This window comes from Lycium barbarum, chromosome 4, assembly GCF_019175385.1.
Source record: "Lycium barbarum isolate Lr01 chromosome 4, ASM1917538v2, whole genome shotgun sequence".
Classification (NCBI taxonomy): domain Eukaryota; kingdom Viridiplantae; phylum Streptophyta; class Magnoliopsida; order Solanales; family Solanaceae; genus Lycium; species Lycium barbarum.
This window is the reverse complement of record NC_083340.1, coordinates 3,237,037-3,309,125: the sequence shown is the minus strand read 5'-3', so window position 1 is coordinate 3,309,125 and position 72,089 is coordinate 3,237,037. Positions and strand designations below refer to the sequence as shown.

Genomic DNA, 72,089 nt, shown 5'->3' with positions numbered 1-72,089 from the left:
GAATTTTGATCATAAATTCGAACACAGAATCTCTAACTTTCTTTAAAAAAAATATTACATATTATTTAGAAACTACATAAAAAGTATTATACATCACAATAATTACCAATTCAAAAGATTTAATAGGCATATTGAAAAAATTGGAGTAAAAAAAAACTTGTTTAACTCTCGAAATTGGAAATGTAACATATAAATTGGGATTGATGGAGTAATAAACTTAATTTAAAAAAAAAAAAAGCTTTGAACCATCTTCAACACCAATAATTGTCGTAACCCTCGAGTAATCCACCATCAAATGTGAACCTTCAGATTCCACTAAAATCCTTTTCTAAACTCAAATTTCAAAAACGAAAGAGAAGAAATTGATACAATTTCTATTTGTTTATTTATTCAATTTCCAAAATTCATTCAACAGACCCTCCATTAACAGACCCATCATTTTTTTCGTCCACTGTCAAGGTGGCGGTGGGTGGGTTTTCTAAATCTTGTTTATGATTGTTTTCCATGTACTGATATGTGGTTATATGTTATTGGTAATTTTTCTGGCAATGAATTTCAATTATATTTTCTTAGGCCAGTGGAGGAGTGATGAGTGGGAAGAAGCAATTTTAACAATGGAGATTATTTCTTGCTTCATTTGTTTTGGAGGTTGAATGGTAGTTTATTGTTTCCACTGCTCCGCTAACAGAGGAGAGAAATGAGATGAAGAGGCAGGTCCAGAAATCCCTATCCATGGTTTCTACAGGAAGATAAAATTGGAGAAGAAGGAAAAGTTTAATAGTGGAATTCAGACTTAAGTTGAGGGTCTGACCGAATAAGATGTGTCCAGATGATTAAGTGGCCAGATTTCAATTAAAACAAATGAACTTAATGAGTTAGGTCTGAACCATTTAGATTCAGATCTTCATTAAGTGCAAACAAATGAGGCCTAAACTACTCATAAGGAATTTCACTAATTTTAGACCGTAGTATTGATGGTTAAGTGAAATTTAATTCGATCATCAGCTCCACTATCATGACAAACTTCTTTGACCTTCCAACACTGGACATGCATCAACCTCCATACATAGTCTTACTGACTTTCGCGAGACTTGTGTTTTGTATTGCATCACAACTACGTGCAAGTATACGTAGTTCATCGTACATGACTACATGAGTGCCTTCAGTGAAAGTGGTAAACGAAATTATTTGACTCTCGTTAGTATGTATTGCAATAGTGAAAATGTAATTTGACTTCTCTTTTATTTTTATTTTTATTTTTAAAACGTAACTTTGGAATTCCGTTTCTTTCTCCAATTGGTGTCCAATGTTCGTATCAAAGCCCCAACAAATTCAAATTCATGGCGTGTGGGTCCAATTGAGGGGAAGTGCCCCCTCCCGGGATTTTTCACCATACAAAATTCGAATTCAAGACCTTAGCTTTAGGGATTCTATCTATCTCGCCAATTAAGGAAACAATTTAAAGTGATTAACTTGGAAAAAGTTATATAATGGTTTCTGTCTAACTGAATGCTTTTAAATTTTGCCAAAATTTAAGCATCTGTGTTATCAGCATATTAAAAATCCAATAGGAGAAAACACGAAGAAGGGGATATGCAAGTGTTCATTTGCAAAAATCAAGATTCTTTTTTTTTTCCGTTTTGTTGCTATCACTGAGATATACTAATTTCTAAATAGTATTACAGTTAACATCCTAATAAGAAATTCATTTCATTTCTCTGATAAATTACAGGGCATAGAAAAGAAAATAAATAAATAAGAAATGAAACCAATACTACCATTGTATTCAAGAATTCTTTAGTTTTTTCTTAAAAAATGATGGTGATGGTGACGTGAAGAGGCTTTTGAAAGCACTGAAATGATGGAATGAAAAGCATTTGCTGCAATTCTTGATTTTATTTGACCCCTTCTTGGTAAAGGCTTTGTGCCCCTAAAACCTTCAATTGCTGCTGTAGATGCTCTAGCAATCTTGTGATTCATGATTTGAATTCAAATGATTTAGTGGAGTGTGATTGAAATTGAAATATGCAAGTTGTGGATATATAGGGACAAAATTGTTGATGGTTTTGGTTTTGGTTTTGAGCGAGGTGGTTCTTTATATTTCTTCTACTAAGAAGAGCCGGTTGGCTCTCCTTTCTCGTCGTCCGTCCCATTTTAAAATAAAAAAAATGGGCCCCATAAATATTAAAACAACAACTAATATTTTTTAAAAAAATTATGGGTCCCATAATTCTAATATATAATATATATCCGTTCCAATTTAATATAAAAAAAATTGTAGGCCCCATATATATTAAACAACAACTAATATTAAAAAAATAGTGCAAATTAATAATGTTAAAAAAAAATGCAGTTCATATTAAAAAATCAAACAATATTTATGTAATTTTCAAAGTATCTCATTAAGTCAATAATGATGGATTCATTGCCACGTGCATATTCGTAGCAAACACTAATATAATAAAGTTTTAAATACGGAGCACAAACTACAATGTTATATTAATCGTGTTTTGAACATAGTATCCCATATTGACAAAATCAAGCAATATAAAAAAAAAAAACTTGAATCCAATATTAAAAAAACAAACAATGTCAAAAAAAAAAAAAAATTGGGCCCCATAATTCTAATATATATATATATATATATAATACGGGGTCTTCGTCCGTTGTCCTTTAAAAAAAAAGGGTGGGCCTCATACTAAATAACACTGAGCAATAAAAAAAAAGGAAGAAAAAAAGTGGAACTCAGCATCTCCAAACTCATGAAAAAAAAAGTGGACCCTATATTATCAAAATCAAGTATAAAAAAAAAAAAAGTGAACCCCATATTGAAAAAAATATAATGTTAAAAAAAAAAAAGTGCTGGCTTTGTATTCGTAGCAAACACTAATATAATAATTTTTTAGATACGGAACACAAACTATAATGTTATATTAATCGTGTTTTGAACATAGTATATGTATATATATCATATGCATAAAAATAGTACAAACTAATAATGTCAAAAAAAAAAATGCATCCCATAAAGGGTGGATCTCATACTAAACAACATCAAACAATATAAAAAAAATATATATTGGAACCCACCATCTCCAAACTCACTATAAAAAAAAAGTGGACCCCATATTAACAAAATCAAACAATATCAAAAAAAAAAAAAGTGAACCCCATATTAAAAAAAAAATAATGTAAAAAAAAAGTGCAGACTTTGTATTCGTAGTAAACACTAACATACTAAAGTTTTACATACGAAGTACAAACTATAATGTTATATTAATCGTGTTTTGAACATAGTATATATATATATATATATATATATATATGCATAAAAATAGTGCAAATTAATAATGTCCAGAAAAAAAAGTGCACTCCATATTAAAAAATCAAACAATATTCATGTAATTTCCAAAATATCTCATTAAGTCAATAATGATAAATTCATTGTCACGTGCGTATCAATCCATTAATGGGAGCAAATGAAATTGATTTTAAAAAATATTAATAAATTTACCGATTTTGTATTCGTAGCAAACATTAATATACTAAAATTTTAGATACGGAGCACAAATTACAATGTTATATTAATCGTGTTTTAAACATAATATATATATAATCATTATTCAAAGACAACTACATTCACATAGATGCCCGTGCGCAGCACGGGCATAGGCCATCTAGTAGTAGTGTAAAAACTCAATCCACATCAGGAAAGACAGTTTTGTCTGGGAGAGGTTTATTGTCAAATGATTTTGGATCGGGGCCGATTCAAAAATTGAATTTGATGAGTTCAATCTTTAATATTCTCGATCGACACTTATATATTATACTTTTGTCGAAATTTGGTGGTCTTTCATAGTAAATACTTACACACACGGAAATTTACAGTAAATCATTTAAACTTACTGGTTAAATAATTATGAGGTGAGAACGTACGTTAATTATCTATGGTTAAGTGCTAATAATTTATGAGCAAATACTTATCATGCATCTATTAGCTTGGTGTAATTTTATCGTTTTTTACATATATATGTCACATCTATATTTCGTGTTGAAAATATTGATTCAGTTGAATCACTAAACATATCTATACCTAGAGAAATAGAGAAGGATCCAAAATTTGAAGTTTATAGATTGTGGATCTCACTCCTAAAGTAATAGAGTGTACATATTACATGAGCTTTTAAGAAAATAAATACAAAATTTGGATAAAATGACCGAATTTATTTGAATCAGCAAAAGATAAATACTACATGTAAAATTTAGATTAAAATTACTGAATTATGTCAAACCTTGCCTGCAGAATCTGTTTTGACTACTATAGGATAGGGGGTTGGGTGGCATGCCAGCAGGATTGTCTGGCTATACAAGATTCCTTTCTCCCCAACTTGTTGCATCTAGAATTTGTCAAATTATTTATTTATTCATTTTGACCGAATAGCTGAGAACAACTCGTGTATACGAGGCTGTTTTTAGTATACATTATTTTTGGTAATGTTTTACGTAGTATACATTCTGAGTTGTCTGGTTTTCATTTTGCCACATTGTGACACAAAACATGCGGCGGACAGATTGAAATAAAAATCTATCGGTAAGATTTGTTGGTTTCCATTTTCAAGATACTTTTTTGACAGCTAGCTTATTCAATATATATATAAAAAATTGGTACCTTTAGGCTGTTCGTTATAATTATATATAGTGTGAAAATTGAAATTGAAACAACCTAGTCATAACTTTATGTTGCTGCACATGGTCAATAATCTTGTCGCCTATTACCAACAAAGAATTGGTAAAAATATTCAGTCACTGAAAAACAAAATCAGTTTCCTATGCGCATGGATGTTATACCTCATTTTAACCGGGTTGAAGTAGGAGTACAACATATTGGTGATTTCTATTTATTTGTTTTAAGGAGTTGCCACCTAATTAATTTAACGGTGAATTAGGACACCTAGAGATTAACTAAGGCAAAGTTAAAACTAAACCTCAATTAATAGTCTGCTTAACCAGTGTGATTCTAGGTAAGAGCTCTATATTATCCTAAAGGGAAGGGGTTAGGCATCCTTTAGAATCCGTTAACTTACGGTTATCCGACCAAACTTAGGTTAATTAATTAATGCTAAATAAGATGCCTGAAATTTTAAGAAAAGGGCTAAGAAATGTTGCTAAGGTTTTTAAGAAAAAATATAAGAAGGTTGCTCAAGATAGGATGTAGAGAAAATATAATAATTTGCATAAAAGAAGATTTTAAATGTTATTTAAAATAAGACTTGTAAAAGTTGCTAAGGCTTTAAATAAAAATGCTATTTAGAATGAGATTTATAGAAAATATAATGATTTGCATAAAAAGAACTTCAAATGCCATTTAAAATAAACTTATAAATGTTGCAAAGACTTTAGATAATAATGCTATTTAAAATAAGATTTGCATAAAATATATAAATAGAAGAAAACGCGGGTTTGTGCAATGTTTTAATAAATACTTGAAACAAACTAAACGATGAGGTACTAATTGACTTTGCTTTTTAGAAGTATAAACAAAATATGTTTTATTAACTACATTCGGCTAAAAGTATGCATAATTTGAATGACCTTAAAAGATGTTTACAAAATATTTTTTAGTTCTTTTCTTTGAACTAACTACCCATTCCTAAACTAAACCTACTAATTCATTAGGATTTATCTAAACTAAAAAAAAACAAAAGTTAGTTGCAAATACAAATTAATGTGCACAAAATAAAATGAAAGGGCCAATGATATCAAATGGGCCAGCCCACTTTTGAGGGACTGCTGCTGCTGCTGTTGGGCTTTTAGCCCATAATTTTTTATTTGCTGCGGACAGAGCTGATGCGAGGGAGATTATGTTGGGTTTTAGCACAACACCGAATGCGGAGGAAGACGAGTCCCTCGGACTCGTATGCGATGGTCATGCATAAAATGAACGGAAGAGGATTAGTATATTATCAATGGATAAGGTTAAACGTAAAAATGCAAACTCAAAACAAATCAGCAGATTGTGTATATACTATGTATATTTAAGTGTACTTCATGTATACACGTTCATAGCTGTTTTAAAATAGAGGTATACCAGTAATTACGTAAATATGCATAACCCACGGAAATATACTTGCAACAACGCACAGAATTTAAACAGCATCAAATGATAATATAGACTACGCACAAGACCTGCTAATACATATTTATCCACATGAAGATGCTCGGAATATAGATTAAGTATATTGGCAACGTACAACATATATCAAGCCTAAACATGGCATATTTGCGACGTATAAAACACCTGTTGAACTCAGGAAGGATGCTTATAATACTCGGGCATATTTTCTAGTTCTCCTTTTTCTATTTCGAAGCTAAACACTGATGACTATAACAAACTATCACCACTGCCAGTAACTTATGATTCCCTTCAACTGAAATCACAAATGGCCTCTTTTAACTTTACACAAATCACAAATTCATATATCATGCTAAGCGCTAATAATACAAGAACAAATTACGCGTTGCCAGCCAGATTTTACTCCATCAGTTCTGCTTCTTTATTCTACTATCAAGCAAAAATGGAAAATAGCATTTCTCACACGGAAGCAAAGAGAGGTGGTTTCAAATAATAGACTGCCAAATATCAAAGTTTTAAATTTATCCAGGACATCTGGAAGGAAAAATATGCATTTAGCATGTTCATGCGACATTCAAAGAATAACCGCTATATGCAATGATGAAGAATAGGTTCAAATCCAACAGAGGGAAACCCAAGAGCATACTACTAAACACATTGACACTTAGGCAGATTTGAAGGCTTTGCACATGACTCATGGTGATTAAATTAACGAGCCTACAGCTCAGATTGACTTATGCCTAGACAACAAGTAAATCCAGTGATAGTCTAACAGGCTTGTATTGGATAGAAATTCTTTACATATTTTAACCAACTTGTAATTTATCAATGAACCATAGACTAAATCACATTGGAGTCCCTCATATGCTAACAACTGGACTAGATTGGGATTACAACAATGGCAACAGGACACAGGTCAATACCTAACTTAAACTAACATATGCTTAGTCAAATGGCGACTGCCTAATTCAAATTAAAACACATTTTTAACATGATTCATGGTGCAGAGCAACTAGTCGCGACTAATCAGATAAACAGCCAGTGAGGAATAAGAACCAACCAAACCAGCATGCATAATTCTCTTTTCGATACAACTAAACTAAGCAGAATGTAACTAACCTACTTAAACAAACTGGACTCATTCATTAGATACCCTGGATCACTAATGACTCTTGTTTTGAATTAAGCCAATACACAGACATGTTAAAGCAGCAGTAGACAGGTATCATTCAAACGATATACTGAAGATCAAATTATCCACCAAAGAGTAAAGCATACTAAACTCAAACTAAACAAAACTAATCTAAGCAGAACTGGAATAATATCTACCAATATTATCACATTACCTAAACCAATAAAATGTAAAGCATATGAAAACAGATAATACAAAACAGAGGTTGAAGCAAGCACAACATCGATCGAACTGATTACTTAACATATTGAATCTCGACTAAACAGGACTCCAGCTAATATATAAGCAGGAATTAAATGTTCTTAAACATGATTAAACTTTGCCCATGATAAAGATACCACTAAAAACTCGACTGATTTTTAACGCATACAATCCTAGTTTAAACTAACAAACAACATAACTGTCCTAATCAAGCTTACTACTGATACAGGACTAACTCATAGCGTGAACGGTATGAACAATGATTTAGACAAACAGAAACAGCTAAAGGAAGGGGGTTTACCTTCTTCGGGTGTAGCGAAGTGAGGCGAAGGTCTCGAATCTACCTCGAATACTATCGAATCCGAATTTACGATGCTCGGGTTTGCCACAACACAAAGCAAATATAAGCAGAAAACAACAAAAAAATAAATGTTCTAGAATTTTGACTCGATATTTTGAGACTACGATTTGCTGAAGAAACTGATTTTTTTATGGAGATTTTGAGGCGGCTAATGAACTGGTATTATTTAGGTGATTTTGCCACTGAAAAAAAAAACTTATTTCTTGATTTAAGGTAATTTCATGAATCCGAAAATATTTTCTTTTCAGGGGGTCTCCTGGGCTCCAAAATCTCCTCCTTTCCACGATTCAACCCCTCCCTCTTTATAGGTTTTTCATTTTGTTTGAAGGGAGAGAGAAGGAAGAGCATGGGGAACAACAGAAAGTGGAGATGACAGTGAGCGTGGAGGGACAAACATGGTGGAGTGGAGGCGGCAGAGGGGAGTAGGGTGTCAGAGAGGTAACGTGGGAGAGAGGAGAGAGCGTGGAAGAGAAGGAAGAGAGAAGGGGGGAGGCGCGGCGGAGGAAAAATGAAGGAAACCCCTTAGGGTTTCCTTTGTTTAATGAAAACGGGCCGGGTCGAATGGGTACTGGGTCGGGTATGGTTTAAACAATGGGCTGGTTATTTTAAAATGTTTGGGCTGACTGTTTTAAAATATTGGGCTGAGGTAAATTAAATGTGGGCTGGTTGAGATATGGCTGGTTGTTTTAAAATATTGGGCTGGATGGAAGAAGTAGTTTGGCTTCTAAATTTAAACAAAAGACCCATTTTAATTTTATACTAAGTGTGCTAAAATATAAAATATGTAATTATTAATACTCAGGTAAAAAAATGGCGTTGTAAATAGCCGTGCAATAATATTTCGAAACTCCACAGTAAATAAACACTATTATTTAATTATGCAAAGATAAATGTGATGCGTGTGCGTAAGCTGGTAAAATGCCGAAATGATAAAAGTTGTGAATTATAATAATAATAATAATAATAATAATAATAATAATAATAATAATAGTAACCGTAATAGAATAATAAAACGTGGGTATTAATAAGAGGCTAATAATTATAATAAAAAAAATACAAATATATATTTTTTTATTTTCCAAAAATATTAGAAGCGTAAACAGGTATTTCGGAGGAGAGGCGGGACAAAATTGGGTGTCAACAACTTGTCCCTCTTTTCCCGGTAATGATGAAAAGAGTTGTCGGGCAAAGACGTTGACTCAATAGCCTATTTTGTCCCGGCTAAAGGAAACTTGAGAGGATTATGACCGAACTCCGGTCTCTGAGTTGCCTACATATCTCGGGTTGCACGATAATCAGGTCGAGTGTAGTTCTGGGACAACTACGACACTTTATGACTAACGAATCCCGATTGACGTGAATCTTTGCAAAATATTGTCCCAGTGTCGAATTATGATGACACTGGGTATTATGATAGAACTTGAGAATTCTGAAAATTGAATTGCTGGAATGCAGGTAGAATACTTGTGATTAGAGACGAGTGTTCGAGGTAGATCCTTGACCCGTGTCGGGAAGTCTGATTATCCTTCCCGACAAATTGCCCCAGTTCGCTGCCGAAGAAATAGTTCCACGATTTGATGTGTGATGCCAACTTTGATATTGTTCAAAGCCACCAGCTAAAAACAATTATTAGTAATAAAGAAATATATGTGTAAATAAGACAGGGTTGGAGAAGTTTACACTTGTAACCCCTGTTTCGAAAGTTGAAATCCACAATATACTTTGGAGATGAATTAAATTTATGGTTTCCACTTGAAGAGGAATTAAGTCGACATTGATATCCACCTTGACGAGAGCTAAATCCACATCCGCTTTATTTTACGGAAATATAAATCTGTATCCACTTTCACTGTACATAATATAAATCAACATCCACTTCCGAATTGAAATTTGAAATACCCGCATTATAAGGTGGGTGCCCGAATTGAAATTTGAAATACCCGCATTATAAGGTGGGTGCCCGAATTGAAATTTGAAATGCCCGCATTATGAGGTGGGTGCCTGGATTGAAATTTGAAATACTCGCATTATAAGGTGGGTGCCTGAATCGAAATTTGAAATACCCGCATTATAAGGTGGGTGCCTGAATTGAGATTTGAAATACCCGCATTATAAGGTGGGTGCCTGAATTGAAATTTGAAATACCCGCATTCTGAGGTGGGTGCCTGAACTGAAATATAAAATACCCGCATTATGAGGTGGGTGCCTGAACTGAAATATAAAATACCCGCATTATGAAGTGGGTGCCTGAACTGAAATATCAAATACCCGCATTCTGAGGTGGGTGCCTGAATTGAAATTTGAAATACCCGCATTATAAGGTGGGTGCCTGAATTGAGATTTGAAATACCCGCATTATAAGGTGGGTGCCTGAACTGAAATATAAAATACCCGCATTATGAGGTGGGTGCCTGAACTGAAAATATAAAATACCCGCATTATGAGGTGGGTGCCTGGATTGAAATTGAAAATACCCGCATTATGAGGTGGGAGCCTGAACTGAAATATAAAATACCCGTCCATTTCCACGGTACCAAAATGTAAATCCATATCCACTTCCACAGTGCAGAAAGATAAATCCACGTCCACTTTCACAGTTCAAAATTATAAATCCACGTCCGCATTTCACGGTACAAAAATGTAAATCCACATCTACTTCCACGTCCGTATTATACGGTACAAAAAATAAATCAACTTCCACGTCCGTATTATACGGTGCAAAAATAAATCCACATCCACATTCGTATTATACGGTACAAAAAATAAATCCACGTTCACTTTCAAAAAATAAATCCACTTTTCACGGTGCAAGAAAAATAAATCCACCTCCACTTTCACAAACTTTAAAATGAATCCACTTCCACGTCCACAATGTTCATATGAATCCACATTCGTTTCCACGATATGAATCTACTTTTACTTCCACGTCCACAATGTTCATATGAATCCACATCCCCTTCCACCATTTTATTTTTCTATAATATAAATCTACTTCCACTTCCACGTCCACATCCACAATGTAAAAAATGTAAATCCACGTCCACTTTAAAAATAGTATTGTAGAAAGGTATCCACGTTTATATCCTAATCCATGTCCTGTTGTGACGGAAGTTAAATCTATATTCATCCCCACAATTTAATATATGATGCAAGATTTTGATCTTGTTATCTTACCAAACACCACATTCTAAAAGAACTTGTTAGCGACTTGAAATAAATAAATATGTATGAAGTGATGATAAAGTTGAGGAATTCAAACCGATAACAGGTGACCATGTCCGTATCCACTTTGAAGAAGGGTAACTCCACGATTATGTGCCCTTGATCCATCGAGAAATGCCACGAGCGTTTAGCGCAAGCTAAATTTACATCCACATTGAAAAATATTTGCCTTTTGAAGAAAGCTAACTCTTTGATCATGTCCATAATTAAAATTTTAAGAAGAGTCAAATATGCACCACATTCATGTTAATTGAACCTGTCTCATCAAAGAAAAATTGTGAGTTTAAAAGAAAATTGGTTGACTTGTGCATGTCGGGGAACTTGGCCCTTGGATTGATTTTTTGCCTCGGTCGCGTCCATCGTTCTTCGATGCCCCATTCCATATTTTGCCTTGCCGGGGAGTTTCAGTTATAAAAGTGTATTTTGCAAAATAAGAGTAACGAGATTTGGATGACTTCGAAGGGAAATACTTAATGGTTTTAAAATGATTGTGAAGACTCGATTTTGAATTTATCCACATTTTCGGAAATATATGGGTGGAAAAATCGTTAAACGTTTAAGACCACTTTTGTGATACTTCAAGAATTTGTCCCAGTTTCCAGTCCTGGAGACACTTGGTTCTAAACGATTGAAAAATGAGAACTTGTAATGAAAGTTTTTGAAAGTGATTTGACCGATTTCGAAAATTTGTCCCAGTTTCAGGATACTAAGACACATGAATTTAATACAGTGGGAAGACCAAAACCATACCCGACCCAGTTTTAGTATCATGTGTCTTAGTATCCTGGCCGGGTCGAATGGGTACTGGGTCGGGTATGGTTTAAACAATGGGCTGGTTATTTTAAAATGTTTGGGCTGACTGTTTTAAAATATTGGGCTGAGGTAAATTAAATATGGGCTGGTTGAGATATGGCTGGTTGTTTTAAAATATTAGGCTGGATGGAAGAAGTAGTTTGGCTTCTAAATTTAAACAAAAGACCCATTTTAATTTTATACTAAGTGTGCTAAAATATAAAATATGTAATTATTAATACTCAGGTAAAAAAATGGCGTTGTAAATAGCCGTGCAATAATATTTCGAAACTCCACAGTAAATAAACACTATTATTTAATTATGCAAAGATAAATGTGATGCGTGTGCGTAAGCTGGTAAAATGCCGAAATGATAAAAATTGTGAATTATAATAATAATAATAATAGTAACCGTAATAGAATAATAAAACGTGGGTATTAATAAGAGGCTAATAATTATAATAAAAAAAATACAAATATATTTTTTTTTATTTTCCAAAAATATTAAAAGCGTAAACAGGTATTTCGGAGGAGAGGCGGGACAAAATTGGGTGTCAACAATGAAAACTTCTCGTGGATTTGAGGGTTCTCATAGCTGACTTTAGTAGAAAGGTAAAACGTATGCGTAAAGTGTTATAAGCTTCGAATGAAAGCTCCGGTGAACGGCTGTAAAAATAGTATCCTAAGATAGCGAAATTCCAATGATATCCATCAATATTGATGTAATAACTCCACGTTGTTTTTGACATAGGCTCAGTAAAATTGAATTTTCAACGCAATTGAATAGGGTATCAGACTTCTATTTGGTTCTTTGAATCCGATGATATAACACGGTTTGATGTGTACTAAAATTGAGAATTCGGGTCAGGTGCCTTGGGTAAGTTTCTTCACCAAGCGTCGTCTACCAAGGCTAGGGGTGTTTAAATGAGACCCAAAAATCGATCCGAACCAGTAAATCGAGTCAAACCGACTTAATAAACAAAAAACCGGCTTGGTTTGATTTGATTTGGTTTGGTGTTAAACCAAAAAAACCCGAACCAAACCGATATATATATATATATATATATATATATATATATATATATATATATATATATATATATATATATATATATATATCTTCTTCAAAATTTTGGCTCATTCCAAGTCCAATACAAATTCAAATAATTAGAAAGAAAAGTGTAGCCCATTTAAGTTTAAGGTAAAATAAAAAGAAATTTGCTAAATTACTACTAATAAGCTAGCATATTATCTGTAATAAATTAAAGGGAAGAAAATGACAATTGGAATTTAAAAAGCTTGGGTAGATGACTTTATCTTTCTGTTTATCATTTTCCGTTTTAACTTTTGTGCTTTCTTCTCAATACTTCATAAACACGATGAATCTAGATAACAAAAATTTCGGAGGGGCTGCGTAGTATCAAAAGGCTATATATAGGGAGATAACTAGAATCATGAAAGGTAGATGTTATGTTTTTGTAATTCGTATACCTATAGTCATAGGCCTATATCTAAATAAAGTTAACTCATTAAGAAGATTCTTAGATTTGTATGGATCACGGTCAAAGCCGTATTTAGTTATCATTTGATTCAAAGGTTCTTTGTATTAATACATTCTTAAAATCCGAAAAAGAATCACAAAAACTGAACCAAACCGATAACACAGACAAAATCAAAACCGATAGAATTTATAATATAATGGTTTGGTTTGGTTTTAATATTAGAAAAAACTAACTTAATTGGTTTGATTTGATTTTAACCAAAAATCGAGTCAAACCGGACCATGAACACCCCTAACCAAGGCAATAGGAGCACTAACTGTTATTGACTCGGTCAATTATAGTAGAACAATTTTTGTTTTTCAAAATAATATAATATTCCCTCAGGATAAAAAAAATGTCCACTGGACCTTTTTTCTTGAGTAAAAAAAAGTATCCACTTATCAAATTAAGAAAAAATTAACTTTATTTTTTCAGATTTGATCCTATTAAGTGTCGTAAGATCAAATGTCAATGCCTATTTAATTAGGATAGTTCAGTCAAATTATCTATTTTTATTTATGAGTTAATATTTTTTTAAAGAGTGTGCAAATAACTAAAGAATTTTTATTTTTTCTGAAGAGAGTATAACTGTGGTCGCAATCAATGCGACAAGATAATTAGTAGTGAATACAGCGATACTTTATATTCACTGACTTGATATCTTGAATTCGACAGTGCATGCAAATCTCCATGGTCCATAGCATGTGCAATTCATCAATATTCACATTTAAAATGACCAAGTCTTTAGAACTGAACCGCCTTAAAATATTAAATTTACCAAACCCCTGAAAGTCATGGCAGATACACGAGTACTCCAGATACACACATTAAGAAGAATAAAATAGAAAGTCTTAATGCACTTGACATTTATCCAATTTTCACCCAACTGCAATAACGCAAGTTGTAGTAATTCTTTCTATTATGTCAGTGGAAAGACACTCTCTCAATGCACTTCACCATTATTCAATTTTCGTTCCCCAAAAGCAGTACCAAGTGGCAAGCAATTCTTTTTAGTATTTGTCGAAAGACTATCTTTTATGGTTATGCTTCCTTTAATGAATGATTATGATTGAAGTATTTCCTTATCCACTTTACCAACGCTGGAAGGCTAGAACCAGAAACCAGCCTCTTGTTTTACAGGTTCTCACTCATTTTAACTGCTTCCTGCTACTTACCAAGGCACATAGATATTTCAATTATCTAGCTGTTCACGCTATCCTACAAGTTCAAAAGATGGAAAAAAAAGCACAATCCACCGATGCTACTTTATTTATAAAGAATGATTCTTTTTAAGTTACACCAACTTCCTAAAAAAACGCTACACCAATTACTAGAAATAAAGTTTTTCTCACAGACATTCAGTGAGAAATTTATATTATAAACTATGATTTTCCCACCTCATTTTTACTGAATCAACTCACTAAGCAAGTTTTCATTAAAACGCTGAGAAACTTCCTAATTATTCCGTGTAAAAACACTACTATTTAGGATTTTTCCTATCGACATTCAGTGGGAATAGCCACTATACATTTTTCAATGAGAAAATAATATTTTTTAGTAGTGGCCGAGCGTATCACAAAGATATATCACTCTCACACTTCTTGCGGTAAGGCCAATGCACCGGCCAGTCACTGTAGGAATTGTTCGCACAATCCCCGTCTATGTGAGCTTCATAGAACACGGCCTTCGAAAAATAAGCATAAATAGGAGGGTTACAGTAGGCTATCATTAAAAAATAGTCAAACCGTATACGAGAATTCGAAACAACTCAAGTTTCATAATGAATTCAAATGGTTTTTCTTTCTTAAAGTATAAGGAATAGCACGCAAAAGACAACTTAGAAAAAATATATTTTAATGGGCATAAAACTTTGGATCATCGTGTCTCTGTGGATCATAGAAAAAGAAAGCACATAAAACCTAACAAGCAAGCCATGACCAATTCATCCTAATCTTAACCTTCATTAGCTAACAACCTACTCTAGTGTATTTAATAAGTGATAAATAGCCAAATTTTGTATACTTAACTAGTTGGTTAACAAATGTGAATTGCACGGCTTTATTTAACTTCATATATAGTCAACTAATGATTTGATAATAAACACTATCCACATAGGGACTATTTTTGGTCAAGAAAAAATTAGCTGTCATTGCCTCCCTACTGACTTACCTAGTGATGAACCTAGTGCTAGAGGTTGCTAATAACTTGTCCTTTTGTCATCAAAACAGCCCTATTATCGTAGCTACATAGGAAGAGGCGCTGTTTCTTGAATTAGCAAGCAATGTTAGTGCTTTATATATAGTCATAGTTCATGCAATTGGCTTGTCAAAACACTAACAATCATCTTGTTTAATTTCTTATCAAAGAAAGCTTCCAGCAAGATGGCCACTAGAATAAATGATGTTGCAGCCACTCCTATGTTATTTGACAAGAATATCAAAGGGCAAAGGCCACTTCCCAAGAGAGGGCAGGTTAAAATGAGGATAGCTGCCATGATGTTGCAGTCGATGGCCACCATGATCACCATGGCCGCCACTCGACGTTCAAATTCCACCCGCAAATCATAGTCTTGATGAAGAGCTGAGGATGGTCATGTATGGAAAGCATAAATAACCCTCATATGCACGATATAATAATGACAGGAAATTGATCAGTCAGAGTCTAGTGACTTCAACGGCTTTAGAGGGTTTTGTATAGTGTCAATTTCATTATTTCTTGTATTTAGACATCCTTCCTTCCTCATCTTGGTAATAGATTGACAAGTCAAGCGTCGAGTCACCTCGAAAGTTTTAGAGAGTTTAGCGTGGTGTTAATTTAGCTAATTTCTTGTATTTAGACATCTTTTCCTCCCCATCTTGCAAGAGATTTACAAGTCAAAGTCTAGTGACCTCAAGGTTTTTTAGAGTTTTGTAGCATCATTTTCGTTGATTTATTGTATTTAGAAATCTGTTTCTCCCCATATTGTGACAAATTTACATGTCTAGAACAATTTTCACGCAGAAAGCGAGGTTCAAATTTTAAGAGTAAAGTATGTAACTAAATATTCACTCCTCTTAAATTCTTTTTCATTTTATTTATTTTTTAACCCATATGACAACAAAATATTTTTTGGTTCTTCTGTCATCCAGCTTTTCAAAAAAATAATTAAAATGCATAATGGAATTATGCATTGTCATAAAATGATAAAAACCAGGAAAGTGAAAAATGTCATGTTATCTTGTGCATTGTCATAAAACCATCTTGAAGATTGCTAAATTTGGCTCTGTACTAAGTGGATACCTGAAGTAAAGCTCAAGGCAGAGAAATTAAAGCAACAGTTTTAGGAAAGGAATAGGTCCTTTCCTCAATGCCAAAGTTTTAAACCAAAGTTTTTATGCTTTTCTCAATCATGGGTCCATAAATAGATAATGAATAGCTTCTATAGTGCTGCTACATACATTAAAATGGCAATTTCAGGCCAACTTCTCCAGCATAGTTTATGGTCCAAACCGAAGTTTAGGCATAGCCGTCATGTCCCTCCATTAAAGACGAACCATGAATCTGTTATGAAAGTATCACAACGAAAACTTCAAATACGAGGCATCAAGAGCAAACCTAACTGTTTGGTCACATATTCGATGTTAAATCCTCAAAATGGCACGGATATGGGTACATTTTCTCCATCCGACACGATCATGAAGTTCTATACTAGTATCAACAACAAGGACATGAACCAACTAGCGTTGCTCATAGATAAAGATTGTTTCTTTGATGATTTCTCCTACACTCGACCTTTCCGAGGGAGAAAGGTTACCTCTCTTATTTCTCACAGAAATATGAATTGTACTTTTCTTTTGTCCAACTTTTTGAGCTCGATAACAACTACTACACGTCAATCCCAAGCTAGTTGGGATCAACTGTATATCAAAAATGCTCTGTTTTGATCCATAATATTTCAACACTCTGTACTTAAGGATTATCTAACACTAAGGGTTCCCTAATATATCCTAGTGGTTATGTTTGCAAATTGATGCAGGAGGCTTTGAAATTTCTGGAGCAACTAACAACATGTATGGGGAAGAACACAGAGTTCTGCATTGAACACATTTATGAGGGAGTTGATCTTACAACTGTGGTAAACTGGCATTTAGGTAAGGACAAATCACCATTTTTTTTAAACCGCGGTGTTCGAGCCAGCTTGCATGCACCTTCACTAATTCCACGGCATACCTGACACCTCCCACCAGGAACATGTAGTCAGGTACCAAGTAGCTCTATCCACCAAGGCTAGAATAGATGGAAAGAAATCACTTAGTGTTTTTTTGTCTCGACTGAGATTTAAACTCTGAACCCACTTCATTGACCATTAGGCCACATCCTTGGGTGCCAAATCACTTATTTCTCAAATATAATGAAAATGTAAATATTGGAACATGAGAAAGCATATTTTGGTAAATGCAGAGTGGAACAAGAAACAGCTTCCTTTCACTAGAGGCTGCAGCTGCTACGAATTATCAAGAGATGGAGAAGAACTAGTCATAAGGTAAATTTCAATTTTTTCTGAAACCATGTTAACTTTAACCCAATTTACTTTGTCAGCCCAAGCATTAAATTCTCCGGAAATGGAAATTCGTGTAGGAAAGCTCAAGTAATCGCTGAATCGCCAATCAAACCAGGAAGCTTAGCTTTGGTATGTATACCAGTACCAATCTACTAATTTAGAAAAGCGTAAAATAGACAAGCTAATTCATCAACAAGAAAAAAAATAAAAAAAATTTCATCAACAAGACGTTCACTCTTTATTCCTGATATTGGCAAGTCGCAACTGCAATTCTTGATTCTTGTTCAGTTTCTATTTCATTAATGCACGCAGTGTTCCTGTCTTGACAAAATACAGGAAGTGTTCCAGAAGGTCATTTCAGTATGTGATGCTTTCCCTGAGACTGCTGAATGTATGCTGATTTCTTATGCTCTTTATATTCTCACCAACAAAAGAACGGATACTTCTCAACACGGCAAAATAAAGGGATTTTTACACACTCTAGCCGCCCACCAAAATAATAGCCAGAAAATGTATATTTTTTGTATATTATATATTATATATAAAAAATATACATATTTTATACATAACTAATGTATATTTTTAGTATATTGGCCAGCGGCCATAATTAATTAAATATGTTAAAGGCCCTAAAATGATTTCCTATGCAGGGTTCCTCGCGATGAGTCCCAAACTGTTACTAAGTATATACAATATACTTATCATTCCTATCTGGTCCAGCATAGGTCCATTTTTTGCCTGGTACCGCAAGTTATGGAGAATCATAGTCACAATTGTTACACTTATCTACACAATATTCCTTTTCATTGTAGATAAGCTCCACAAGTAGAACATGTACACAGAACATTTTGAAGGCTTTACTTTTATCTACATATATAAAAGGTAGCAGACAAGACAGACTTCATACATTCATAACAAGCACAGTAAAACCTTCAAAATTTTCTTACTTCAATCATCGTTGCTATCTGGTTTCGACCATGATTGAAGCAATGAAAGAGCAACTAGAGGTCCAAGGAAAGGAGGGATTGGAGGTGGCCTGCTAAAAGCAACGAGGGGTGCAATGTTCTCCGTATTCATCAGGGCTTCTCCAGTATCATCATTTGCTAGTTTCTTAGGTGTCATTGTTCCAACTGTATCATCGTTTTCCATTATTCAGTTATTCATAGTCAAAACGAATATAACAGTAAATTAAGCAGTCAAATAACTTATTCTTCAACTAAAATTTTCTTGTACACTTGTAATAACAATTCAATTGTCATGCAAATTTATATGAAAATCTTTCTGTTTCCGAATAAAAAATTCTCTTATACAATCCATTGATAATATATTATTTTATACGACTTGGATAACTTTCAAGAATTCAAATTCATTTAAATGTTCACATATTAAACTTTGACGAGTTATCTTTCTCTTCTATCAAACTAAGTTTTCTCTACTGCCATCAATATGATACAAGTCAAATTAACATATAAACTTAACTAACATCTACATAAAACGGAGAGAGCATTTGTTATGTAGTTCCAAAGCATACATTTTTATCTTAAAAAACAAAAAATCCTTCAAGATCAACCTTTGAGTACATAAAATTTATCTAATCAGTGTTCTTATATCCAGGGGCGGATTTAGAGGGTGCCAGGGGTGTTCGGCCGAATACCCTCAGCAAAAAATTACAGTGTATATATAGGTATATTATTCACTTTTGAATAATCTGAACAAATGCAAAAAGTTAGCTCAAGCTGTCCAAGGTGTTAAAAATTGTCTCTAACGTCCTAGGTTCGATTCTCATCGACAATATTATTTTTTTATTTTCGCTTTTATTGTTTTTTCAAACCCTGAATGAAAATCCTGAATGAACAAGTTTATATGAAGTAAAAAAGAAGAAGCATAAAATTTAACAAGTTTGAAATTACCCATTCTTCCTCCATATGGAAACATGGTTCTGAATTTGGTTATGGCAGGCACTAAAGTTTCAGTTCGAATCATTTCACCAAAGTCAGTCCTGCAAATCATGGAAAGAAAGTGTGAAAATAAACATAATTTTGAATTTTGGAAGAAAACCCATGATTAAAAGATTGATGAAATTGAAGAAACGTACTAGAAACTCTTAATTTTGTTTTGTAAAAAAATTATCAGCAGTTCAAAGGTGATCGGATATTTGTGGAACAAAAATGAGTTGGCGAATGTTCTTGAAAGTTGAGATGGGCCTAAAAGTGGTTGTTTGGGTATAGCCTGTTTATATTGGGTCTCTATATGGGCCTTACTTGGGCCCATATAGTCACTTGACATTTGCTAACAGGTCCCATTTGATGATGGTTGGGCTAGTTACGTTTCAAGTTTTTGCACGGATTGTTCTTCAAACGCAGTGGTCTTTAATTTTTGTTCCTCATATATATGTGGTCTTTAATTTTTTTTCCTGCTGCTTATTTAATGAAAATATCCAGGTCAACTTTGCAAGGGGTAATTTTTGTAACATTTTTATATTCCGAAACTGAACTTTTGCCTCGCTCGGCATAAATTCTGTAGGAATTAAGTTATGCGATATAAGTTTTGTAGTATTTTTCAGATTATGTTCAGTGTTGAAAGTTTTATCTTGTCAGGTGTAATTTGTGTGGAAGTTATGATATATATGTAAAAGTTAAACGTAAAATATGCCGAGCGAAATCTAAATTATACCGCGCTAAAAATGCCGAAGGGAAAAAATCAAAGATCACAAATTTGAGGAAAAAAAAATTAAAGACCACCCCGAAATGGGGCCATTTGTGCGAATGACCCGTCACTTGACATTTGCCAACAGGGCCCATTTGATGATGGTTGGGCTAGTTACGTTGTTCGTTTCCTTACATGACATTATAATAATGTTTTCACTTCTGTCATCTTATCTTAAATAATGAAGTGTAGCAAGATTGTAAAAACTAAAAAATTTCAGTGTCTTAAGTTCTATTTCACCCAACTGAACTTATTATTTTTTAGCTTGAATTAAGTATACATAAAAGATTTAATGCAAATGCATATAGCAGGATCATACTTATTCAAAATCGATTCTAGATTTTAAATTCATTTTTGTTTCCTGGCAAGATTCTTTTTGCTTTAAACTCAAATCTATCGTGCAAAGTTTGCATAGCCTGTGTTACGACCTAGGGGTTCAAATTGGATTTATCTGAACCGAATATTTTCGATGTGAAATATAAATTTTTATGTGAAAGCCTACAAATATTTCAACAAGTATTAAATATGAATTAATTATTTTAAAAATATAATAATTTAGTGCTAAGAATCATAAAAATCGAAACTATCAAGTGAAAATTTTAATTTTTTTCTTGTTACGACAGATCCAAGAACAACTAAAGGAAACAAAAGAAAGGAAAAAGTCAATATATAAATATAGCTCAGTTGAAAAGTCTATATCTAAGGAGAAGAGATCAAATTCAACCTCACATTAACAAGTTTAAAGAGTTCCGTACATCCCTCACCTAACAAAAGTTACAAAACTTGAAACCTAACAACTTAATTAGTAGACTACAACTCATGAAACACATAACTCAACAATTGGAACCCACTAGGCCCAAATGGGGTGTGCTTGTATATCGTTTAAATCAGTAGAGGATCTAGAGTACTGTGGTTTACGAATTTACGTGAACTTAATAATTTTTATCCAATTCTCCAAGTTATTAAGAAATCTACTAAATATCTATAATTAAATATCTATTAATGAACTCAATTATCACTGTATGTATTAGCTTAAAGTCGTTAAGAAACTCATAAAATTCAAATTCTAAACATGCCGCCCCTGACTTGGATCCTCCTTAAATTTAACTAATACCAGACGTTATTTAGCAAATCACTGAGATTAATTTGCTGTCTATACTATGGGAGTATGGGGTACAGCTAGCTAATTAGGTTATGCCATCCTCTATGTCCACAGTGTAAGATGTCTTTCGAGGGCCATAGGCATCACATTTGTAAAAAGTTATTCAACTATAGAAAGCACACAGATTATATATTCCTCACTGATCACAATTGATGACACTACTAACCAAAAGTGACTAATGTTCCTACAAGATTTATAGCCTGTTTGGATGGGCTTATGCCTATAAGCTGTTTGCAGCTTATAAGCTAAAAAAATAAGTTGGGGTAGTTTAACTTATTTTTTTTGGCTTATAAGTTGTTTTCAGCTTATAAGCTGCTTTAGATAAGCTAAGTCAAATGGGCCCAATTATTTTTTTGAGCTTATTTTAAGCACAAAATGACTTTAAGCTGGCCAGCCAAACACTCAAAAAAGCTGAAAACAGCTTATAAGCTAACTTATAAGCCAATCCAAACGGGCTCTTAGTGGTTTTATAGTACCTTAATCTATGCAATGCATTTCAAATATGTGAGCTCAATATATAATTTAGAAGTGTTGCATCATATATGAAGATGTAGCACATATAATAAACATGAGAAGGGTGAAATAGGGGGGGTGCAATATATGGGACACTAGAGATGGGCAATAGCGTATGCAGGAATTTTCATAAGCAGTGTCGACATAACGAATTGTAAAGAAGAATGACTAAATTTTTTAATGTTAAGATTGTAAGTTTAGCTTGAAATATTAAGTTTGCATCAAAATATATCTAGGTTGACTGATTTTGTTTGATCGTTAGCAGGAATGGTGGAGGGGGTTATAGTCTCAAGGCCTTCTGTTTTTTTTTTTTAAAGAAATATAGGTACTTAAGAAAAACTTAGAAAATGGTTAAAAATTATATGCTGCTAAGGGGATTCAAACACAGGCTGAATGCTTCCTCAGCAAGCTGCTTAACCAGCAAGCCATGGGGCTAAGTGGTGTCATTTTTAATATGTTTAATTATTGTATTCTTTTCCACAATAATATACATAATACATATATATTAAAAAATTTAACGAAGCCGTGTCGGATGATACCCCTTCCTATAAGGTGGGTCCGCCCCTGGAGATGGGAAGAAAGACATTTAATACAGCGATGAAAACAAGGGAGAAGGATAAATTTCGGGATTATATTTGAGATGAATTTATTCCATATTTGGCTGGGATAAAATGGTGGTATAACTAAATTCCGGGAATGTAGTGTTATTTTATCTCTGTGAGAGGATGGAATAACTAATCCCAAAATAAGTTATCCTAGGATAATTTGTTTCCAACCAAACGACCCCTTACAATGAGACTAATAATTTATCTAATACGAGAATGAATGTTAGCCCTCTATGCCCAACATATCCACATTTTAAGATAAATGTTCTAGAAATAAAATGCTAGGTCAAATGCGGTTCACAAATTAATATTAGTACAAGATTAGGAATAATTATACCAACAATATGTGCGAGTGCCGAGTAGCTAGCATACTGTATAAGATATGGGCAATACATAGATAGCCCCTTAAATTTATTTCAAATTTTCATTTAAAAATATAATTTATTGAACCCTAAAATTATGCTCAAACTCTACCTATCTATGTATTGGCCTAAAGGAAAAATTGGGACAAGTGTTCAATAGGCTATCTCTGTCTATGTAATTGGCCTAAAGTTGGGACAAGTGTTCAATAGGCTATCTATGTATTGGCCTAAAGGAAAAATTGCGACAAGTGTATTGGCCTAAAGGAAAAATTGGGACAAGTGTTCAATAGGCTATCTATGTATTTGGCCTAAAGGATAAATCATATAAACATCATGTGTATTGCTCCATGTGTCATGCATGTGATAATAAGATGATTGAAGATATTTAAAGGGCCGAGGTAGACTACAAATCATGTAAATATCAAACGGTCTAGAATTTCTCGAAATTCCATAGTTGGCTAAGAATAAAGTACAACAGGTGACCCAACATAGTTGAGCTTAACTTTTAGTACTAGTTTTTGTTAATACCTATATTGTATCAGGTTAATTTGTTAGGAGTTATTTTTATTCTTGTAAAAGACACATCTGTTTATGCCATGATAAAAACAAGATTCAGAGAATTTCAGTTTCAAAGAACAAATAATTTGTTTAAAAAGATAAGGCTTAATATAATTTGCCCCTGAGACTTGTATCGAAATTTCTTTGACAGACCCCCATTTTAACGGAAAAGTTTTTACACACTGTTTTTTTTTTCTCTTCAAATTATGTTTAATACACATCACTTTTGCACGTGATGCATGCAATGAATATGTAAAACTCATATAATGGACTTGAACAAACTAGGATCAAAATATTCTTTATTTATTATTAAAATATTCACTACCAGAAAATTGCTAATTCTGAATGAAATCCGTTAGAATTTGGGTCGTCGGTTGTGTTTCCAATGTATCTTTCATCGAAAATCTCTTATCGACGATACCAACTAGCCAAATTTTGACGTTACGTCGCAATTTTCTGATAGCGATGTTACATTATCAATCACTGGGCTAAACTAAACTAGAGGATGATGAATCAAATCAATGGCTTTGCCCTACAAGTACCCTTCCAACTGAACTCTCTCTTAGTAGGCGTTTGGACAGGCGATTTCATCTTATGAGATGAAATCAGCGTTTGGACATGTGATTTTATCTCTGATTTCATCTCATGAGATGAAATCCCAAATCATCCAAAAAGGCATGATTTGGGATTTGAAATCATGATTTCAAAATATATAAATGTAAAATTTGACCCATACATTTATGTTTTGTAAAAAAAGATCCATAAGTTGATAGATATATTTAGTAATCATGCTTACCAACTATTTGTATTAAATATTAAAAAGTATTTACATTACTATTCATGTTAAAAAAATTTTTTATTGAACTAAAGTTTAATCAATTGATGTTGTATCTTTTAGAAAGGCCTTTTAGTAGCGTATTAATTTTATTATGAATTATGATTTACTCATTTGGTAAGATTGTATAAGAATTAAGAAAATTTTGATGGTTTTCACAATTTGTGAGGTTTTTATATTTATAAAAAAAGCTACAACTTAAGAAATTCAATTTATATGTCCAAATATGATTTCATCTCATGATTTTATCTTATAATTTTATCTCATGAGATGAAATCGTGTCCAAACGGCTCCTTACTAAGTAAAACTAGCTCTTTCAGGTTTACCTTTTTTGTTTTCCCATTTTCAAAAATAGTATGATTCACTCCTTGGGTCCATTTGCTGTTTGTTGGCAATCAAGTCTATGACTCATCACCTTTTCATTTATTTAAAGTAATTTCTTATCTTGATTTAACACCATTAATGAACTTTTTTTAAGCTCTGACGTGTTAACCCATCACGCGTTAAAGTTGATTGACATTGACAATAGCTGAATCATAATTTGCACTTTATTTAATTTACATTAATATGTTCCCAAAGTAGAATGATGCCAGCTAGACCATTTTCAATTTCTTTTTCCGTCATGGTCATAATTTTATTCATTTCAGTTTATTTTCCTGCCATGATCATTATTTTATTCATTCTCCTTGGCCGACAGCTAATTGAAGAATTTAGATTTTATACTTTATATAGTACTAGTACTTGTTATTTTTCCTGTCTCTAAACGAAAGAACAAAATTATGTTGTAGGTAAATTGAATTGGTCTAATCCATACCTGGGTCCTAGAATGTCTAATATATACCTGGGTCCTAGGGTGTACTCGTATGATATCTGTTCAAGCAAAAATGACAGGTAACATTGACCAAACAAATAGAGAAAAACATGGTTAAGTATGGAAGAACTTAGCTCCGTCCGAACTACCCGAGGTCTAACATTTATCACAAGTAAGGATATTCTATGTATTTCTACATTTCTTTACATTCTCTTTAGGTCTGTCGCGAGAAAGATCCAGAATTTAAACTTTATAAATTCAATCTTTAAGATTTTTAGTATTAAATTTATTATTACATATTAATTTATGTTTCACTTCAAAAGTACTGCATTTTCGTTATCAGCATTAGGGATGTACAACTTCGCGATACTGTTCTTCAATTAACACATTGCTTTTAAAATCATCTGGTATATCGGGTATTTACTGATTAGATCAATTAAGTTTTACATTGTGTAAAATTTATTAAAAGAAAAATGTTCCCTATCTAAGCCTGTTAACCGGTTTAGACCGGATCGGTAATCGGTTATTAAACCGGCCAGTTTCCGGTCTAAAAACCGGAACCGACCACCTGTTCCGGTTAATCGGTTCCAAACATGGAAACCGGAACCGGCCAATCCAAACATTAAAAAAAAAGCCTTTTTTGTTTTGTTTTTTGTATAGTATATATATATATATATATATATATATTAGTATTTATTAGTATATTGCTATATACTATATAAGTTTATAAGTAAAATTTATATATTTACTAACTAACAACATACATGTATATATATATATATATATATATTAAGTTATATGCTTAAGTTATACTACATATAACTAAAATATACTTATAATATCAATATACTTAAGTTATAAAATAGAAATTTACAAACTTAGAAAAAACTTAACTTATAAATAACTTAACTAACAGAAAAAACTTAACTTATATGTATTGTAACTTAAATAAATATATATATATTTAAGTTATATGTATACTATATATATATATATATATATTTAAGTTATATGTATACTATAACTTAAATTTTTTCTAAGTTTATAAATTCCTATTTTATAACTTACGTATATTTATATTATAAATATATTCTTAGCATATTTTAGTTATTTTCCAAGTATATAACTTTCTATTTTTTAATTTAAGTAGATGTATATTATAAGTATATTTTAGGTATATTCCTAATTTAATATAAGTAAAAATTTGAACACAAGTAAATAGAAGAAAGCTCAATAAGCCATATATTTTATTCATTCATGGATAACATTTATTTGCAAGTTGTAGTTTTTTTAACTTACAAATAATACATGAGTTGCAAAGAAATAGTAGAATAATAAAATCAAAAAATGTCAATCATTTGGCTGATATCCGCCATATCATATTCGGTCATGGAGATATCTTCAAAGTCTTCCATTTGGTTCATTCCACTTGCTATCAAATCTTCAATCTCTTCCTCTTCGCCTTCCACCCCTTCTAAGTTTTGGTTGCGTCGCTCCGATCTAATCCAATCGCGAATGCACACTAGTACTTGCAAGCTAAATCCGGATAATGAGTGTCTATAGTTTCCAATTTGTTGCCTTCCTTGGATAAATGCACTCTCCGAAGCCACAATTGATATTTGAACCGTAAGGATATCTCGAGCCATTTTTGAAAGTACCAGATGACTCGCCTTGTATCTCTTCCACCATGCTAAGATGTCCAAATCATCTAGTTGGGCGATATCCACATTTGGCTGCATCAAATAAAGGTGATATTCATCAAAGTTTGCATTATGAGCAGGAGTTGGATGTGAATGTAAAACATTTAAATTTGACAAACCCGACAAGCCCTTTTGCTACTTCGAGAAGTAGTAGGGTGTGGAGCAACGGGTGTAGCACTTTCTTCCAAATTAGAATAATGACTAAAAACTTTTCTAAACTCGGCATCAATAGCGAGCTTGGCTTCTTGTAAAGATGGTTCAACTTGCTCGTCAATTTGTAAATAGTTATAAATTTGACCAACTAATGCTCTAGTATAAGACATTTTAAAACAAGGATTTAAAAGAAAACCCAATATAAATAAAGTTGGGATGGGAAAAAAATACTTCTTAAAGTTTATTGTCATATTAAAAATAGCCGCTTGATAACCGGATTTATCTTTATACTCATGTAAAACTCTAGCTATTTCCGCTAAGTAGGCTAAAATTCCGGTCATCGTGAGATACAATTGTCTAGAAAAAACAAGAGTTTCATTATAAAATTTTTGTAAACGTTCAATACATTCCTTAACATTTTCCCAATTGGTAATTCTTAACCAATCATCACTATCCGTATTAAAATGATTGTGAACTTGTTGTATGAGAATCCTATAAAAATATGTTTGTTGTAACATAATGTAAGTGTAGTTCCACCTAGTGTCAACTTCTACTTGAATTTTCCTAGGTCTAAGGCCATTTTCCATACAAGAATTCTTAAAATCTCATTTTTTGCCTATTAGCATTACAAAAAAGAAAACAATCGCATTTCTAACTTTTTGAATAGAATCTTCAAAACACTCAAGACCATCTCTAACAATCAAGTTTAAAATGTGACAACTACATCTCACATGAAAAATATTTTTAGCGGAGTGTTTAATTCCTTTTTTAAAAGACCAACCGCCTTTGTATTATTAGAAGCATTATTTAAAGAAATACAAAGTGTTTTTCTATAAATGTTAAAAAAAATCATAATAGTAGACATTGAGTCAGCTATAAATTTTCAATGATGACGACCTTTCCCTTCATCATATAAAAAAGCTATAATTCTTTTTTGCATCACTCAATTATCAGCAATCCAATGACATGTAATAGCAAAAATATCTAGCTTGTTAAGACTAAGACCCAAATCGGCGGTAAGAGAAACACTACAATTTAAAGAATTAAATACATGGCGCAAATAAAATCTATATTTTTTATACAAATCTATAATATCCGCTCTACAAGTACTTCTAGGAATACTCTCAAATAACAGATTATAACAACGTTGAATATAAGTAACAAACCCCAAACCCGAAGAAAAGGAAAATGGTAAAGCATTAAAAGCAACCGTTTTAACTATTTCTACATGCTCTTTTTTCTTGTCATAGCTAAAAATTTTACCGGTTCGTGGGTCTATTGTCATTTGAATACCCCCACATTTGAAACCGTTTTCTCTCCCCAAACATCCTTATGTTTATCTTTCATATGACTCGTTAGTGTACCCGTCCAACCATCCTTACTAGTTTGTTGCCTAAAAACAAATTCTTGTCTACATAAATTACATGTAGGTGTTTGTCTTTCCTTATCCTTAGTCATAAATTTCCAAATTTTAGCAGTTGGCTTACGAGTTCTTGGCGATTTGTCTTGTGTATTTGATTGTGCAGGACCTATATCTCCTATGGAATTTTCGGGAGCTTGTGTTTCATCATCATCATCATCAATTTCATTATAAGTGCCGGTATAATGTTGTTGCATTACCTCATGATCTAAAAGTGGATTATTTCCACCAATATCAATACCTAAATTAGGTGTTTCGTTCACAAATATTTCCTCATTAAACCCACCTCTAACAATACCACTACTACCGGCACCACGTCTAAATCTCTTCGCCATTATTAAATAGAATTAATTTAAATCACACACAAATAAATCACAAGAAAATAAATTGCAACAAATTAAATTGCTAGAATTAAATAGCGGAAAATAACGATAGAGTTGGAACGAAGGTACCAAATTGCCGGACTAATTTCCAACATAGTGAATGTGGCTAGAATTGCAAATCCACCAAAGCTTTGGAGCTACTTCGGATTGTTGCAAAATCACCAACTCCACCAACAATTTTTTTTATAATTGCAAAATTAATAATTGAAACTAGAATAAAACTTTATAATATTTAATTGATAGAAATTTAAAGTGGCTAATTGTTGCAAAGTAGCTATAGAGTGAATTGGTGTGGATTAAAATTGAAAATGGAGAGGGGTTTATATAGGGGTGAGGGATGGGTTAAAGTGTAAAAAAAAAAGTTTGGGGGGTTGGGGGGCCAAAAGGGGAGTTTGGAACCGTTGCCAACGACCATTTTTGCAAAATGGACCGTTGACCAACGGTCCAACCCAGTCAGCAACGACTATATTTTTTTATTTTTTTTTGACCGGCTAACCGGTTTTAACCTGCCGGTTTCGGTTTACCTGTCCCAAAAAATACAAACCAGACTGGTAAAAAATCTAAGGTAAACCTTGAACCGGTCCACTAGTTCCGGTTCCGGTTTAACCGATCCGGTTACCGGTTTGAACCGGTCAAACTGAACCGATTGATAGGCTTATCCCTATCCAGTCTTTCCGATGCTGAAAATCGAGATATCTCATTGAGGGTAGAGAGATTTTATCCATCCACCACATCTCATATAATGGTTTACTAAGGCACCTTTATGCTTTCTACAGCCTCATAGCCGGACCGCCTGTTTGTCCATAGATTTGATTTCAAAAATTTAATATAACATTTGAACATTATCTCAAATAAATATTTTCTTATCAAATTAATCTATTATCTTAACTTCAAACTTGAAATATGGAATTTTGAAATTAAAAAACATGTTTTCTAAGGAATTTTTTCAAGTTTTCCCAAGATTTCACTCATTAAACTTCATAATTTGCATTTTCATATTCAAACATAACTTTACTCCCAAATACATTTTCTCAATTTAAATTTACTACTACTATTTGTTTAAAATATCAACAAATTCATATCCAAACCCTACTAAAATTTCCTTTTTTTTGTCCTTGTTTTTATTTTTGATTGTTCACTTACTCTCATCTACTTATTGTTGCTTTTGATGAAAAGGACCTAATTACATTTACACTAACCAATATAAAAGGGCAAACACACTTTCAAGGAGAAAAGGGCTAGTTTATATTCCTAAGCAAAGTATTAAACACAAGGTTTAGCCAAGCTTAACTCCCTTTTCTTCCTTAAATCATTTTTAATGGAGAAATCTCCAAACTCAGCTAGAGGTGTGAGCTATGGTGGAGGACAAAGCTCCTTAGGCTATCTCTTTGGCGGTGATGATAAAAAACAACAAAAGATTGATGACCCTCCACCTTCTGCCACTGTTTTGGCACCACCTTATGGTATTGATGATGAAAATGAAAATCCATCAGAAATTTCTAACGCTACTTCAATTACTTATCAAAAATCTCAGGGCCAAAATTCAGGAATTTTCGTCACTGTGAGTATGATTTTATGTTCAAGAACGTTTGTTCATTTAACTTTTTTTTTTTTTTCCTTTCATTCGTCCACAGTTCTCATATTTATTTACCAGTCAGCTAGAAAATATGAGAACTTCTAGTAATATTTATTTTTACTTTTATTTTATATATTATTGATATGAGATTATTAGCACAACCAGAGCGACATGGTCAATAAGAGCTCATATAGACAACCTCAGTTACTTGCTTGGGATTGGGATTGAGACACTTGTTGTAGTTGCTCTTGGTTTTCAAGAAGGTTTTCTTCAAGTAGCTTTCTTTTGTTCTCCGTTCTCAGATTCATTTACCTACAGCAAGAACATATAGAGAACTTCCGGTAATTTTTGTTTTTATTTTAATTTTATGTAATATTTATATGAGGCTAGCTTAACAGATAGACACGATCACGATCAGTAAGAATTCATATAGCCGACCCCACTTACTTGCTTGGGATTGAGACCATTGTTGGTGTAGTTGCTCTTGGTTTTCAAGAAGGTTTTGTTCAAATAGCTTTCTTTTTTCCTTTCATTCACCCATAGTTCTCACCAGATGTATTTTCCAGTTGCTTGAAAATATAGAAAACTTAATTGGTAATTTTCATTTCTGTTTATTTTGTATAATATTGATCTAAGGTATTAGCTTAATCAGAGCGACATAGTGGGTAAGAATTCATATAGCCGACCCCTTGTTAGTGTAGTTGCTCTTGGTTTTCAAGAAGGGTTGTTCATATAGCTTTCTTTTTTCCTTTCATTCACCCATAGTTCTCACCAGATGTATTTGCCAGTAGCTTGAAAATATAGAAAACTTAATTGGTAATTTTCATTTCTGTTTATTTTGTATAATATTGATCTAAGTTATTAGCTTAATCAGAGCAACATAGTCAGTAAGAATTCATATAGCCGACCCCTTGTTGGTGTAGTTGCTCTTGGTTTTCAAGAAGGTTTTGTTCATATAGCTTTCTTTTTTCCTTTCATTCACCCATAGTTCTCACCAGATGTATTTGCCAGTAGCTTGAAAATATAGAAAACTTAATTGGTAATTTTCATTTCTGTTTATTTTGTATAATATTGATCTAAGTTATTAGCTTAATCAGAGCAACATAGTCAGTAAGAATTCATATAGCCGACCCCTTGTTGGTGTAGTTGCTCTTGGTTTTCAAGAAGGTTTTGTTCATATAGCTTTCTTTTTTCCTTTCATTCACCCATAGTTCTCACCAGATGTATTTGCCAGTAGCTTGAAAATATAGAAAAATTAATTGGTAATTTTCATTTCTGTTTATTTTGTATAATATTGATATAAGTTATTAACTTAATTAGGGCGACATAGTCAGTAAGAATTCATATAGCCGACCCTAATTACTTGCTAATCTTGGTTTTCAAGAAGGTTTTCTTCATGGTGCGTCCTTTTGTTCATTCATTCATTCATACTAGTTGTTAACTTTTTTTTTTTCATTGTATTTTAAAATGTTTAGGGTCGTCCATCGACAAAGGTGAAATCAGTTCCAGGAGGAGATTCATCTTTGGGCTACTTGTTTGGAGATAAGTCTTGAAGTTTCTTCATGACCTAACTTCTAAGCATATCGGGTGAAGTTTAGGGTTTGAATAAGGGACTACCCAGTAATTTGCACTTTCTCTATTGTTTTGGAACTGAGACGTAGTAATCATTGTCGTTTTGTCATTTTAATATTTCTATTTTGTGTGCTAGTATTAGTAGTCTGTTAATTCATCTAAGTGTGTGTGGTTGTGTGAGATCTGGTTTGTGAGTGATGAAGATCATCATGAAGATTTGGTTAGGGTTTGTAAAGTTTTCAGTATTATGTATTATAACAATAATCTCCAAATAAATTATTTATATTGAAATATATTTGGGTCTTTGCTTTCTTTATTCTGAGTTTGTCATGGCCCAATTTGATCTTGGAAGAGCTTTGACCAAATATTTTCCAGATATATTATTCTCTTTCTTCTCATAAACTATAGTGGTTTTTTATGGTGTCAGTGTTTTGTTTCTCTTTTCTGAATAACTATGAGCTATTTTATGTTCCTTTATTGTTGGCCACATTTAGGAATGGATTAGTTTCATGCCCTCAAGCTCTCAATAAAAACATGTTTTCACTGCCTTTCATGCCCTCAAGCTCTCAATAAAAACATGTTTTCACTGCCTTTCATGCCCTCAAGCTCTCAATAAAAACATGTTTTCTCTGCCTTTCATGCCCTCAAGCTCTCAATAAAAACATGTTTTCACTGCCTTTCATGCAGTTGGATTCCTTATTAATGGGGATATTGCTCTCCTTTGCTTGGACTAAACCCTACTCCCTCCCTTCCCCAGCGGCCCTATTCCATTAGTCATCAGTGGCAGAGCTAGGATTTTATGAATGTGATTCACATATCGAAAGGTAAATAAATGCACACGAAAAAGCTGAGCGAATTCAATATCCACTATATATATATATATATATATATAATATTATAATTTTGACCTTATATATCCAGTATAATTTTTCGCCCCTAGCTATATTGGCCTCCCCATCAAATATTAATTTCATTCTTCTTCTTATATATATATGTTTATGGTGAAGGAAGCCTTAGCGAAACAATAAAAGTTGTGGTTGTGCAATCAGAATGTCACGAATTCAAAGATTCATGTCAATATGCAAGGTAATACTGTGTACTCAAAGTGGTCCGACCTTTTCCTGATCAACACATAGGGAAGAACACTTGAAGAAACCTATGTGATCATCTCTTATGTCTCACACATGAAAGAACTACAAATTCCACCTGGAAAAGAACAATAATTAATGGAATTTGACATGATCACTAAAGCCTTGTTTTCAGTGGCTCACTCTGTAGACGTTGCCATTTTTGTCATGTAGAATATATTATTTGATGGTAGTTAATTAATTATTTTCTGCATTCACATCGTTTTTGTGATGCAAATTAATCACAAGCGGATCTTGACTTATGCATAGTGTGTGATTATTTGATTAGAGATAAGATTTGCATGGTCAAGGTTCAAGATTGTCCACTCCTTCAGACACGGGTGGAATTACAAGCTGCTTGGTGCCCTACTTGTCCAGTTTCTTAAAGGTGCTAACATAACATCATTTACACTCTACAAATACCTCCAGTGTCTAAGTTATATATTCTGACAATACAAAAAAATTATATACCGTTATGTCAATGTAATCTGTGGGAGTAGTTACTTTTCTATTTTCAAGTTATCATATCAAGCGTGTTATTAAGATTATGGTGTAAAATCTGTTACACTTATAATGACACAGAATTTAAACACATACCTGCATATATAGTTGGGAAAAATATACAAATGGCCATCTGGTCCAAACTATTGACAACCGTATTGCCCAAGAAGCTTAAAAGACATTTTTATTAATCTTTTTAAAATAATTCCATTTCTAGCCATTTTTCAACTAATTTCAACATATGTACAAAAATTATATCGTTGTTGCATAGAAAATTTGTCATATGTATAGAAACTGTATCATTGTTGTATAGAATATGTATCCCTACAGTATGTGTTTTGAAAATGTATCATCATTGTATAATTTCTATTTAATAATTGTATAATCAACGTATACTTACTAACTATACACATATCATACACATTTTATACATGTTTTGGAATATTTCTTGAAGGCTCAATCAACGTATAAATATATACATATTATACATATTTTGGGATATTTCTTGAAGGCTCAATCAACGTATAAGTATACACATATTATACATGTTTTGGGATATATTTTGAAGGTTCAATATGGATTTTTTTTAGTCGACCTTTAGTGGCTACTTTTTGACTTTAGTCGCCACTAAAAAGTTTGATTTTTTTTTTATAGTGAACCATTAGTGGTGACTAAAAATCGCCACAAAAACGTCTGATCTTTTTTAGTGAACCTTTAGTCGCGACTGTTTGAAAAGTCGCCACAAAAAAAGTGATTTTTTTTTTTGGTAGTGAATGGGTTGCTGGGCTAGCACCTGGGAATAGTTTGGGCCGAAAGGGCAGATCGCGGTATTAAGCGCAAACATGGGCCCAACAAATTTCTAATGGCTAGGTAGTGTCCTTTTCGGTGCGAATGGCCCTTCTTTTGGGGCTGTCTTTAACTTTTGCCCCTCAAATTGGTGGTCTTTAATTTTTGCCTTTCGCCTAAAACCCATGGGTTTCGGGTTCGAACCCCACTCAGTCAAAAATTTAAAAAAAAATCGCAAGGCAAAATTTGAATTTCGCTCTGCCATCTGATTAACTACCATCTGATCTTAAAGAGGAGAAAAAAAAGAAAAAAAAATTCGCTCTGCCCCCTTCGACAGACTTTTAGCTATGCTTAACTAAAGTCTGCCGGAGGGGGTAGACTTTGCCTTGAGGCATATATTTTATTTTATTTTTACTTTTCAAGGCAAACTTTTAATTATGCCTAACGGAAAAGTTCCGCCTTATGGGCATACTTTTAGTTATGCCTTAACTAAAAGTGTGCCGCATAAGACATAACTAAAAGTATGCCCCATAAAGCAGAACTTCTCCTTAAGGCATAACTAAAAGTTTGCCTTATAAGGCAAAGTCTATGCCTTAAGGAAAAGTTCTACCTTATGAGGCATACTTTTGGTTATGGCTTAACTAAAAGTCTGTCCCATGAGACATAACTAAACTATGCCTTAAGGAAAAGTTCTGTCTTATGGGGCAGACTTTTAGTTATGCCGGATCCGGCATAACTTTAGTTTTTCCTTAAGGCGTGTATGCCGGAGCCCTGCCTTGCGATTTTTTTTTTAATTTTATGCCTGAGCGGGGGCTCGAACCTAGAACCTCAGGTATTCGCCCACCTTTCCAAGCGAAGGGCAAAACTTAAAGACCTCAAATATGAGGGGCAAAATTTAAAGACCACAAATATGAGGGACAAAATTTAAAGACCACCCCAAAAGAAGTCCCTCTATAGTTGAACATGTTAGTTATTGTTTATATCAGGTTAGCAATTAATCCATCAATACCTATCGTAGAGATTTACTTGTCATTATCTATTAGTGACCAAATTGTATAAATATTTTCTACATCATAAGTACATAACTTTTAAATTCAATATACTGGCTCGGGTAGAAATATGTAAGGTAATCACATGTAAATGTTTATGATATGCATTATTGAAAAACCTAAGAAAAATATTACTGATACCTTTTATCACAGGAAAACTAAAATAGTATAAGTCAAAAAAAAAATTATATTACATATTGGTCATTAAGACAAGAGAGCTATAGGTAAGCAAGCAAGAAAGATAGATGAGAAAGCTATTGGTAAGCAAGCAAGAAGGATATGCAAGAGAGCTACAGGTAAGCAAGTAAGAAGGATTCAAAAAAACAAAACAAATTAAAGGGCTCTCCATTTCTAGGAAACTTTTGTCCAGTTACTAATAATACGTAAAGGCATGCAATATTTATAACATCAATACTAGATAAATTTTTCTTGAAAACTCAAATAAACTTAGATTTGAAAAATATTAGCCAAATAAGTGAAGATATATAAAAGAAATTCTTAGCTGTCTCCTATATATATTTCATATACCATTCTAACTTGCAAGAACTTTTCCATGAGGGAGTTCAAGTGATGAATTTGCCGACCATTTGGGCTAAAAGGCTGCAAGGCCCATTTGGGCTAAAAGGCTAGTGTGAATTGATAAACAAACCACAAAATTGGCAGGCCTAAAGCACTGGCAACTAGCAAGCTGCACTTCATCACAAATTTATTGGATCCATTAGCTTAGGATACAGTTCCCAAATTAACATTTGTGTTTTACAATTTTTTCTCTTTAAGAAATAGTAACTTTTTCGAAAATAGTCGGGTCCTCTTTAAAAGGCACTTGCGAGAACCTATCTGAATTAAGTGGTCTTTTCTTTGGCAGCTGCTAAAACATAGGTTGGCCTGAACTTCTCTTGGCGTACCTTCGTTATAATTACTAAAAATAGTAAATAAGAATTCGTCTCTGATAAATTTTTGATCAAGCTAGTATCCAAATGTTTAATCATTTTTAATCTGCTAAAGAGAAACTCTGTACCAATTCTATCGAACAACCCTAAAAAGCAAAAAACAAAAACAAAAACAAAAACAAAAGCAAACACAAATCTGGTTTTAAGTCCCACAGTTTATCACCTGTGGCACATCAATATATAAAATGATCCAACATACTTATAGTGGGAAAAATATTGGGATCTTTACGCAAATAGTCGGCCGAAGTCACTATTACTTTTTTTCCGGTAAATTATACACTAACTATATACGGTTAGTTACTCGCAATCACTGTTTACATCGACTCAATAAATAAATGTAGGTGCAGAGCTTAAAATGAATTGGATTCTAGTGGGAAATAATGTAAGGAACTTCACTAAGATATTGCTTACAAGAATGTGCAAAGTTCCATGTTTCAAGCCCATACCTCAGAGTTTTCCACTCACTCACGATATGTGGAAATTTCTGCATAACTGAGAAGTGTGATTCTGCAGATTAGCTTTTAGAAAATTTTAAAAAATTAAACAGAAAAAGACAGGGCTTAAACAGAATATTTAGTCATTTTGGCCATGTAGTGCTTAAATCACCCCACCACTAGTCACTATCCTAGTCACAGATTCACCATCAATCATTCCCCAATCGAATCAACAATTCAAAGCAATTTATTTGAAGTGAGTCCAATATAGATGATGAATTTAATTTATATTTATCGGTAGTGTAAGGAACTTTCGTATAATCAACGTAATTTAATCTGTAGTAACAGATAAATAGGCTATTACTTCAAGTTATAATGACCAATTACCCATAATTACCTTTTAAATGATTTGATTGTGTAAAAATTATTATAGAATGTCAGTATATTAAAATCAAACTTTATATATAGTACACATTTATTTTGTTCGAACTAGAAGTAGCAAGTGAGACTCCACACATTGCTAATATATTACATTGGGACATTTGCACAATTGGCCTTTTTTACTATCTAAATTCTGTCTTCGTTAATTCAGTAGTTGATATTTGCTCGCACAAAGAAAATTTCATCTATAACTACTTTTAGAGGCTAAATTTAGCACACTAATCAAACGAGAACAAAAATTTGAACAGTAGCCTCAAAAAATGCCATACGGGGCAATAAAGGATAGCGAGACAGATTTTTTTTTTCTTCTATTTCATTGTGACAAAATGAAGTCGTTGTAGTGTTAGGAGTTAGGACCTCCCTCCACTCGTGAAATGGAATTCTTTTTTCTATCAAAATCAATCGAATTCGAAAACGCAACTTCAAAAAAGGCCATACGGTGCAATAATCCTATTAGATTAAAAGTAGGACCAATTTTAGAAAGGGAAAAAAAAACAAACACCACGGCCTGTGACTAGTCCCACTCCTAATGTGTTAGATCCGACCATGAACACCATCCCGACATAAATAATTGGATGTTTGGAAGTGCACTATTATTGGTGGGCGAATGGGAACAAATGGACATAGTATATATAAATTTTTGTGTGTTATATTAAGGAAAAAAGAGTTCTTTCACGATACTGCATCTTGTGTAAGGGTGTCAACCGGTTAAACTGTAACCGGTTTAACCGGTAACCGGAACCGGTTAAACCGGAACCGGAACCGGAACCGGTTATACCGGTTAACCGGTTCCGGTTAACCGGATATTAATTTACCGGTCCGGTTTCAAATTTTTTTTAACCGGAACCGGTTAAACCGGTTAAACCGGAACCGGACCGGTTAAACCGGTTAAACCGGTTAAAATTAAAAAAAAAAATAGTATATATATTAAGTATATATTGTATATATAGTAGATATGTATACATAGTATATATATTAAGTTATACTTATATATATATATATATATATATATATATATATATATATATTAAGTTATGCATATATTTAGTATATATATTAAGTTATACATATATATAGTATATATATTAAGTATATATTGTATATATAGTATATATATTAAGTATATATTGTATATATAGTAGATATGTATATATAGTATATATATTAAGTTATACATATATATAGTATATATATTAAGTTATATATATATATAGTATATATATTAAGTATATATTGTATATATAGTAGATATGTATATATAGTAGATATATTAAGTTATACCTATATATATATATATATTAAGCTATACCTATATATAGTATATAGTACATATATATACATATATATAGTATATATATTAAGTTATGCATATATTTAGTATATATATTAAGTATATATTGTATATATAGTAGATATGTATATATAGTATATATATTAAGTTATATCTATATATATATATATATATATATATATATATATATATATATTAAGCTATACCTATATATAGTATATAGTACATATAAGTATATATACATATATATAGTATATATATTAAGTTATACATATATTTAGTATATATATTAAGTTATACATATATATACATATATATAGTATATATATTAAGTTATACATATATATAGTATATATATTAAGTTATACATATATTTAGTATATATATTAAGTTATACATATATATACATATATATAGTATATATATTAAGTTATACATATATATAGTATATATATTAAGTTATACATATATTTAGTATATATATTAAGTTATACATATATATATAAGTATATATAGTATATAGTACATATATATAAGTATGTATAGTATATATATTAAGTTATACATATATATATAAGTATATATAGTATATAGTACATATATATAAGTATGTATAGTATATATATTAAGTTATACATATATATAAGTATATATAGTATATAGTACATATTTATATATAAGTATATGTAAGTTATACATATATATGTATACGAAAAGCATTATTCTGTATTGCTGATTTACTGTTAGGCTGTTAGTCAGTAAATATTTAAACTTTAATTATAAAGTTGTATAACATATGAAAATATAGCTACAATATACAAATAAATACTATAATATATATATATAATACAAAAAAAAAAAAAAAAAGATTTTAATCACTCCAAACCGGACCGGTTCCGGTTTGAGGTTTAAAACCGGTAAACCGGAACCGGTTAAACCGGAACCGGTTAGGCGGTTCCGGTTTTGGAACCGGAACCGGCCGGTTTTCTAACCGGTTCCATAACCGGTTCCGGTTCCAACCGGTTGCCACCACTAATCTTGTGGTGGTGAAAATGAGTCACGAGATGAACAATGGCAAGCAAATTCCAACAAAGGAATTCCCAACTCGTCATGCATGTGTAGACCACAATACCATTAACCATTCGTCAAGTAAATAAAACTTTTCTTTTTCAATTGTAGTATAATTACTCCTAATTAGGGATACACAAAAAATATATATATAAAAAAAGGTTATGTTACTCAATACTTTTTCATTAGATTTTAATCAAGCAGTTCGAGCTAAGGAGAATGGTAACGGCCACTATTCAAGTCTCAATATACAACATTGACTTTAATTCTTGACAGACTAAATTGAGGAGTCAATCAAACATTTGTTGGGTGCGAAAAAAGTCCTATATTGGCAGTTGAAAAGAAAATGATAGCGATATATAGGGTGTCAGATACTCTAAATGGTGTAAAACTTACTGATTTTGTTCGATGCAAACAATATCACTATAAAGACTATCTTTTGGTTATTTTAGCACAATCAGTTCCTGAGCACCATATATGTCTGAAAGATCACTACAAGAAAGTATAGAAATGACAACAAAAAATTTAATATTTGGCAACAAATTAGTTTTATTGTTGGCAAATGAATTTTTTTGTTGCCAAAGAATTTAATTTTGTTGTCATAGTATTGATTATTGTTGCAAAAAGTATTTTTAGCAACAACAAAAAAAGTTGTTGCACGTTGTTGCAATAACAGCCGTTGGGAAAAGTTTATGCAACAAAAAAAAAATTGTTATCAAAAGTACTTTTTGCAACAGTAATCAATCTACGACAACAAAAAAAAAAAATTGTTGTCAGATATATTTTTTCTTTGTAGTGGATTGATTGAAATTAGGGTGAGATTTTTCGTGCCATATCAACAAGCTCTCCATTTTTAAATAATCAGATACTAGTCCACGTGAAACTTTTACCAAATGAAAGATACTTAATTGCTGAAATGGGATTGTTGAGTTAATAAAGGATGGTGCCAAACGCCCCAAAAGGCCAAAACCATGATCGACATAGCTTGGTGGCGTGGTGCAAAAAGCAATTGAATAGTTCAGAGAATGAGAGGTGGAGTCCCATGAGCATGAGGTCACTAATTTATCACTTTTAAAGGTGGCAATCCTTTCCATAACTTCCCTTGTACCCATTGGCTTTCGACTTTCAAGCAATGAGGAAAAAAAAAACATAAAACATAAATAATATTGGGACCATATTAATTCTTTTTTTCCAACTTAAAATATGTAGACACAAAGAAACCATAATTAGAAAGAAAATTAAGTGGTAGTACACTAGTTTTGCTCTTATAACCAGTCGATCGGAACCTACTGTCCCGATTAATCCGTATTGTCGGCATAGATCTATTAAGGGGGAAAACTTTCTCAACTAGATTTTTTTTTCCGATGCTTGAACCTGAGATCCTTGGTTCAGTAACAGAACTATGATTTTTACTAAGACGGTATATCAAAATATGAAAAGATTAATTTACAAAAAAATCAAGGCGATTCAACACATAGTATATATAAATAAATAAATAAATAATAACTATCTATACTATAGAATTTTTCAGTGAAGGGGTCTCAACTAACCCGTTCGATACATGCGGCTCCACCACCGCATGATAAAGAATGGAAGGATCCTGTCCATTCCATGACAACCCTAAATGGTAAGTACACTAGCTGAGTTCTTGTTTTGGATCTTTTAGCGTTTGTTTATTTCTCCCTAGCATGGGCTATTCCCACAAATATATAAAATTAAAGAAGACAACGTGGATAGTTAACTTTAAAGAATTTTTATTTTTAAAGTTTCTAAAACTTAATTAGGCGGCAATCTTTTTAATGTTTATCATTTTTGGAGGAGAACAGGCTTCGTTTAATCCTTGAAGCTAAGCCTATTGAGGTATCCTACTCTTGGTCTTCAACTAGTGTTGAAATTACTAGCTAGATGCCAAAACAAGTAAAAGAAAAGAAGAAAAAACTAACCCATATGGTTTGTTGGAATAATTAATATTGCTGTAAATTTGGAAATACGTACCATTGTGTAATTGTGATGAAACTAGCAGCAGACGTCAACTTTAACAAACAAAATGGGCAGGTAATAATTAACGTGTTGTTTTTGGCCTACTCTTTCACCTACAAATTCAAGGCAGCATTTATTTTTTGTTTATCTCAGTCTTTGGTTGCTTTAAGTTATCAACAATTCGTGTATTTTATTTCTATAACATAGGAGTCTTGGTAAACGCCGACTACTTGAGCTTGACATTGTATACATAAATAAGTTATAAATTATATGCAATGTCAATATAAAAAAAGTTATTCTATCAGGTAGTAGCAGAATTAGAATATGTGCCAAGGGGTTAAAATAGGAAAAAATAAATATGCGAAAAAATGAAGGGGGTCAAGACATGGTACATATACACACAAAAAAAATTATATCTATACAATGTAAATTTTCAGAGAAGAAGTGTTAGATGATACTATATGGCTCCGTTACTCCTATCATGTCATCTGAAAGATATTTAAAGATAAATCTCCTTAGATTATTCTTCATAACATATGAGATACGATCCAGTAGTAACAACTATATATGAAAAACACTTTTTATTTAATCCTTAGTTTAGCTGTTAAAATCGAAATGTTGAGCGTTTTAGACTTTTAAATCCATATCACGCATTATGTTTTGCTTAGTGAATATGGTTTTGTTTTTATCTAAATGGTTATAGTCTCATTAGCTATAAGACACTAAACTTGCATCTCCCTTTCGTATTCAAGAGAGAAATGTCAAATTGTCAATTCTCCATGGATATATTACTTCTTTACTTGGTTCTGGCCTTCTCGAACTGTTACCAAATTTTACTAACTTACATGGAAATTTAACAACCAAAGTTACAAATTATTCCAAAGGGGCAACATAATTTATTATTTAATACTAATGCAAATCATGTCATTTTCCAAGGAAACTAAAGAAACAATAGTGGAGGAATTGAAAAAGTCACCAGTCCAAAAATCTCTGACATTCCACAAACATTAGTTCAACTTCTTGCCCACTCTCAACGTCCCCTCTGTCTCTATCTTTCTTTTTCCGTAACAAATACTTAATTTGTTTAAATTTATATGATATAATTTAATTGACCACAAAATTAAAAGAGGAAATTACATACTACGTGGTAGCTCGATTGAAATTATTAACGGTCTCTGCCGGGAAACATATATTATACGTTAATTATATAGCTGCACACACATATACATTTGCCGGTTGTTTTTCTTTTGGGAGGTTACGCTGTTTTAAAATTCGACGTTTTTAAAGAGAAAAAAGAGAGCGTTTGTAATTTGCACTTCTAAACATGCTATAACGTTTGTGTGGTTACAAAAAATTTTAAACATGTAATTTTAAACATGTCGTAATATTTATGTGACTAAAAATATTTATTAACGATAAAATGAAAAGTTTAAGTTAAAAAAAAAGTGTCATTCATTTTAAGTTGGATTAATAAAGAAAATATCATTTTAGGAGTACACTTTAACCTATATATTGACGTGGTGCATTCAAGGAATTATTTATATGGTGCATAATTTTATACAATCTATATATTTTAACTTTTATAAGTAACATATAACTTATCTTATTTTTCAAATATAAAGATTACTTATAATTATCTCTGAAATTAACTTATACTTGTGTATAGACGATCACGTTACTCCTAAAAATCTTTTGTACTATATATGCCTAACAAATCTGTGAAGCACAACTTACATAACAATGGAGTTTCCACTTAGCACTCTCACAAACATTCCTGTGAATTCTCTCTCTCTCTCTGTCTATCTCCCATTACTTTTCCTCTCTTTTTCTATTTTTCTCATTTTAATTGAATTATCTTTTTCAGGCAATTCACAGAGTTTTACTACTCACCATAGTGATCTTAACGGCGTTTGGTAACGTTAACGGTCGTCATAAAATACCCAAATGGGAAACCATTAAGTACTCTGCTATTAGTTGCAGAACACACACTGCATCATTAACGGATTTTGGTGGAGTTGGTGACGGAAAGACGTTAAACACTAACGCTTTTAAGACAGCCGTTGATCATTTGAGTCAGTTTCAATCCGACGGTGGTTCGTTGTTGTATGTACCTGCTGGAAAATGGTTGACGGGGAGTTTTAATTTGACCAGTCATTTTACTCTCTTTCTCGACAAAGATGCTGTTCTTCTTGCCTCTCAGGTAACGTTTTGTTATCAACTTTCGAAATCCATGATTGTTTGTTCGACCATAGATTACTCTAAATAGTTTGTGTTCCTTAAAAAAAATTGCATGTATTAAACGGTGGAATCACTTTGTACACGATTAAAGAGGTGTTTAGTTAAATTTATAAGTTGTTTAAACTAGTTTATAAGTATTTTTTGGTTTATTTACGCGTTAGGTAAACATCGAAATTGCTTATTAGTCAAGTGTTTATTTCTTATCCCCAGCTTCAATACATCTATTCAAACTCGTACGTGTTCATTATCGAAACAGTTTCAACATCTAAAATCAATTTATTTATTACTATTGTTTCTTTTATTTTGGTTATTTGTACTATTTCTATTGTTAGTATTTTTTTTTTCCAATATTTTCATTGTAGCTTTTTTGTTCACGCATTTTTTTTCAAACCTATTATGAAATACCAGTTTTTTGAGTTGAGGGTTCATCGAAATCAACCTCTCTACCCCACAAAAATGAAAATAAAGTTTACGTATACTCCATTCTCTCCTCCACTTGTGGAACTACACTTGGAATGTTGTTATTTTATTAATAGTTATTAATTACTTTTAATGAACTAAATCAAATGGACTCTAAATAAATGCGCCATGTATAACATATTAAGAGGGGAAACACTCTTTGTTATGTATTTTCTAGTGTCAGACCTTAAATTTGACACTCTGATTAGCGATAGAGATCTCATTCCTTTCATTACCTTTGTCGTTAACTATAGGTAAAATGTGACAGTACTTTAGTGATGAGAATGTATTATTAGAATTTAGAGGCCCCACACGAGCTTCATGTGACATACTATTATTTAAGTTGTTACTAGTATAATCTTTTGAGAGCATGAGATAGTTCATTATTCAATATAGCTAGGTGTTAAACAAAAACCCTCATATGAATTTAATATTTGTACCTAATTTTCCTGTCCGTGGAAGTGAATGAATGCAACCCACTCAGAATAGTGCAAAAGGTGAACTACTTTAGCGGTGAGTATGTCTCTCAATGAACTAAGTCCAAATCCACTATAAAACTAACTCAGAAGTTGTTCCCCAAAATAAAAATAAAAATTAAAAAGCATCAAGCAGTGGAGCTTAGTAGCTAGCTATTAAAAATAAGGCATCCCCATTAGAGTAAGGCATCCTAAGACTGTTTGTAAGACAAAACGCCACCAATTTAGTCCTTCGAGGATAGAGCAAAGAGTAATATAAAAGAAAAAGACCTTAGTATTTAATGAGTATTCTTTCTTATTTTTTCTTTGCAATTATATTATATACGTAATATGGTAGGATTATGAGATTATATGGAGCGGCATGATTAATAAAAATTTATATACCCATCTCAACTTATTTAGGATTGAGACGTTTTTGTCATTGTGATAGGACTGTGAGATTGTGATTCGTTGGATGATTAAAATGCTTCGTACTGATAATCTAGGATGGGGGCAACAGATGTGGATATGATTAAACCTTGGATACTTTTTTGTATTTTCAGAGTTATTCATCATGTGAACTCAATTTGTCCTGTTTCTATAACTTGGGGATCACATTCCAAGCTACCATTGCGATTTTTGTGGCTCTTCAGAGTAAGTTGGTAGCATGTGGGGAAGGTCCAAAAGAATCCCATGCTTGGTCCGTTTTGCCTAAGTTTTACTGCGCAAAATTATTCGATACATGTAATAATAAAAACTAAAAAGCAATAATAATAAATATAAAAAGAATAGCTCGGTGTACAAAATACTCAAAAATCATTGATTGATTTCAAGGTCCGAACCATTGATCTGTAGATCACATGAAATAACTTTACCGTCTCTCACCCCCTTCCTAATAAGAAGTAATAATATTTAATAAAATAATCGATCGAGATGCAAATAAGTTGTCATGAACACGTAAAAAGAAGCATCAATCTTCATGGTAAAAAAAATTTGAAAAAAAATTCACTATTCGAATTTTATCTAATGAGCAAAATTCACAAATAGCTATTTTTCAGGGAATTTCAAATTAAAAAGTGAAACTCCAGGTTCATTGACCTAGAATTTAAAAATCCACGAGAGAAACTTTAAGCTTGCCGAATTTGAAACTCTAGGATAGTCAATAATGACTATTTTTCAAAGACAGTACTGAAAAGTGCATGCTATTTGTAGAAAGATATAAATGACTTCTATATTATTTTTTTTTAATAGCTTTTCTTCTTCTATTTTTTTAGATTTTGTGCTTTTCTTTTTTCGGTTCTGCTATCTCACTGATTTTCTGTTATTCTTTAGGATGAAAAAGATTATTCGGTGATTGCACCTTTACCATCCTACGGTCGAGGAAGAGATACAGACGGTGGTAGATTCGTTAGTCTTATTTTTGGAACCAACCTTACTGATGTTGTCATCACAGGTACTGTTATTATGTCTAATTCTGTCACAGTTAGCATTTCTGAAACTCAACATCTTTAGTTGAAAATCAATATCTGAATTCACATCGAAATTAAAAATATTTGTCGCTAATACTCGGAATCCAACAACTTTTTCGGTGCGGAGGGAGTATTACCGAAATTTCTGCCAGTTGTTCCTCCTTGGTACAGTTGTTTAATAAATGGCACTTTTTCATTTCTCTTGTAATTTATGAACCTTTTAGACTACGGCCTAAGGATTCCCTTTGAGCAAACTGAAGATCTTATAAGAAAACGTTAGACTATGATCTATAATTTTGTATGTTATTGCTGATATTAGAACCACGTCTAATGTTGTCTGCAAAGGTCATTTCCCAAAGCCTATTTGCACAACTTCTAAAAACGAGGGACAAATTAAAATGATGACCTAAAAAAGAGACGTTTGCATAAATTAGCCGGAGTATTAAATCCATTGACATTTAAGTAGCGGAAATTTGTTTATGTCATTTTGTTTGCGAATTCATGTAAATATTTCTTTTAAAATTCACTCAGGTGAAAATGGAACCATTGATGGCCAAGGGCAGCTATGGTGGGACAAGTTCCACAAGGAAGAACTAAAATTTACGAGGCCTTATCTGATAGAAATCATGTACTCTGATAAAATTCAAATCTCCAGTCTTACATTGATCAATTCTCCTTCATGGAATGTGCATCCTGTATACTGCAGGTACTCAAATTAATCTTGATTTTTCAATAGTTCAGTATTGTTTTCTTCTAAATCAATAATAACTGAGGCAAAAAAGCTTGATTTCTTTGTGAAATGCAGCAACATTATCATCCAAGGCATCACTATCCGTGCACCAGTCAGATCTCCAAATACTGATGGAATTAACCCTGGTAATCTTCCGTTAGTGCTGAAGTATGATGATGATATGAAATGAGTTTAAACGAAGAAGTGGGGATTCATATAACCTACCCCAACTTGTTAGCTAATGTTTTAATTTGTTTGAGTGATATTAAGGTTCATGTAACAGGTAAGTTGTTTCAGGTTACTAATCTCACTTTTTATGAAGGTTGCATGTAGGTATCCTTTAGCTGACCTAAAAGTATGAAGTTCGTTTATACTGTCAGTATATAAGAGTAATATGCTTTTGCCGCTCTAGTCTTTTGACTAACATGAAGTTTATTTAATTAAACTAAGTCTTACTTGCAGATTCTTGCATAAATACTAGAATAGAAGACTGTTACATCGTCTCCGGAGACGATTGCATTGCTGTTAAGAGTGGCTGGGACGAGTACGGAGTCGCCTTTGGGATGCCAACAAAGCAACTCGCAATAAGGCGAATCACCTGCATTTCTCCAACTAGTGCTACAATTGCACTAGGTAGCGAAATGTCAGGAGGAATTCAAGATGTTAGAGCAGAGGACATTACAGCGATCGATACAGAATCAGGGGTTCGAATCAAGACAGCAGTAGGAAGAGGTGGATACGTGAAGGATATATACGTTAAAGGTGTGACAATGAAAACCATGAAATACGTATTCTGGATGACAGGAGATTATGGTTCTCACCCGGACAACAATTATGATCCGAACGCGTTACCTGTGATTGAAAACATCAATTACCGCGATATGGTTGCTGAGAATGTGACCATTGCTGCTAAGCTTTCTGGAATTTCTGGTGATCCATTTACTGGAATCTGCTTATCAAATGTCACGATAGAGATGGCGCCTAAAGCAAAGAAACTTTTCTGGAATTGTACAGATATTTCCGGGATTTCAAGTGGTGTGGTACCTCAGCCTTGTGATTTATTGCCAGACCAGGGGAAGAAGGACGCCGCGCCCTGTAATTTTCCGACAGAGAGCTTACCAATTGATGATATGGAAATTCAGACGTGTTCCTGCAGGAAGAAAATATATTAGAAACATCAATGTATAAGAATTTCTTAATCAGTAAAATTGTTCTGTTGCTTCACCCACCTGAACTGTCCATGAATATACACTGGCAATCCCGTTTCACTTTGTGGACGAGCCATGCTAATATTTGTAGTTGTTACATATTTGTGATTATGCTATCAGTTATTGCAACCAAAATTTCAAATAAAAGTATAGCAAGAAGATTGCTGGTGAATACGTGTTGAACCGTAACTAAGCTCCCTTAGTGTTTAATAACAAGCATTCGTTATCCACAATATGGTGAACTGAATAGTCATTAAACAAAGGGCATACCAATACATTGTTGTTGACTTAAGATCTTCGCAAACACTATAATCCTAGTGGAGCTTTTGAAATGGAGAACAATTTTAATAGGTGAATATAAGCATGTTTTACATCTCAAATCACTAGGAGGAATGCTTTATCTCCTCAACCAAGATAAAAGTTTATATCAGCTCTCCTCCCATAAAACATAACTTAAAAAATGGATTGAAGGAAGAAAACTACATATGGTACATAATTCAGGAGAGTCGGTCATATATTTTGTTCAACAAACTGGATAAAACTTCACGGACTCCCTATAAATCAGTTCCTTGATCTTTTCTTCAGTGATTGAGGGCTCCTCGAAATCAAAACTGAAAGGCCTGGGGCAAATCGGCTCATCATTGACGTCATGAAGAGATGACAAAAATGGGTGACAAAGAGCCTCATCAACTGCACATAGAGCAAGAAAATCGAAGTCACATGAGGTAAACAGGATGAACCAATAAGGAAAACATATCATGCAAAGGTTGAGGTCAGAATTTTCGCTGCTTTACCGGTAATACGTCGGGTTGGGTCAAAGACAAGCATCTTTTCAAGCAAATCAACAGCCGAAGGAGACATGCTTGGAAATCTTGCAGAAAATTGTTGCTTAGGATGTTGGGGAAGCTGTCGGACATATCTTCGGGCATTGTCACTTCTCAGAAATTGAAGGCTGGCATCATCAGGAGAACCTAGTAGCTTCAAGACAGAAGAAACACATTTGAAGCTGGGAACGATAAGCTGATCAAACTGCTTCAGAAGCAGAAAATAACAGTCCCATATATACGGGAAGGCCATTTCTAGTCAGACCTTTTCTTGAACCCCTGTGAAATATGGCACTGGAAATCACTCTCAACTCCCAACTTCAGAGGGGAGGAATGCTTAACACTAGTTTCAATTTAAAATAGAGGGGAAACGAGTAGAAAGAATAGAGGAGGTTCTTTCAGGTCTCAGTTTTCAGATAAATTTTCCACTTTAAGACAAGCAGGTGAAATGTCACAGGATAAATTTCTTTATGCTTCCAAATGATATTTTTAGTCAGGTTCTTGCTAAAGGACTTTGGAAATGTATTGCAAACCAAAAAGAAGAATTTGACGTGACTTTTTTACCTCAGTAATCAGTCTCAGCTGATGCACATAATCTTTTCCAGGAAACAAAGGTTCTCTTGTCATTATTTCACCAAGAATACAACCAACAGACCAAACATCAATTGCTGCTGTGTATTCTGAACAATTAAGGAGCAATTCAGGTGCTCGATACCAGCGAGTGACAACATACTCAGTCATGAAATCTGTCTCAGAAGTTGTCCTCGCCAAACCAAAGTCTCCAATCTTGAGGTCGCAATTTGCATTTAGGAACAAATTGCTTGGCTTAAGATCACGATGTAAGACGTTTGCTGAGTGTACATATTTCAGTCCACGTAATAGCTGATACATGAAGTACTGCAAAATTAATCCAAATGTTATCCAACTATTAAAAACCTAGATAAGGTAACTGCAGTGTGCCAGAGTGACTTTCGGAAAGAAAGCAGTATATTCGAATCTTTCCAGTGAAAGCTGGACCAACTTCTAGGATTTCCTCCACGCTATTAAGAGAAAGTACTGAATAACAGGATTGATAACACTGTCAGGAGAATGGAAGAGATTGATACGACTGAGGAACCAATTCATTGCCGCCTTTTGAATCTATCGCAGGAACTTATGGACATTTAAATGCTTTATAAAAATCATTACCGGTAACTGACATCTTTAAGTATCTGATGACTAATACTCCTGTCCATATTTTATTTTTACAGCACAGACTACAGAGAAACAACTGTGCTGTAGTCATAGTATAAGAACAAATAGGCAAAATAGTAGCATATACTAGATAAGAGAAACGAGAAAAAAGAGAAAGGAATTCTTCTTCAACTTATTCATGTCACATTAAAGAATGACAACAATTCTGCATTAACTAACCTAATAGTTAAATTACATGCTCACCCTGTACTAAGATAAATTTCTCTAAACAGAATAATAAACACATACGAGCATAAGATTTCTTTCTCCGTGATTTCGTTGATCCCATCCAAGTTGATTAACTAGGACATCGTGTTACAACAGCAGCTAGACTTGCTGAAGTAATATATGTGGGAGTTTGTTTCTAAATCCTACAACACGCTTTCTGACAAATCAACAACTTCATGTCAAACATTTGTAGAATCAAAATAGAAAATAAAAGTACACATTTTTACACAAATCATAAATATCTAGTAACAGAATTTTCAAGGAAGAGAAAAAACCTGGCAGTGATCATTTGTCAAAGGCTGTTCAGACCGAATAATCTGATGAAGATCTGTATCCATTAATTCATAAACTATGTATACATCATTGAAAGCCTCTTTCGTTGGCGGTCTTATGAGGTCTTTGATTGCAATAATCTAAAAATTCAACAAAACCTTGAAATTACTCAAAAACAAAGCAATAAATCAAATTCCTTCAGGAAGTACTCACTAGATAGGAGCAAAATCCACTTACATTTTCGTGATCCATGTGCCGAAGTAGCTTAATTTCTCTCAACGTCCTCTTTGCATCAATTCTATTATCAAATGCATTTCCTATTTTCTTAATCGCAACTTCCTCACGCGTCTCTGAATTTATAGCAGCACTAACAAATAGAAGAAAATAAGAAACGACTATTCAATCATATAAAGCCCCCCAAACATGGCTAACATGAGCAAAAATAACCAGTAGACAGGGGCAGAGCTAGAGTATAGCTTATGGGTTCAACCGAACCAATAACTTTGGTCCAAATTCTGTATTTGTTTTCTTCCATTTGGACATAGTTTTTTTATTTTATTTATTACATTTTATCAAAAGAAATTGAAAACGTTGTTTGTTCATGGAGTTTGATCAGATAAAATTTTGAAGAAAAGTTTTCACCCAAATATTAGTTTTTGGAACTTGAAAATTTTTCTTCCACCCACAAAACTTCAACTTTTTTCAAGTAAAATGCACGTCCAAACACAACTTCAACTTCCAAATACTCTTTTTTCAAGTTTCAACCAAATCTATGTCCTAACGCTAGCTAAGAAATCCATTGCATATGTACAAGTTATTAATTTAGAACCGAGTAACTTAAAAGAACTAAAATTCCAAACCCATAAACACCAAATCCTGGCTCCGCCTCTAATAAAGAGATTTGTGTTCTTTTCAAAGACTTGAACTTTTAGAGCCTGTTTGGATGAGCTTATGCCTATAAGCTGCAAACAGCTTATAAGCTAAAAAAAATAAGTTGGGGTAGTCTAACTTATTTTTTTTGGCTTATAAGCTCCTTTAGATAAGTTAAGTCAAATGGGCCCGATTATTTTTTGAGCTTATTTTAAGCACAAAATGACTTTAAAGCTGGCCAGCCAAACACTCAAAAAAACTGAAAACAGCTTATAAGCAACCTATAAGCCAATCCAAACGGGCTCTTAGTCATAAAGTTCACATAATTTAACATTCAAAATTTTGATCACATATTTAGACTATGAACACAAACAGCATATCTAAAACAAATCAAAATATTTCTCCCATAAATTTCAAATCCTAGCTCTCTAACTCTGATTGAAAAAATTTGTGCTCTTTTTAAAGACTTGAACTTTTATTCCACAAAGTTCATACCCCCGTTCCAAAAACATTGTCTTCCTTTTTAGTCTATCCCAAAAAGATTGACACCTTTCTATATTTAGAAACAATTTAACCTTTATGAGAGGATTTACAATCACACAAATATTTAAGACTTGTTCCGGTTCTGGACCACACTTTTCAAAAGACTTTCTTTATTTCTAAGCTAAGACAAATATGTGATAAGTTGGCCAAATCCCGGTCCAAATTCTTAAACTCTGCGCCAAGTCAAACTAAGATAATCTCTTTGGACGGAGGGAGTATAAATTAACATTCAAAAAAAAAAAAAAAACAATCACATATTTAGAGTAAGATTCACATAAACAGCATATTGAAAAGAGTAATAAGTAAATTAAAAAAGTGGAAAAACTTACCAAACAAGGCCATAAGCACCACGACCGATTGGACGAATAGGAGGAACATATTTAGTTGAAACTTCAAATAAGTTACCGTATACATTATAACAGACGTATTGACCACCGTGTAGGATTACTCCTCTTATTTCACGGTTACCGGTGGTTTGACTAGCCATGATTTGAGGTGGAGGTGTTTGCCGGAGGTTATGTATGTATGATGGTTTTAATGTTTTTTTTTTGGAATTTGGAATAAACAGAACAGTGCACAACAAACACGGCTTTGAATATCCGTGAGGACTCCAGTCTTCACTTTTTAATACTCCCTCCGTCCACGTTTACTGATCAAAATGGTGAGGGTTGGATTGTTTTGGTCTTGATATATTCACTTAATTGAAATAGTCCTTGATGTTTCCAGAAAATGATCAAAATGGTCCTTAATGTATGAGGGTTGGATTGTTTTGGTCCTTGATATATTCACTTGATTGAAATAATCCTTGATGTATGCAAAATGTAGATGGTTTTGGTCCTAAATCCTAAATATAATGTCGTAACATTATTCAAATGTTTGACACAAAAAACCCATCAAATGTAAGTAACATTAAGGACCATTTTGATCATTTTCTCGATCTCTTACTCCCTCCGGATAAAAGAAAGTTGTCCACTTGGGTCAAAAAAAAAAGTCCACTTATTAAATTAAAAAATAATTAATTTTATTTTTCCAGATTTGTTCCTGTCAAGTGTTATGTGATCGAATCTCAATGTCTATTTAATTAGGGATAATTTAGTCAATTTACATTTTTTTTTCTTGGAGTGAGTAGTTTCGTAAGGAGTGTGCGAATATGTAAGTGAACTCTTTTTTTTATCCGGAGAGAGTATTGACTTGGCACGCCTGTTAAAAAGTCAAAATAGAATGAAAAGTTTACCCTTTGAATATAATAAATTTAATATCTTGGGAAATGACTATAGTTAATAATAAGGGTAAAATAGGAAAAAAGTGATAAATTATATCTTAATTTTCTAAAACGAACATCTATTTTTAGTATAGTGAATAAGTAAAAATGGACGGAGGGAGTAAATAATCTGTCCGGATAAAAAAGAGTGTCCACTTAATCTTTTTATTTTTTTATTACAAAAGTCGTTCACTTATTAAATTAAGAAACAATTAAATTTATTCTTTTAAAATTGATCTTATTAAGTGTTAAGTGATCAAACCTCTATTCAATTAGGATAGTTTAGTCAAATTATCTATTTTTGCCTCGAAGTTAATATTTTCTTAAGAGGTGTGCAAATAACTAAGCGGACACTCTTTTTAATCCGGAAAGAGTACTAAGGAATAAACAGAACAGGGAACAACAAACACGGCTTTGAATATCCGTGAGGACTTCAGTCTTCACTTTTTCACTATGGGGAAATGCCAAGATATTACTGTCTCCGTCCACTTTTACTTGTCTCCTATTGACTTGCACGCCGGTTAAGGAGCTAAAAAGAATGAAAAGTTTACCATATCACTCGTTGAATATAGTAATAAATTTAAGAAAAAATTTCAGAAATATACAAATTGATCACTTGCATTGCAAAAAAATAGCTCAAACTTACATTACAAAATATAACCCAAAATATATAGATATATACAAACATATACAAACACTTATACCAACATATACCAACATATACAAAGGCAAAGAGAGAGAAAACTTTAGGTTATTTTTTGTAAGAATTAAAAAAAGGGTCAATTTTGATCACATTGTTGCCCCAATTAACATACAGTGTAATTTTCTCTAAATTAATTTAATGTATTGGGAAATGCATTAGGAGATGACTATAGTTAATAATAAGGGTAAAATAGGAAAAAAGTGATAAATTCTACCAAGATTTTCTAAAGTGGACGTCTATTTTCAATATACTGGACAAGTAAAAGTGGACGGAGGGAGTAATAATCTCTCCGGATAAAAAAGAGTGTCCACTTACTCTTTTTATTTTATTTTTTGTTTAAAAAAAAGGTCCACTTATTAAATCAAGAAATAATTACCTTTATACTTTTAAAATTGACTTTATTAAGTGTTAATTGATCAAATATCTATTCAATTAGGGTAGTATAGTCAAATTACCTAGTTTTACCTTAGAATTAGTATTTTTTTAAGAGGTGTGCAAATGGCTAAACGGACACTCTTTTTAATCCAGATAGAGTATTAAGGAGATAATTATTAGTGTCATAGTTGTTTACACGGAAAATCGTTACAGTTAAATTTGTGTATGTGGTCAGGGACACGTGTATCAATATGACCAAATAATGAGATAATATGTAAAATTAAGCAAGATAATTATAAAGAAAGCTAACGAATTTAAAGCAATAGCTTGAGCCTTGGAGAAGCTTTTGAGCTAGAGTCTCCGGACAAGCGAACAATCAGATCTTTGCTTAGTGGAACAAAAGCAATTATGAACAAAGAGCAAGATAATTCTGTATATTTTTTCAGATGATTCTTACAATGATATGAGCACATCTATTTAGACTAGAGTTATGGGGTGCATGATCCACAATTCATGTCCTCTCCATTACCAATATTAACGCCAAAAGTAATAAAAAGATTTAATGTTATGACAATGAAGGGCAATAATGCAAATTTAAGACCCAAGACTTGGGGTTTCTTGTAACGGTTGCACATTGAATGACGTTTGACCGGTGAGTTGGCATGCTTCTTCGGACCCTTTGTAGTTTCTGTCTCCGGTAGCGGCTGCCAAGTTACTCCTCCGGAGCATCGTTATGCTTTCCCGAAACCCCTCGTTTGCTGACTCAAATCTGATATGTCACCATCTCCACGTGTCATCCTTTGATACCTCCACTTGGTGTCAGACGGATTTTACCCTATACAATAATTAGGAACTTTTTTTCTTCTAAAATAGTTTGGTACTGTAATTCTTTTCTACTTTGATTATTCTAAATAATAACTTTCTTTGTGTTTTTGTTTAATAGTTTGAGTATTTATATTTTCATTTTTTTTCTTTAAAAGGAATACTATTACATTCTAAATTTTTATATCACGCAATATAATTTTTTTCGACGTGGATTCGCATTTAGGCCAGTCGCGAGCTCGAGGCGCACGGGAGCCCCAAAGGCCATTCCAGGATTTCTAGAATATGAGTGCACCACTAAAGAAAGAAGGAAAAATTGTATTTAGTGGAAAATTGGTCCCTAGTCCTCCGGGTAAATAACTCAATCTTTTACAAAATGCACCATTTATCCTTCTTGCAGTATGGGTTCCAGCGGTTAATAGTATTTCAAATTTTTAATATATATATGACATAAAATACCTAATTTTACGAAGAGACTATGGGTTCACATGCCCTAAAATTTGTACACAAATTCGCCCATGGGAAGCCAGTATCCGGCCCACGACACCATCACAAACCAAATTTTGGGCACAGTGTGCGGAGCGACACAATGTATGACGCCTAGGAAGAATATCCTACAATATAATTCAATAGTCAAGACGTCACAATCGAGTCGAGTGTTGCGGCCGGGTTCACAAGAATCCGATAGCTTTTGCCCAACCATTACTTATGTATAAAAATATTCACTAGAAATTTATAAATATTTAAATATGAACTCAGTTATTATTGTATATCGTGAGGTTACTCTAAGAACCTATAAATTTTAATTTCTGAATCTATCCCCATGAGTTGCTCCTTTTCACTACTGTAGATAAAATGTTCCAATCGTCTATTAAATTTGTTAAAGTCGTCTCGTTTCTTTTTGTCCTTCTTTATAAATACAAAAAGAGTATATGTAATAATAAAATCAAAACTTTGAGCATCCCAAACTAGGGCTGCATAGCGGTCCGTTCGGTTCGGGTTTAAAAGTTATTGGTTCAACTTATCGGTTATTGGTTTGTAGACATGTTAAACCGTTAAGATATCGGTTAATGGGTTATCGGTTAATCGGTTGGTATTTGTTATCGGTTCGGTTATCGGTTTAACCGTTAATATTTCACACAAAAAAAAATTCAAGAACAAAGAACCTATATCCAAAAGTGAAAGTAGCTTTAGTTCCTAAGACTATGCCGAACAAAATAATACAATTGAAATATGAAGGACGTAAACAAAATTGGACCAACTAAATATGTGATTTTATCAAACCTGTCACTGCAAACACCAATGCATAAGGGAAATAAGAAACATTCTTCAGGCATTTACATAGCATTAGTTAGCAATAACTTGTCTAGCACCACTAGAGAAATACAAAAACATAGAAACAAGAGTGAGAATTGAAAGTAATGTAGATTGTAAAAGAAGTAAAAGATAGTTTACATTGGGCTTGCCTCTTGCGAGTCGGAGGAGAAGGGTTTCTGAAGTGAAAATCGTCGCTTGAGAGACTGAGTTTATGAAGTGGAAATCAAGTGAACCCTAAATCTAGTCAAGTGACTTTCTATATAAAAGGGTAGAATTGTAATTAAATAAATGATTATCGGGTTATCGATTCACCCGTTAACAAAATTGACCAAACCGTGACCCGACCCAATAAGCCAATAACCACAAGGCATCACTCGATACCCGAACCAGTAATCCATTAACCCTAACCATTAACTCAATAACTCAATAATTAATTCGAATTATTAGTTTAACCGTTAATATGCATAGGCCTATCCCAAATGACCTAAACCTAAAGCGCGTTGATAGCATAGGTAGGAAAAAAGACGTATGTACATAGATATTGATGTTTCTATTAAAAATTACTACGAGATTAGAAAGAGTTAAAAATGAACATATACGAAGAATGATTCTTCGGTCAACTTCTTGGAAGTCCTACTCGAAGGACCAACTTGCACTTAATATAATAATATTCCAACTACTGCTAACTTTCCTCAAGGGGTCAAGTCTTGATAAATGTTTTCGAGTCTTGATAAATGTTTTCGAGTGTAGAATCAGCTTGCCATCTTTAACTAGAGATTCGGGTTTGATATCCGAATATAAAGTAGTCTTTAGTAAAAAGCGTTTTGTCCTAATGTAGAACTTCCCAGCCGACATGAATCCGTGTTTAATTAAACCTCAATATAAATACCGAACACTAGGTGAGAAACAAAAAAAACTTGCTACCTCTAATTGCACTATGGGTGATATACTTGTAAGCAACCAATAAATGGAAAAGTGAATAAGAAAGATGTATAAAAGCAAAACGCAACTACCACATCAAGTTATGGAACGGTGGTAAGTTTCTTCCATCCTTAACCAAATGTTTCGAGTCCGAGCCTTAAAACGGAGTCGTCTTTGGTAGAGAATGCTTTACTCCTAAATGAAATTTTCCACACAAATCCGCATATTTTTTATCTGCCCATGAGAGTCAAAAGGTCCATAAATTGCAAAAATAATAAAAATATTTGTTAAACAATTATTTAATAAATATTTATCTCAAAAAGAAATCATTAGCTAATTTTTTTGGAATAATAACTACAAAAAGGCCCAACCAATTGCTACTCTAAGGCCCAGAAGAAAAAAGACTAAAGTGGACCAGCCTCCAATAGCAGACCACACTGCTCAGTGTTAGAGTTGGGCAATTTGCACGATTGGCCTTATTCGGGGGTGGTCTTTAATTTTGTCCCTCAAATTGCTGGTTTTTTAATTTTTATCCTTCGCCTAAAATTTCTGAATTTCAGGTTCGAACTCCCATTCAGTTAAATTTTTTTTAAAAAAAATCACAAGGTAGAGTTTGCTTGCAAAACTCTCCTTAAGGTAGAGCTTGCAAACTCTACCTTATAAGCTAGAGTTTGACTGCAAACTCTACTTAAGGCAGAGTTTCACCTTCAGGCATAAGGCAAACTCTATCTTAAGGCATAACTTTTGCCTGAATAGACCTAATTTTACTATGAAATTCTGCTTTGCGATTTTTTTTTTTACTTAGCCGGGGTTCAAACCCAGAACATCGGCGTATTAGGAGAAGGACAAAAATTAAAGACCAGTGCCTTTGAAGGACAATCCGCGCCAAAAAAAAAGAGGTTAGAGTTGAGACCTGAAAGTTGGTCCAAATCAAATTAGACCTATCTTATTCCTATTTGGGTCAACTATGTATATATACATCTTAAGGAGAAATATTTACAAAACGTGACGATAATTTTACATTTACAAAACATAACATTACAAACCCTATACAAAACATGCTTTAAAAAAAAAAAAAAAAAAAAAATATATATATATATATATATATATATATATATATATATTATTATTATTTTTTTTAAATTATTTTTATTTTTTATTTTTTATTTTTTTTAAAATATTTTTTTTTGCTCAAAAATTTATGTATGAAAGTTGTATGAAATGTGTATATCTCGCTCAAGGATTAAAAAGTTCGCTCAAAATTTAGTATATGAAAACTGTATGAAAAATGTATGAAATGTGTGTATCTCGTTCAAGGCTTAAAAAATCCGCTCAAAATTATGTATATGAAAACAATATGAAATTTGTATCTCGCTCAAGTCTTAAAATTTCGCTCATATTTTCGTATATAAAGTTCATGTTAGATTTCTGTAAAATTAATACAACTACAACAATATTGTATACAATTTTGATACAACATTCAAGACTTAAAATAATTGCTCAAATTTTTGTGTATGAAATGTGTATATCTTGCTTAAGGCTTAAAAAGTTCGCTCAAATTTTATGTATGAAGAACGTATGAAATATGTATATCTCGATCAAGGCTTAAACATTACGCTCAAAATTTTATGCATGAGAATGGTATGAAATATGTATATCTCACTCAAGACTTAGAATTTCATTCACATTTTTCATATAAAAAGTTCATATTAGGTTTCTGGAAAATTAATATAACTACAACTACATTATAACAACTTTCATACAATATTCAAGGCTTAAAATTTTCGCTCACAATTTTGTGTATGAAAATTATATTAAAAATTTCGCTCACATGTACACATTTTATACATGTTTCATACAGCTTTCATACACAAAAAATTGAGGTAATTTTTTAAGCCTTTGAGCGAAAAAAAATTATTTTTTTAAAAAAAATATATAATTTTAAAAATAAAAAAAAAAAAAAACGAAAAATATATGAAAATCCGTCATGTTTCGTAATATATCATTATGTTTTATAAATAAAAAAATCTATCGTCACGTTTCGTAAATATTTCTCCTTAATATATATATATATATATATATATATATATATATATATATATATATATATATATATGTAGTTTTCCCTTCCTATTTCTTACTAAACTAGATGCAAAGCCCTTTGACAGCACGGCATTTATGTTTTAATATTATTCTTCATAACAAGTTTATTATTATCAAATAAATATTATGACATATTTAATATTACAAATTTCAAAAGCCTGATAATCACATAACTGTTATGACATATTTAAGATTATAAGTTTTAGAAGTTTTTTTCTTTTGAAATACTATTTGTAGAATGAAAAACATAGTAAAACTCACATTAATATATATTGATTTTAATTAGTTTTGTTTTCTTACTTTTCAAATAAATCCTTACTTAAAGTAATAAAGTATATGGCAAGAGTATTGATTTTGGCTAAAGTAGTAAACAGGTGTATGAAATGGCTATTAGTGGGACCCCGAAGGTAAGAAAAAATAACAAATGTAGTGTTGTAGTCAGAAAATGTACTGTTAGTTGGCCCAAACCTTTAGGAGGTTTGAACATTGAAATGGGAAAACAAAGTGGGCCCACTGGTACTTTAACTTTTCGGTTGGCAAGAAGTATTTTCTCTTTATTTTTATTGTATAGTATTTTAAAAATAGATTTTTACTTTTAATTATTCATTTTAAATTATTTTTTAAATTTAATAAAATATGCATCAATTAATATGATTACATTGGTAAATTATATATTGTATTTATTATTTTTAAATGACATAAAAAATTCAAAGTGAATAAGTAAAAGTGAACGGAAAAAGTAATTAAACTATAGTGGAGCGGTTTTCTTGGTCAGCCGTGGGAAAATACATTCATGCAGCAAGATGTACAATACTCTTAAAGCCTTAAAATTACAGAATACCAAAAATAACCCTGTTTAAGCAAGCTAGCATGTCGACGGACAACACTGGGCTTCTAGTCTCTTTTATATATTAGTACTAGTTGTGCACGGGCCCGATCACCGGTGAAAATATTAAAATGGATGATTAACTTTTTTTTTTTTTGAATTTTGGAGATGTATATGTTTTGAATATGTGATTTTTAAATCTTTAGCGGAAGTTTGCAAGTTAGAGGTCCTCCATACAATACTAACATACTTAAAATTAATTTGGTATTCTTTGAAAAACAGATACTCGCACAAACATTTCAACATTATCAGATATATTATTTCTAAAATCCAGATGGACTGCTACACTTTGATAATTAATTTTAGTATATTTCTCACAATGTTGATATTTAGAAAATAAGGCCATCTAATACCTTTCTTATGGAATGTATACAGATTTGCTCTAGAATAGATTGAAGTATTGGTTTATGACTGCGAATCGGAGAAAGTGAAGAAGGCTTTTGCGCTGTTGTTATTATCCACACGTGTACATTTGCTGATCTCCGTTAATTTTAAATGTAATATGTTAGTCTTAAACTTTTATAATAAAAAACGAAGAAGCAAAGAACAGTAAATACTTGCCTCAGTGGCTCCATTTGAAAGCATTCTGTGTATGATAATCAAAGAGAGAGAAAAAGTGTACTTAATAAATAGTAGGGGTACTACACTACTACTTACCTACCTAATGAAAAGCAATATGTGGATAGGGAAAAGGTCGGTGGCCCAAAATAAAAAAAAACCTTCATTTTCATGCCACGTCGCACGGAAAAAGAAGTTATTCTTTTCAATGGTGATGAATGATGATATAAGCAAAGGACAGTTTAGTCAAAGCTGCATAGAATTTATACATCAGCTACAGTAATTTTCTTCTTCAGCCAATCATGTTATTTTATTGTAATCTAAATGACCAAATTGCCCTCTATTCCGAAGCAGGCATGTTGACCAGCTGCTTTGCTTATCCCCTCTTATAAGATAGTTTAAAAATAATAACTAGTTCGAGATAGCACGGGCTCAACATAACAAATATTAAACATTGGAGTATAGTTTTCTTTTCATTTAAAAAACAAAACGAATTATTTGCACGGTATATCTTTTAGGTTGTTATTTAAATTGTAATTTCCGTCAGTCCAGTGATCTAAATGTGTATCCTTTCAAATGCTCTTGAAAAGCTCTTATGTTAGAAATTAGGTCGAAATGCTCACTTAAAATCGTTTAAAAAAACAAAAGTATCACAATTTAGTCAGTCAAAAGTATTATATTACCTATAAACTAAAATTCAGAAGAAAATTTCATAAAATTATTCAATAATAAGGCATAAAGGAATTAATAGGATAATCATATGAGAAGTTTTAGCAACTGTTTGAATTGTTGAGGGACAAAAAAGTGAAAGGGCTACTTCCATGCATTTACATCGCATATTCTACTTGCTAATGACCATACTGCTTCTCCCCTAGAGAACCTTTTCACGTTTTCCATTATACGTGTAATATCTGTCTTCAAATTTTGATTATTTAGTTTGCATCGCATAAAATACATTCTATCATTTTTTTTCTATTTTGATGAGTCAAACCCGAAATCTCTAGTTAAGAATGAAATTATTTCATTCCATGACTTAATACCACAATCTAAATTATGATTCTTAATATTTTAACTTTTGTTATATATGTTGCCTTCTTATTCTCATTTTTTAGCATAATGTAATCGGTTAAACCTTGTAGTAACAGAAGTAAAAGGAAAATAGCTAATAAGTAGTACTCTTGATTAATTATTTTGGAGTAACCAATGATATAACCCATCCTTGTGCTTCTGAGTATGCAGGTGAACTGTGAAGTACTCTTTTGTTTGCTATAACAGTTATGCAAATACAATGGGTCAGCAATCATATACACGTGGAAGCAAAGAGTAAACCAAATGAGATACATAGAAACAATAATTGACTTTGAAAAGCAGCAAATGCATTCAGTGCACATGCATGAAGTTAGAATTAGAATTCAAGTGGGGCCACCGTCCAGAAGGGTTGGTAAAAGGGTGATTTGGTCAACACAACAAAGATTTTATATAGGAGCTGGACTAATCTATTTTTTCAGCCAATAGAGCTTTTTCATTTCGTTACAATTACAGACATACCCTCGTGGGCCCATATTACAAAAGTTAGGATTTATTTGACATTTTAGCAAAGATAAGTGGTGCTGTGTCAGTAAAATTCCATGTCCAAGTTGTTAAGCGTACAATGCAAGCAAATTAATGCACCTTATATTACCTGAAATGACCAAAAGGCTCTCAAAGTAAAATTAAAGACTCTAAGGAGCCGTTTGGACATAGTTTGAAATTATGAGATGAAACTATGTTTGGATATGCAATTTGAATTTCTTAAGTTGTATTTTTTCTTATAGACATAAAAATCCCACAAGTTGTGAAAACTATCAAAATATTCTCAATTCTTATACAATCTTATCAAATGAACAGGTCATAATTTATAACAAAATTAATACGCTATTAGAAAGCCTTTCTAAAAATACAACATCAATTGATAAAACTTTAGTTCAATAAAAAAGAAAATTTAACATGAATAGTAATGTAACTACTCTTTAATAATGGTTGGTGGGAGTAATTATTAAAAAAATCTACCAACTTATGGGTTTTTTTTTTTTTTTTTTACAAAACATAAACTATTGGTCAAGTTTTATATTTAAAATTTTTAAAATCATGGTTTGAAACCCTAAATCATGCCTTTTTGAATGATTTAGGATTTCAAACTATGGTTTGAAATCATGAGATGAAATCCATGTCCAAACGCTGATTTCATCTCATGGTTTCAAATCGCACGTCCAAACGCCTACGGGAAGCTTATATTAGTAGTAATGTAGAATGCGTGTATTCCCCCCCCCCCTTTTGCGTAAAATGGTTTTCCTTCATGAAATAATAGTTTATGTAGGATTTTTCAACAGCGGGATCAAAATTTGAAAAAAGTGAATAAATTACAATAATAACAAGCATTGACATTTTCAATATTTATATCTGGGATTTTCATTTTGCTTATTATCTAGTAAAGAATTTCGACTATAATACCACTTGGGGCAACATCTATTTGCTCTGGTGTAGAGGATTTTTAATACTATCAACTCACTCAAATGATATCTACACGTAAGCCTCCTTAAATATAAATTTGAAACGTTGGAAACAAGACAAATTACCTATTATAACATGTAAATATGATATGATAATGTAAAAGTTTCTTTAAAAAAAAAATGTAAAAGTTTCTTAGACTGATGTGTGTGTATGTATACAATATATAACTAAAACACTATGAAGAATAGGTGAATTAAAGGATAAATGAAGCATTTTTCATCAAACTCAATGTTATTTCCCTTTCTTTTAATTATGAGAATATGTCCAAAGAAACACTTTTAATTAACATGCTGTTGCAAACACCTTTCATTTCACTCTCTATCTATCTCACAACTCAATTAATAACAAACCTCCCGAAATAATTCAAAAAAAGACCACAAAAAAAAAAAAAAAAACTCAATCTTCACTCTCATGAAGTTGCAATCATAGAGAAGAAGGAAAAGAAGATAAAATTTGTCCCATATTGTTTGATGTACTTGGATCTATAATCTCATGATCCCCTCCAAGTGGTTCATTTTCTTGATCCCAAAATAGATAACTTGGACAACATTGTTGTGTGTCCACGTGACTACTCCATTCATTCAATTGATTGTTATTTTCTTGCCCTTCCACCATCAAATTATTGTTACTACTATGGGGTATTTCCATGGGTGGTACCATACTCTCTATCAACGGTGGCAAATAATTCGAATCCATTCCTATCGCGTATGATGTCTGTACTTGATGTTGCTGTTGTTGCACTTGATCAACTTGCCAGCAAAACTCTGAGTTTAACACTGATGTTTCTTGAAATAAAGCTGCATTATTCGTACTTCGGTTTGTGGCATCATTAATAACATTTGTCATAGAGTCGAGTGAACCGCTGTCGAAAAAGAATAATTGGTTTGGAGAAGTGAACAGGGCTGAATCTTGGAGGAGCACTTGAGATTTTGTTCCAATATCTTGTGTAAAGAATATATCTTGTTGGCTTGTAATTGTGTTATAATTAGCCAATGGAGATCTTTGATGCTGCTGCTGTTGGTGATGATCAGTTATAGTTGTGTTTGTTGATGGTTTTGAAGGCTTTTTTAACTTCTTTTTTATCCATGAGTTCCAGTAATTCTTTATCTCATTATCTGTTCTTCCAGGCAAATGACTTGCTATATGTGCCCACCTACAATTTTTACATAGGCAATGTTACAAAACAGAACATTTAGTTGACTAACAGTCTGAAAGAATTTTTACACCATCAAATCACGTGAAAAGATAACTACAAGAAACTATAATACTTATGTAAAAGGGTGTCCAGTAACTTGGGAAAAAAAAAGACTGGTTTCTGCTACACACATGATACAACATTTTAAAATACGCTAATACTGTAAAACTTCTTAGCATTGTACAATGTATACAAGCTAAATCCATTTTCAACACCAAAATAAGTTACTATATTCTCTCCATCTCATTTTATATGACTTTATGTGATCGAGCACGAAGTTTAAGAAAAAAAATAAAGACTTTTAAAATTGGGAAAAGGGTCAAATATATCCCTCTACTTTAGTTTATTGGTTAACTTTGCCCTCCATTAGCCAAAGTAGTCAAATATACCCCTCCGTTAGCCAAAGTATACACATATACCCCTGAATTGATTGAAATCCCCAAATCAACTAAAATTACCCATTTAACTAAAATTACAAAATGCCCCATAAGTTAGACCTCACCCGACCCAAAAAATAATTTCCTCCCCACCCTAAAACAATAAATTAATTTCTGTAGTTTTTTTTTTTTTTTAAAAAATTGCAAGTGATCGTGTTTCTTAAATTTACGTATTTGCTATGTTAATTAAGAAGAAGAATATTATCGTAGTGTTATGTGTTGTTTAATTTTAGCTTTACTTATTTTTCTTAATTTCTAAGCACAAATTTGTAGCGTATATTTTTTTGTTTGAAACTAAAAAAAAACAAAAACTATTTATCAGTAAAACTATTTTCTTTGTCAAAGCTAATTTCATCATCACGTTGAATGTTTTTCAGTTGTAGATAATTTATCAGTTTTAATCATCATTTCATTTTTGTAGAATATATATATATATATATATATATATATATATATATATATATATATATATATATATATATATATATATATATATATATATATGAGGCTTTATGTAGTTTTTATTGATTTTCAAGTGTGTGTGTATTCTAATGTTTTAGCAGAAATTGTGATGTTAAGAAGAAAAAAATGTTATTGATTAATAGTGCGATTAATTGGGTGTGTTTGTGGTTATTACTACTGGTGTTATGTGTTTTTTAATTTTAGCTTTACTTGTTTTTCTTAATTTCTAAGCATAAATTTGCATAGTATTATGTTAAGAGGAAACGAGAGAAGAAATTATTTGTCTTATAATAGGAGACTAATCGAGTATCTTTGTAGTTTTACAAGTTAATTTCCGTAGCTTTTTTTTGGGGGGGTATATTAGGGTGTGGGGAAATTATTTCTGGTCGGGTCTAACTTATGGGGCATGGGCAATTTTAGTTAAATGTGTAATTTTGACTGATTTGGGGATTTCCATCCATTCAAGGGTATATGTGTATATTTTGGCTAATGGAGGGGTATATTTGACTACTTTGGCTAATGGAGGGCAAAGTTAGCCAATAAAATTTGTGGTCTTAAGCATATCATTACTTGTTCGTGGCTATAAAAACTTGTCATAAAGGGTAAAATGAGATGTTTGAGTTAAATCATATTCAAATTTAGACCGGAGGTCCACCCCCCCCCCCCCCCCAACCCCGCCCCTTTTTTTTATTTTTTTTTATTTTATGAAATGGACTAAAAAATAAATAAGGTTACGTATACTGAAAGAAAGGGAGAACAAAAATCGGGTTGTTCTATTGAAGTAATAGTCCAGTATGTGTTCTCAATGACAACTTGCCGTGAACTCTAGTAGACTATTACTAATTAAATATCGAATTGAGAATAAAATACAGTACAAAATCAAGAGGGAACTGTTTCATTAGTTAATTGAGTATTATCTACTGAAAACATCTGATGTTGCCTCTCTAACGTCCTTTTTAGAAACTGCTTTGACAATGAAATTAATTCTGAGTGCGTTTTTTGTGTGTGTCATATGCACATAACTTAATAAACTAATATCTTATAATATAAGAATCTTGCTTTCAATGTAAAACATAATCTATAGGTAGAAAGTAGTATTTTTTCCAAGTTGCTAAATGGAGTGAATACTTAAGTTTCACTACTTCACAACCAAGAGTACTTATTTGATTCAATTATTTAATATGTACAAATTAAGAAGACTTATATTTGGTTTGTACAATTAAGTTGTTGTGAGCAATTTACATATATGAAAGTACTAAAGAAAGTTTAACTAGCTAGCTAGAATACTAAAAATTGAAAATTAAAGTTTTAATTTTAAACAATAAAATAAAAAGTGGGACATTTTTAGTATTAAGAAAATTAACCTGTTGCCTACAGCTCCATGGAGACTGATAATCAACTTCTCTTCTTCAGGGGTAAATCTTCCTCTTCTAATATCAGGCCTCAAATAATTGATCCATCTCAAGCGACAACTCTTTCCACATCTTTGTAGCCCTATAGGACCCAAAACAATCCGTCAGTCAATCAACTATGCCTCAATATTCTAAACTACTTGGGCATAAAACCACATTAAAGCCACCATTTATCAATTAAAAAAAAAAACAATAGTAGCAACAACGAAGTTTCATTCAACGAGGGGTTGAGGGCTAGCTCCTTGGTGTGCTTCCTGCCATTCACAGTTAAAATAGAAAATTCAAACCCCATTGACAACCTAGCATTCCCTTCCCAATGCAATAAATGAGTCTTTTACAAAAAAATCAGTCAGCAATGTGGTTTCTGGCAAATGGAAACAAATATCACTAACACAAGTTTAGTTATGTCTTGTGAATATTGTACATTATATAGTACAATGACGAGTTCAGTATTTAGAGTCTAACGGATTCTATTCTTTATTATATGTGTGCGCTACTAATATTTTTTTTGCGCACACATATGTATAATCTGAGCTAGACACAACAGCGATCAAGTTCTGTTGAACCCGATGCATCAAGTCTAGATTTGCCACTAGCAGAGCTAGAGAAGCGGAATGGGGTTCGTTGAAAAATCACACTTTACATATATATATAACAGATAATGAACCCTTCGATAAAATCATGTCTCCACCGCTGTCAGACTGATATTATATGTAACTTAACGAAGTCATGATGAAGATGTAGAATGAGAGAAGAATATAGAGTTAATTATATGTTCAAAGAAGTAAGAAAAGAGACCAGCTTTCTCAGGGACTTCACTCCAGCAGCCATAGCCATGAGTAGTAATATATCTTATGAGCTTTTCATCTTCCTCTGGGGACCAAAGCCCTCTCTTTACCTTTTGTTGATTACAGCATGAATGGCGCCCCATCTCTTTTCTTTCTCTCTTTGTTTAATTAGTAAAAAGCAAAGTGATTAGTGTGTTCTCAATCTCCATTTGCTATAAATAATCCATAAAATGATCTTGCAAAGAGTGCCGACATGAATACAACTAGTCACTTTGGCCCCATGTTGCAGTAGTTTCCATCTAACCCTAAAATGACGTTCCATCAACTTCCTTTCTTTGGGTGTATCAATAAGTCTTTCAATGAATCCCATTATTATTATGTCTTATTCTACGTAGACAAATTGTGTATTTTGTAACAAACTCCAATAGTTAACATTTTTCACGTACTTCAACCATGCCGCCTTGTTCGCTCGAGTACCCTAGCTATCTTTTTCGTGTTCTTTTTTTTCTACCACAAGTCACGTACGTAAGTTGTGAGATCATAGTGGGAAAAAGGGTAATGAAAATTTTACACAGTTTAGTCTACGTCACTTGTCTTACTTTTAAGTTATAACGATGCAAAGAATTTTTAAACTCAAATTACTTTTTTATTTTTAGGAGTTACAAATCCTATTGTTTAAGTTATATACTCCTTCAATGTAAATAATGTTTTAACATTATCAGATCAATCAAATGATATATATAAATCTTCTTAAGAAGAAGTGGATTTATAATCTTGAAAATAAAACAGATAACTAATAGTGAAAAAATTTCTTACATAAAAATCCTCAAGTGCTAATATATATGTGCCCATGGTCCAAACCTCATAGGATAATGAGCTCGACCCTCTGCCTTTTGCTCTTACCATGCACTAGACCAAAATATGGGGCTACTAATTGCGCTTATATATAATTAAATAATTAATAAAAAATATATAATTAAATAATAATGCACAGTTAGCTTTAAATATTCGTTGGATGACCTGATAATGTGGAATAATATTATGCTATCAAGTTTATACTATGTATCAAGGTATAAAATTTAAACTCGGATAGAAATATTTATTTAGTAGACATTTCCTCATGCAAGCAAGATATGCCAACACAACCATGCATTGGTGCTACCATAAACAAACGAAGTCATAGTGGGCTTCTTGTTTTCTTTCTTTTAATGTATTACTACAAAGATTGGGCAATTTTTTCAAAGTATACTTTGTCAATTCTAGTTTTGAGCGTATCTAAGGACGCAATTTTAATTCAAACATGATTAAGAATCTTGTAAATCAATAAAGCACCATTAAATCATCACATTGCTTGCTTCATAATTTAGGATCTTGAAAGAAAACGTCAAAAGCATTAATTAGAATATTAGATTGACGTCATTTATTTTGTTTTTTTGGTTACAAATTCTCTACGTTAATTTCTTGATTAGACTCTTACACTATTCTTCTTTAATCAATTTATTTATACCTTCATTTTCTCCAAATCAAATGTCGGACTATTGCTTCCTCTAAAAGGCAATCTCAAATAATATTCCTGCTTTATTTCATTTTAGCCACAGCACATGTTTAAATGCGAAATAGTTTAGCCATCACGCATGTTTAAATACGACAATAGTTGTTATGATCTCAATCGCACAAAACAGAAATTGACGAACTAAATGAAAATTGCTCGAGTTTTTTGAGATAATTTTCTACATATTGATAAAACTAAATTGTGATTATAACTAACTAAGCTAATTACTAAAATGGAAGATAGATTGGAGCTCCATTGTAGCTCAGATCTGCTGAAGAAGAATTAGAGTAAGTGAGAAGAGAATTTGACAAGAAGAAGAAGAAGAATTTGGGGAAGAGAAGTGAAACCTAATTTTCGTTAATACCCGTCACAATAGTTTCAGTATAATTATGTTGAAGTGTCAATAGCACGTGCCTCTCATGTGACCACTAATTAACGTGGGTTCATGACAATAGTTTAGCAATAATTCTTCTTCTTCTTCTTTATTTTCTTGACAGATGACTTCGAGATGCACGGCTGGTATACTGACGGTGTATATAGCTTAACTGTGATATTAATTATACGATAGTGACTTTACATTCGAATTGCAAGTATGCCAGGTTCCTTTAATATCAACAGGCGATAGTGTAAAGAACTTTTACGATATATCAATATATTCCAATCACTATAACAGGCTATTTAGTATATTTTTAGGTTATCAGATTATAATTATTATAAATAATTGCCTCTTGTTATAGGTCATATACACTACTGGTACACATAAATTCAACTCTTTATAAGTGAGGTACACTCCCATGTTAGGAATTCAACAAGAGAAAATTAGTTTAAGAAAACACTAGATTACCTTTTTTTTTTTTTTTTTTTTTTAAGTTATCACGTATCTGAAGCCCACAAGCCCAAATAATTTGATATTCGTGTCGAGTAGGCTCAATATGAAAAATAAAACGCTTTCTAATATCATGAAGAAATTTTTCATTTTCAGAGCTCGAGCCAATCTCGACTACTCTTTATGACTAGGAGAAACGTGTGTAGTGATTTTTTTAGTGATTATTTGGAAGGTGAACTAGCTTGACAACTCTTTTTAAAAACAACAACAACAACATACCCAGTGTAATTTCACAAATAGGTTCTGGGGAGGGTACGCAAACCTTACCCTCGCCTTTGTGAGGCAGAAAGTTTATTTCCGTTAGACCCTTGGCTCAAAAAAATGTACCAATGCAGGATTGTAAGAAAAATAAAACAACAAATTAGCAAGGTACTAGACAAGAGCCACAACATATATATAATACACATTGGAGAATAAGAAACTACGCGATAACTAAATAATTCTACTAAAAGGAAGGAGAGAAGGATGATAGCTCCCTGCCTCTCCCACATAGTGTGTGGCAACACTCAGCTACCTACTAACCATCTATCATAATGCTCGACCTCCCTACATTCCTATCTAAGGTCATGTCATCTCGGTCAGCTGAAACTGCGTCATGTCAAGTCTAATCACCCAGTTCTTCTTCGGCCTACTTCTACCTCTCCTAACTCTTGCGAAACCAACTTCTCGCGCCTGAATCATCTCAACCTCGCTTTCCTCATCTTGTCCACCACGGAGGCTACTCCTACCTTGACAACTCTTTTATAAAATTAGAAAAGGAAAGCCGTTATTTTTCTTATTTTTAAAAAGTTCCTCACCTCTCTGTGATGGGAATTTGCCAACTTAATATTTTTACGGATAACTTTAATTTCAGCCTTGGGTTCAATCAAGAAAGTGAAGCAACTTTGTCTCTAATTTCGGCTTTAATCACCTTTCCAATTGTGCATTTTATAGGCTGTTTTATACCGACTGCTCAAAAAAGTCTTAACCAAACATATTCTCTTTCTGGAATTGAAATGATTTCATCAGTACACTGATTCACATTTTTGAAGTGTTTTTTTTATGTGGGAGCAGGGGGTTAATCATGTATGTATCTGGAATCTAATGTTGCGATCAATTCAGATTTTCACGCCGTGTAAGATTCATTGAGGGTGAGACGTTCCTGATAAGAGTTTCTCCATTTCAAATATTCAAACTCAAGAATTCTAGTTAAGGTTTGAGAAATCAATTCCGTCTTACCACATCTGTCAGCAGTTGATTTTTGAGATGTTACGACGCAATTTGCAAGAATGACCTCCTTAAAGGGTGGTCTTGAACTTTTAGCCCGCTTAATAATCTATTTTTTTTAAATGACCTATGCTGCCCATCACACATAAACTGTGAAGATAAA

General features: G+C 32.5%; 5 protein-coding genes and 1 long non-coding RNA gene across 8 annotated transcripts; 3 read left to right on the top strand and 3 right to left on the bottom strand.

The window, feature by feature from the left end:
• Nucleotides 1–16,595: 16,595 nt before the first annotated feature.
• On the top strand, nt 16,596–18,979 carry LOC132634863 (uncharacterized). 2 transcript variants are annotated; one of them, XM_060350979.1, is made up of 6 exons: nt 16,596–17,227; nt 17,455–17,569; nt 17,880–17,961; nt 18,057–18,108; nt 18,316–18,491; nt 18,630–18,979. In XM_060350979.1, exons 1-6 carry the CDS (start codon nt 16,847–16,849, stop codon nt 18,793–18,795), a joined length of 972 nt encoding a protein of 323 aa, XP_060206962.1. In that variant the 5' UTR covers nt 16,596–16,846; the 3' UTR covers nt 18,796–18,979. The 2 variants fall into 2 exon arrangements, with proteins under 2 accessions (XP_060206962.1, XP_060206963.1); XM_060350980.1 differs by having other exon boundaries at nt 16,680–17,227; nt 18,316–18,370.
• Nucleotides 18,980–19,018: 39 nt separating this feature from the next.
• LOC132634864 (uncharacterized) lies at nt 19,019–20,214 on the bottom strand. The gene is made up of 3 exons (XR_009580361.1): nt 20,075–20,214; nt 19,890–19,978; nt 19,019–19,109 (listed from the first exon to the last, which is right to left on the bottom strand). It is a non-coding gene; the product is annotated as an uncharacterized LOC132634864 (long non-coding RNA).
• A 10,195-nt stretch (nt 20,215–30,409) lies between these two features.
• On the top strand, nt 30,410–32,651 carry LOC132634862 (protein SPIRAL1-like 5). The gene is made up of 2 exons (XM_060350978.1): nt 30,410–30,748; nt 32,239–32,651. Exons 1-2 carry the CDS (start codon nt 30,506–30,508, stop codon nt 32,314–32,316), a joined length of 321 nt encoding a protein of 106 aa, XP_060206961.1. The 5' UTR covers nt 30,410–30,505; the 3' UTR covers nt 32,317–32,651.
• Nucleotides 32,652–43,581: 10,930 nt separating this feature from the next.
• LOC132634858 (probable polygalacturonase) lies at nt 43,582–48,693 on the top strand. The gene is made up of 6 exons (XM_060350974.1): nt 43,582–43,738; nt 43,827–44,162; nt 46,447–46,567; nt 47,115–47,289; nt 47,389–47,459; nt 47,776–48,693. The coding sequence occupies exons 1-6, from the start codon at nt 43,703–43,705 to the stop codon at nt 48,483–48,485; spliced, it is 1,449 nt and encodes a 482-aa protein (XP_060206957.1). The 5' UTR covers nt 43,582–43,702; the 3' UTR covers nt 48,486–48,693.
• Nucleotides 48,694–48,853: 160 nt separating this feature from the next.
• Nucleotides 48,854–53,127, bottom strand: LOC132634859 (mitogen-activated protein kinase 4-like). 2 transcript variants are annotated; one of them, XM_060350975.1, is made up of 6 exons: nt 52,822–53,121; nt 51,317–51,446; nt 51,082–51,219; nt 49,910–50,242; nt 49,316–49,499; nt 48,854–49,211 (listed from the first exon to the last, which is right to left on the bottom strand). In XM_060350975.1, exons 1-6 carry the CDS (start codon nt 52,977–52,979, stop codon nt 49,045–49,047), a joined length of 1,110 nt encoding a protein of 369 aa, XP_060206958.1. In that variant the 5' UTR covers nt 52,980–53,121; the 3' UTR covers nt 48,854–49,044. The 2 variants fall into 2 exon arrangements, with proteins under 2 accessions (XP_060206958.1, XP_060206959.1); XM_060350976.1 differs by lacking the exon at nt 48,854–49,211 and having other exon boundaries at nt 49,496–49,624; nt 52,822–53,127.
• An 11,026-nt stretch (nt 53,128–64,153) lies between these two features.
• Nucleotides 64,154–68,490, bottom strand: LOC132634857 (MYB-like transcription factor EOBI). Its single transcript, XM_060350973.1, has 3 exons — nt 68,293–68,490; nt 67,447–67,576; nt 64,154–65,141 (listed from the first exon to the last, which is right to left on the bottom strand). Exons 1-3 carry the CDS (start codon nt 68,423–68,425, stop codon nt 64,412–64,414), a joined length of 993 nt encoding a protein of 330 aa, XP_060206956.1. The 5' UTR covers nt 68,426–68,490; the 3' UTR covers nt 64,154–64,411.
• Nucleotides 68,491–72,089: the final 3,599 nt, after the last annotated feature.

What these genes read in the sequence shown, in the direction of transcription:
- LOC132634863 (XM_060350979.1), top strand. Translation starts at nt 16,847, where the DNA reads ATGAATAGCTTCTATAGTGCTGCTACATACATTAAAATGGCAATTTCA. An exon ending in TGTGGTAAACTGGCATTTAG is followed by an intron (nt 17,570 to 17,879) that starts GTAAGGACAAAT and finishes TGGTAAATGCAG; the next exon opens with AGTGGAACAAGAAACAGCTT. An exon ending in GGAGAAGAACTAGTCATAAG is followed by an intron (nt 17,962 to 18,056) that starts GTAAATTTCAAT and finishes AAATTCGTGTAG; the next exon opens with GAAAGCTCAAGTAATCGCTG.
- LOC132634862 (XM_060350978.1), top strand. Translation starts at nt 30,506, where the DNA reads ATGGAGAAATCTCCAAACTCAGCTAGAGGTGTGAGCTATGGTGGAGGA. An exon ending in ATTCAGGAATTTTCGTCACT is followed by an intron (nt 30,749 to 32,238) that starts GTGAGTATGATT and finishes TAAAATGTTTAG; the next exon opens with GGTCGTCCATCGACAAAGGT.
- LOC132634858 (XM_060350974.1), top strand. Translation starts at nt 43,703, where the DNA reads ATGGAGTTTCCACTTAGCACTCTCACAAACATTCCT. An exon ending in CTGTTCTTCTTGCCTCTCAG is followed by an intron (nt 44,163 to 46,446) that starts GTAACGTTTTGT and finishes GTTATTCTTTAG; the next exon opens with GATGAAAAAGATTATTCGGT. An exon ending in TACTGATGTTGTCATCACAG is followed by an intron (nt 46,568 to 47,114) that starts GTACTGTTATTA and finishes AAATTCACTCAG; the next exon opens with GTGAAAATGGAACCATTGAT.
- LOC132634859 (XM_060350975.1), bottom strand. Translation starts at nt 52,979, where the DNA reads ATGGCTAGTCAAACCACCGGTAACCGTGAAATAAGAGGAGTAATCCTA. An exon ending in TGACAAATGATCACTGCCAG is followed by an intron (nt 50,243 to 51,081) that starts GTTTTTTCTCTT and finishes TTAATTTTGCAG; the next exon opens with TACTTCATGTATCAGCTATT. An exon ending in CCCAACCCGACGTATTACCG is followed by an intron (nt 49,212 to 49,315) that starts GTAAAGCAGCGA and finishes CTCTATGTGCAG; the next exon opens with TTGATGAGGCTCTTTGTCAC.
- LOC132634857 (XM_060350973.1), bottom strand. Translation starts at nt 68,425, where the DNA reads ATGGGGCGCCATTCATGCTGTAATCAACAAAAGGTAAAGAGAGGGCTT. An exon ending in TGAAGTCCCTGAGAAAGCTG is followed by an intron (nt 67,577 to 68,292) that starts GTCTCTTTTCTT and finishes TGGGTCCTATAG; the next exon opens with GGCTACAAAGATGTGGAAAG. An exon ending in CATGGAGCTGTAGGCAACAG is followed by an intron (nt 65,142 to 67,446) that starts GTTAATTTTCTT and finishes TAAAAATTGTAG; the next exon opens with GTGGGCACATATAGCAAGTC.